The sequence below is a fragment of the Adiantum capillus-veneris genome, chromosome 2 (assembly GCF_014529385.1).
Source record: "Adiantum capillus-veneris isolate H3 chromosome 2, ASM1452938v2, whole genome shotgun sequence".
NCBI classification, from domain to species: Eukaryota; Viridiplantae; Streptophyta; class Polypodiopsida; order Polypodiales; family Pteridaceae; genus Adiantum; species Adiantum capillus-veneris.
Genome location: NC_140932.1, coordinates 165,010,684 through 165,082,772, shown reverse-complemented (window position 1 = coordinate 165,082,772; position 72,089 = coordinate 165,010,684). Strand labels below are relative to the sequence as shown.

The 72,089-nt window shown below is 43.0% G+C and overlaps 1 protein-coding gene across 2 annotated transcripts; it reads left to right on the top strand.

The window, feature by feature from the left end:
* Nucleotides 1-15,475: 15,475 nt before the first annotated feature.
* LOC147463997 (1-aminocyclopropane-1-carboxylate synthase 6-like) lies at nt 15,476-49,458 on the top strand. 2 transcript variants are annotated; one of them, XM_086492340.1, is made up of 12 exons: nt 15,476-15,727; nt 22,750-22,802; nt 46,251-46,362; nt 46,451-46,491; nt 46,577-46,676; nt 46,814-46,990; nt 47,124-47,197; nt 47,830-48,010; nt 48,093-48,196; nt 48,279-48,396; nt 48,478-48,547; nt 48,969-49,458. In XM_086492340.1, exons 1-12 carry the CDS (start codon nt 15,563-15,565, stop codon nt 49,109-49,111), a joined length of 1,338 nt encoding a protein of 445 aa, XP_086348466.1. In that variant the 5' UTR covers nt 15,476-15,562; the 3' UTR covers nt 49,112-49,458. The 2 variants fall into 2 exon arrangements, with proteins under 2 accessions (XP_086348466.1, XP_086348458.1); XM_086492332.1 differs by having other exon boundaries at nt 15,478-15,727; nt 48,084-48,196.
* Nucleotides 49,459-72,089: the final 22,631 nt, after the last annotated feature.

Below are 72,089 nucleotides of genomic sequence, written 5' to 3'. Positions count from 1 at the left end.
TGCTCCGCCTTGAGCAATCACGACCCTTTTGGTTTTTGAACCTCTCCTTAAGCCTTCCTCTTGTTTCCACTAATAGTGCAACACTTGATGATTCTCCTGTGCTTCTCCTTCACATTTCTCGCTTAGGAGAACACCCACAACATCATCAAACTTAAGAGTATTTGTGCCAGAGATAGAATTACTTACAGCCATCACAAGGCTGTCCCAACTATCCGGTAGAGATGATAGTATAAGGAGAGCTCGCACTTCGTCATCGAAATTGATTTTCACCGATCGAAGCTGAATTATGTTTGTGTTAAAGTCATTTAGGTGTTCTGCAACTGAACCATTCTCTGCCATCTTTAGATTGAACAAGAGCTTCATAAGAAATACCTTATTGGATGCCGATGGTTTCTCGTAGAAGTCGTCAAGTGACTTCATCAAGTCCTCCGTGGTCTTCATCTCCGAAATATTGAAGGCCACCATTGACGCCAAGCTTAACCGTATTGTTCCCAGTGCCTTTCGATCAAGAACAATCCATGCTTCATCTGCCATTGTTGCGGGCTTCTTCGCAAGACCGCCTAGTGGGAAATAGAGGTCCTTCTGGTAGAGATAGTCTTCAATCTGCATCTTCCAATGTTGGTAGTTTTTGCCGTTGAACTTCTCAATCTTGAGCTTCTCTTCCTCCGCCATAACTCCCACTCAATTCAAGGAATCCTTTCCTTGAGATAATTTAGCTATGAGCAAACCTTGCTCTGATACCAGTTGTTAGGAAATAAGACGTAGCTAAATAGATAATTGAGTAGATTACTTAATGGAGAGAGACAGATTTATATACACGAGATTATAGAGTAGAGAGAGAGAGAGAGAGTACACACGATATACGTGGTTCACCCAATGTGGGCTACGTCCACGGGAAAGCAGCCACTCAATGGCTTTAGTACTTTAAAACAAGAAGTAGTTTACAAAGGGATTATACCCTTAATGGAGCTCCCGCCTTGCTTGACTCTCACCACCTCACACTCACCTTGTTGCATCAACTTCACACTATGAAATGTGTGTAGAAATGGCCTCCTTTTATAGGCCAAAAGGGCTGTCCTCTCTTATGAGAGACAGCCATGTGTATCCGCTCTTGTGCGAATAAGTCCAAATCGGACCCTCCAATCCGCCCATGTGTGGCCGCCCTTGAGAAGACAAGTCCGCTTTTGAATTCGGCCACCGGCCATTGAATTCGGACCACCGACCACCGGCCATTGACTTCCGACCACCGGCCATCGGCCATTGACTACCGGCCATTGGTTGACCGACCGGTTGTTTTCCGACCACTTTTCGGCCGCCGTCCGGCCATAATATTCCGGCAAAAAAGAATATTCCGGGAAAAAAAAGTCTCGGGGGCCTCCGCCCCCGAGGCTTCTAAAGTTGCTCCTGATTCTTGTCCGTGAAAATTTTTGGTTTCCGGTGAGTGATTTTCCTTCACGCACGATGGCTTCTCCTCATAATGGGGGCCTTACAAATGTGCGCTTTTACCACAGAAAATTACAAGGGTAAATCAGGCTCCATACTTAACAGTAAGCATTGACAAGGTTTATGTTATCCTTTAATTGTATGCCTTGCATCCATCTAGCATCTTCAAAAGGATAATTCTTAAACTTAATAAGATATCATCGGCGGATAGTCTTACTGCCTCTTAGTACCTTGTGTTCATGTCGGAGAATGGACTCGGGCTGCAGCACCTCCTCTTGGTCCTCGATCTCCGGTGGGTCTTCAATAGTTGGTTCTTGAGGTGGCTCTCCTTTGTAAGGCTTTAACAGGCTCACATGGAAAGCATTGTGTATGAGCCAATGATTGGGCAACTTGAGTTGATAGGCCATCTCATTGATTGGCCTAAGAATCTGGAAGGGACCATAGTACCTTTTTGCTAGCTTAGCATAGTACTTTTGGTGGCCCGTAGGATTCTTGCCCATCGTGTGCCTCAATCGAGCCTTGGGAAACTTTAACAAGACCCAATCGTTTTCTTTAAAGGCTTGGGCTCTTCTGTGCTTGTCAGCAGCAGCCTTTTGCCTTTGCTGTGAGATAGAGATAGCATCCTTAATCTTTTGAAAATATTCTTGTAGGTCTCGGCTATACTCATCTGCAGCAGCGAGGATCTTCCCATGTAACTTAAGTAGCAAGGGACTTTTTGATCTCCCCTCAATTACCTCGAAAGGTGCTTTTCCCGTGGAAGTATGTACAATGTTATTGTAAGCATACTCCACCAAGGGTAAGTACTTCTCCCATTGGGATCTTTGATCTACTTCCGTTACATAGGCTTTTAGTAGATCGAGAATGGTTAGGTTAGCTATGTCACTTTGGCCATCCGTTTGTGGATGATAGGCCGAAGAGAAGTTTAGCCTTGTTCCTAGATTCTCAAAGAGACCCTTCCAGAAATTACTGGTCATTCTAGGATCTCTATCCGACACTATAGACATTGGCAAGCCATGGTACTTGAAAATTTGTGAAATGAAGAGGGTTGCCATTTGATGGGCTTTGATAGTCTTTTTGACAGTTATAAAATGAGCTTGTTTACTGAACTTGTCTACTATCGTCCATATTCCCGTATTCCCATGGATAGACTTAGGCAATCCAAAGATAAAATCCATGGATATGCTCTCCCATGGTGAATTAGGGATTGGCAAAGGTTGAAGCAATCCAAGTTGCTTCCCTCTATCAAATTTTTTCTTTTGGCATACCACACATTTAGAAACATACTCTTGTATGTTCACTTTCATGGTAGGCCAATAGAAATATGTTTCAATTCCCTTTAAGGTAGACTGAATCCCCCTATGCCCCGCATAAGGTGGAGCATGAGATTCATACATTACTTTCTCACGTAGTGAGTTAGTAACACATAGTCTATTGACGTAGAGAAGATAGCCATCTTGTAAAGTAAATGGTTCTTCTTTCTTCCATAATGCAAGGGCTGAAATCACATCTCTAAAATCGGGATCAATAGCGTACTCATCTATCATTAAAGATAGATCGTTGTGAGTTGCTATGGAAACCTCATTCACTCTCGTCCGTCTTGAGAGTGCATCAGCTACTTGATTATGCTTGCCAGCAATGTGAGCAATATGAAAATGAAATTGCGAAAGGAAATTTGCCCACCTCATTTGTTTGTCGGAGAGATTGGTCTGCGTCATGAAGTACTTAAGACTTTGGTGATCCGTTCGCAGAATGAAAGGAGTCCCCAATAAATAGTGCTTCCATGAGTCTAAGGCATGTATAACTGCAAGGAGGTCCTTTTCGTATATGCCTAGAGCTTGCTCAACAGGGTTGAGCCTTTGATCACAATGTCCTGATCAACTATCCTTATTTGATGATAGCCAATTTTTAGGTCAATCCTATTGAAGTAGGTCGATCCTTGTAGCTTATCAAATAGGTCTTCTACCCGTGGAACGGGAAACCTATTCTTGATAGTGATCCTATTTAGTGCTCTATAGTCGACACACATACGATATGTGCCGTCTTTCTTTTGCACTAATAGCACATGTGAGCAAAATGGAGATGAGCTAGGCCTAACCATGCCCTTCTCAACTAACTCATGCACTTGCCGCATAATCTCCTCTTGTTGAGCTTGAGAAACTCTATAAGGAGGTTTGTTAGGCGGTGAACTTCCTGGAAGAAGTTCAATTGCATGGTCATCATTACCTTGTTTAGGAGGTATCTCACAAGGGATGTCGTTAATAAAAACATCTTGAAACCCCTTGAGAAAATTGGATAACTCTAATTCCTTTTGGTTGCTTTTATTTTCTTTTGCTGAAGCATTAGGTTCATTTTGAGAATCTTTAACAAAAATCATGTACACGGAAATAGAGCTCTTTATTGACTTGTTGAAAGCTGGTGTATGTACAATGGGAATAGTGTTACCCATTTCCTTAGCATCTATATACATGTCTTTTTCCCTGAATTTAAAGGAGATTCTCCTTTCAGGAAATTTAACATCGGCACAGCCAAGCGGTCAAACCATGGTGCCCCTAGGATTACATCCTCATGCTTGAGAGGAGAGATAAATAAGTCCTCTTTGTCCACATAGCCTTGGACATGAAGCCTCAATTTCCCGATTAAGGGAGTGACTGAAGCTTCTTGCCCCTTGAAGGCACTGTCTGCAAGTAGGACATCTCCCATCTCGTAGGATTGTATGCCTAGCTTAGTGGCCAACTCTATAAATATAAAATTGTGAGTAGAACCAAGGTCAAAGAGAATAAAAGCATCATGTTCTCTTACCTTTCCGCAAGCATGGCATAGAGGAGATCCTTTGTGGTGAGTTTGGTGAGTCTCCTCGTCTTGGATTTCAACGAAGGTAGCTCTAGGAGGATCTTGGCAGTTGTTATTTTGGGGACAAGTGTGGTACGCATGACCTTGTTCACCGCACTTGAAACACCGGTTATCCTTGCGATAACACTCAAGCTCTTCAGGAGAGAGTTTGTTATTACCTTTGTAAACTCCCTTCTCTTTAGCTTTGTTGGAGTTTCCCTTAGGAGACTTTTGGATATTTTCCTTCCCCTTAGACTCATTGGAACCCTTGTTTTCCGTGGGCTTATTATTTCTTTTAGCCCCCGTTTGGAAATTGATTCGAGAGGCCACCATAGTATGGTGTATTACCGCCGATATGGTACGTGGCGTTTGGGAGTTGACATACTCCGCCATTTCTTCGGTTAAGCCCGCACAAAATTGTTGGTTTTGCTCTCCAAAATCCAACTTTTTGAAGACAGTGGCTTTGAGTTGTAGGTCCCAAAACTTGTCTACATATTTGTGGATGGATTCATAGGGAGAGAGCTTTAAGCTTCGCCATTCGGTGAGTACTTTGTCTTTGGCATCGGTGGACAAAAATTGCTTCATAATGGAAGCTCTTAAACCTTTCCATGTTCGTGGAGATTCACCGTTGGCTCGTAGGCTAGACCACCATTGCCTGGCAGACTTTTGAAAGTGCATAGCTACATGGCGTAGCTTAGAGGACTCCGTGAAGCCCTCATCTCCAAACGCCGCATCGAATTGCTGGATAAAAGCCACGACTTTGTCCGTAGCACCAAAGGTACCATCATAGGTAAGGAAAGAGATGCTCTTCCCTCCCTCTTTGAATTTCTTCAACTTGGATGACCTCTTCCATGTGGCATAGGATTTCCTAAGGCCTCTTCTTTTTGATGGTTCAAAGGTTGCACCATCACTTTCTTCAGAAGGTGAAGAATTTGAAGAAGGTGGAGAAGAGGGTGACCTCTTTCTCGCCTTTTTCTTGTATTGATCTTCGTTGTCTTCACCATCACTTTCATAAGAGGAAGAGGATGAAGAAGATGGAGAAGAGGGTGTCCTCTTTCTTGCCTTTTTCTTCTCTTGCTTTTTATCATCCCTCTTTGAATTATGGCGTGGAGAAGAGTGTGATGGTCTTCTCCGCTTTGGTGGTGATGGAGAGCGTTTAGCCGACCGTCTTCGTGGAGCCATCTCCGCCGAGGTGGCGGGAGACTCACTTATTTCTCGTTCCTTCGGTGGAGGCTCTTGAGTTCTCCTTTGGGAAGGAGATGCATCATCAAGAAGTAAATTCTTGACCCTTCCTACGGATTCTCTTCTTCTTCCCGAATCGGAGAGAGACCTCTTTTGGTAGTCTCACAAGGAGGCTTCCTAGGTGTTCTCTCGTCATGGTGATGAGCTAGGAGAATACCGTGAGCACGGAGCTGCTGTTGCACTTCACTTTGGAGAGATGGATTGCCCATGGCTTGTTGAAGCCTAGAAACAAGATAGTTAACAAGCATTGAAGCATCATTAGCAGCTTGCTCATGAGCAAAATCAAAGTTATCAACATTAATTTCACTCTCTTTACTATTGTCAGCCATTCTAACAACTTTTAGGTGTAAACTTTTTAGGTGTACTTTGGCACTTCAAGCCCTATTTGCTACTCCTCTTTACCCCTTTAGAAAAAGCACTCAAGCTACTATACCCGCGGCTCGAATACCATTAATTGCAAGGAATAGAAGAGAGGATCGTTCAAAACCAAAAGAGCACCAGCTCCTGTCAAGCCTCTAATAGCTCAATAGTGGTTAAGCCGTAGGCAAGCCCCGTAGGACTCCACTATTAAGACCATAGCTCTCAACGGTGATGCCCTGTTAACTGCACAAAGGTAGGCGCACTGCAAGGCTAAAAAATCCCTATTCTACTTACTCACGGGCAATTAATAATACCAACCATTTATAGCTAGCTTGAAGACCTCCCTTCTTGGGCAAGAAAAGAGAAACCTTGTGCTCTGATACCAATGTAACATTTAATGGCCTAAAAACTTGTGTGTAGCGGAAATTAGCATGAACATAGTGGGCATTTCATTAGAATAGATTCCTAATGAGAATTACAAGAGTGCTTGGGTGGAGAGAGCAACAAAAATCATAACACCTAGTTAGATAGCATGAACAATACTTTCAAAAGAGAGATAAATTAAGCAATTGACAACAATTGAGGACCGGATTTGCATGGAGCCGGTCCCCCCTCCAAAAGGCTTTGTATTATGGTTTCTCCCATCAAGAGAGACATTGTACAATACAATTCTTTGTGTTCCTTCAAGACTAGCTAGTGCAATGAAGATGAAAGCTTAATGCACCAAGAAAAACACTTAACAAACACAACTTTAATTATCCCCGGTCTCAGACCCAAGACCTCACACACCTTCAAAGATGGTGAGAGCTAGCAGGGTATGAGAGTAGATTGAGAGGAAGAAGGAGTATCTTACGAGAAAGATGTACATCTCCTCACATAATCACTCATATTAGCATAGCTTAGCTTAGTAATTAGCATGGTAGAGGAGATGAGCATGCATTGAAGCTTGGATCTTGGTTGGATTTGCATCCACATGCCAAGAGTGTGTCGATGTAGGCTTCTATCTCACAAGCTTGGAGTAGGTGATGAGCTCTCCATTAAAGCTTGGGAAGAGATAGTCTTCTTTACTTCTCACATAGGCTGTGTGAGAGTGTGTGTGTGTGTGTGATAATGCCTTGCAAAAATCACCCCCCTCTCTCTCTCTTGGGCGAGCCCTCTTGCTATTTGCTCTTGCTATCTCCACATTGGCCCTCCCCAAGTCAAGCCAATGATTATTAAGCAGCATAAGTGATAGCCTATTGACATGTGTCCCCCTTTCCCCTTTTGTGAGAGCTTTAGGTAATTTAATAATTAAAATAAACTCTCATTGGACCCCTTTTCCTCCTGGCCAATAGAAATCAGGCAAGCCATTGGGCTGCTGAATGCTCATTGGACCCCTTGGGAGACTGTCCAATAGTCTTCTAGAGGACTTAATTCTCATTGGTTCTTTTATTAAGTGTTTTTAAATTAATTAAACTAGATTTACTCTAGCCTAAATCTCATTGGTCCACCTCCAAGGCCATCCAATAGGAATTGGGCACACCTTGTGGGCATCTGGGCTAGGGAGCTGACATGTGTCCCTAATTCCCTTTGTGTAAAGGGAGCCTGTGTGAGTGTGTGACTTTCTCTCTCATCCCCTACTCCCAAGGCTCGCCCCCTCCTATGTAGGGATTTGAAAAGACTTTTTGGTCACACACAAAGCATCCAATTTCCCTAGGGTTGACCTTTGGACACAACCTTTGAATTTTGGAACCTTAGCATTTTGGAAGTCTTAATGGGCTGAACCTTAGGGTCTTTTTAGCCCATTGTTGCACATGGCTCTTTTGCAACTGGCCCCCCCTTTGGATCCCTATTGTGGCCGGTCTGCTAGCTTAACCAATATTCTAGCTTTTTCTCCCCTGGCACTTCCCCACATTAAATGATCAGTTTAATATGAGAAAATCATTTAGGAGAATTAGAAAATAGATTATTATGACACTAGCTCAACCAGGAGACGGAAAAATTGACTTTCCTATTTCTTATGCTAGCCGACAGTTGAACATGGCGGAAAACAATTACACCATCACCGAAAGGGAAGGATTAGAAATAATATATGCCGCTAAAAAGTATAGACATTACCTATTAGCCAACAAGTTTGTGTTCATTGTAGTCCACCAAGCTTTGTTGTACATGGTCAACAAGCCATGCAACACAGGAAGAATAGTGAGATGGTTATCATTCTTTTGGAATCTAATTTCATTGTGGTTGTAAAAAAGGACACTACACATGACGAGTAGATCATTTGTCAAGGATTGTTTCAGGAGAATCACCTAAAGGGGTAGACGATGATCTACAAGATGCCTATTTTTTCTCTGTAGAAATGATACCTCAATAGTCTGAAAACATTGTGTCATTGATGACAATAGCTCAAGTGGATTCATAAATACCACTTCCTATTACGATCGGATTAATCGAGCAATCGGCTATGTACCAATTACTAGCTGGTAGGCTATACAAAAAAAATCGAGATGGGATATTGCTCTTATGCATTAATCCTGAAGAAAAAGAATAGTACCAAAGTCAATCACATGTTACCATAGTAGGACTTCACTTTGCAGAAGACCAAACTATGCAATGAATCTTGAGACTTGGAGTATTTTGGCCGACTATGAGGATTGATGTTCGATCTTTTGTAAAGGATTGTCCTCAATGTCAAAAACAAACACCCATACCTCAATGTAACATTGTTTCAAATGTCACTTGTTCCTAAGTGGAGTAACTATTTGTTTACTTACTTATCACGCCAAAAATTTCCTAAGGATATGAGTAAACGCCATCAGAGAGCAATCGAAACTGAAGCAAGAGACAATGCTCTTATTGGGAACCAATCTATCGAAGAGGTAAAGATCAACATTTGCGTCTTTGTGCAAATGAAGACGAGTATATTCCGATTATAGAACAAGCACGTGCTGGATTAGCTGGAGGTCACTTTTCTAGTGATACCACCACAAGGGCAATCTTGATGGCAGGCATATGGTGGCCAACACTTTTTGCAGATGCCAAAGAATATGTTCGAAGGTGTGATGCTTGTCAACAAGCAAAAATGCCAACACATGTAGATAGCATGCCCTTAAGACCAATGATAGAGACTAGAGCTTTCGCAAAATGGGGTATAAATTTTGTTGGGCCAATACATCCACCTGTTTATAGAACCCAAGCTCAATATATCATTGTATCTACGGACTATTTGACCAAGTGGGCTGAGGCTAAAGAAACTCAAAAGAATGATGCCAGAACCACCGCTGCATTCTTCTATGAGTATGTATTTTTGAGATAGGGACTGCCAATAGAAATTTTCATTGATTGGGGAACTCATTTCCTCAATAAGGTAATCAAGTATTTGCTTAATGAGTTTATGATCATCCATAACAAATCAGCTCCCTATCACCCACAAGCAAACGGACAAGCTGAGCATACGAATAAAATTCTTAGCTCTCGGTGATGACTAAAGTGGTTAGTTCAGGAAGGATAGAGTGGGAAATGAAATTCCATGCTACTCTTAGGGCTTATCGAGTTTCATTCAAAAAACTTTCAAATGCTACACCCTTTAACCTTGTATATGGTCTTGATGCCATACTACCAATAGAATTTATGTTGTTGACATTAAGGGTAGCAGCAAATCTTGAGTGAATTGGACATGAATTGTCAGAAAGACTTGAAGATTTGAAAAAGCTAGATGAGCAAAGGCTAATTGTTCTATCTCACATCTATGCACAAAAGCGAAAATGATTCCCATCAACACTCTGTAAATAGAGGCAATGGGAATTACCTAAAGATGCAGTTTCAACAGATGATGATTGGTTAGACGGAATGGAATTGCGCATCAAAGTACAGCTCAACAATCATAGCACCAATCATAGCACCAGATGAACACATGAATGAGACGATGATTCTTGGAATCCCCTGGATGCGGACATACAAAGCAGTACCAGATTGGGATACAAATCAACTCAAGTTATCACCTAAAGGCAAGCAACTCATTATTCCAATTGCATCAAGCAAGGAGGAATGGAAAGGAAGAAATCAACAGACCAAACCACGAAGTAATCATTCTTCTCCATCCCCTCGACAAGCAAATGCTACAAGTAGCATTCAAGGAGTCAGGAAAATTTGGGTACCACAAGCACAGCTTAAGGATAAGCTGGTTCAAATCTGAGTGCCTAAAACTTCACCGACAAAACAAAAGAAGGTCTTAAGGGTAAAAACAAAGAGACGAGCATCTCCGAGCAAGGAACCTAACATGAAATTGGTTTGGAAGAAAAGCGAGCACTTATCTTCTCCACAAACCGTCAAACCAATCAAGCAATGGCAAGTTAAGTCTCAAAAGAATCCATCACACCATACAACACCAAGCAAACCAAGCAAACCAAGCTACCAATAGCGAGAAAAAGCTCGAAAACTACAAAAGTGCTACCAACAGCTCAAGCAATCAGCGTGATGAAGCATCCTGATGGTACAATCAAAGAGAGAGCACACAAGCTACAACATTTTCTCTTCGGAAGATATCATCAGCGAACCTCGACATCAGAAACCCTTGAGTTAATTACTAAAGACCCAGCTCTTGCACAGCATAATGGTTTGAATTGCATTGATCTTTACAGCATGGTAGAGCCAACCACGGCTATGCATAGACACGATTGTTCAACCCATGCACACAATCGTCCCGGAGTACGCCATCCAAGAGGAGTGTAAGGGAACTAAGTACTAAGTAATTAAGGACAATGTTTGAAGAGGGAGGAAAAAGTTTGATATTAATGTGTGATTTTTTGCAAAATTACATAATGCCCTTATAATTCATCATCAAGGAAAAATTCATCGATAATATATTTTCGATGAGTGTAAATAGTGTATATACTATCAGAAAATCATCAAAAAATAGTCCTTTTTGGTATTTTTCATCATTTTTATTGATAATGAGACTTAAAAATAGAAAAATCCAACAAAAGACAATAAAGCTGTGTTTTTCAATGGATTTTCTTAATTATTGGATTTTCTCTTTACTTTTTTGAACATTAATAGCAAGAAAGCTCAGATGGAAAAACGGAAGACACGATGGTGATAAAAAAGACAAGGCGGACAAGCAAAAAAAATTTCAATGAAATCATAAGATGGAAGCAGGAAGCCTAAATTAAGCAGCTAGGCCTACTTTTGCAAAATTCTTGTAGAATGAGCTACAAGAATCCGATCAAGGAAATCTTTGAGTCTAACATAGATTTCACGGCCTAGTAGGACTAAAGGGGGAATCTGAGGAAAATTGGTTCTGTAAGTCTGGGTATAAATATCCAAGGTAGGCTAAAATCACATCATTTCCACTTGCAGCCTTTGCAGAGAGAACTTTTCGACCTCTTTCGCGCGTCTTTTTTGGAGTCTAAAGTTACCCGTTTTCAGCGCCGCCTCACACGAGACATGAGGGGTAAGTTCTTTACTCATCAATGATCCATTTTGTACAGCCGGTAGCTAGTCCAAACCCCCAGAGAAAACCCTAGAAACCAAGCAGTGCACGAAGACCTACGACCAAAAACTGACCATAGCGGCCTGTCAACTCGACCAAATCAGATGGGATTTGAATTGCAGCATGCCCTAACATAATAAAACCTTTCTATATCATTAGTTGACCATTCAGCAGGGGTCGACGGGGTCCCTAGTAGAAAAGCTAGACTTTTTGCAAATGCCAGAATTTCAATCTGACACCACAGATAGCTTGCCTACGAGGTTCATTCACAATGTATATGATTGGTTTAGTAAAATCAATCAAGCAAAGCCCTCAAAAAGAAGAAAAAGGCTCGAAGACTACAAAGCGTCAAATTCGACATACGGGGTCAAACTGACTCCAAATGAGACAGAATTGGATGAGTTGCTTCATGACTATGTTGTGGACAAGTGCAAAGCCTCAAAATTGGCTGACCAACTCAACAGGCAGTGTAGACACAGAAAACGGTGATTATATTGTAGCCCAATGTTCTCCTTTGCATAACCATTCTGTAGCACGAGGACAACCCTTTATCCTAGAGTTTTCCTCCTCAAATATGTTTTGCACTAGGTTGTGTGATCGACAACCAAGACTCCTTGCTCCCTCCGACTGCGACAACACGTCTCTCTCTCTCTCTCTCTCTCTCTCTCTCTCTCTCTCTCTCTCTCTCTCTCTCTCTCTCTCTCTCCCCTAGGTTCTATGAGAAATTTTAAGAGAAAATTGACTATGTTTGATTTGGAAAATAAATACACATGCATTTCATTTTAAAAAGTTCGTCGGCACCATGAAATTGGACCATTTTACGGATAGCTATAGAAGTAATTGGTCATCATTTACACAATTCTTTTTTAAAAATTCATCAATGCACTTTGTAATTCATTTACTTCAATGCTAGATGCTTGATCTTAATCTCCGTATGGTCGCATCCTATCCTAGCAGGGCTAGTGAAGAAAAGAATCTGCCATATTCGAAAGGTTTCCTACTTTTTCGAAGCTCTGCAAACGCTCCACTATTCCCATAAAAAATGAAGGGATTATGCTATTAATCAGGAGGAGAAGAGCTAAGCGCCTTTTTCTCCACGCTTTGTCCAATGGAAGTGCAGGAAGACCAAATACTTTTCAGCTATATTTTCGTAGTGCTGAAAATACAGCTTTAGTGTGACCCGGTTTCTCCTTCCCCTCTCTTAATCGTGCCAGCCCAAAGTTTGACTAGGCTCTTCCCACCAAGCAAGACTAGTTTGCAGTAAGGCAACAAGAGAAAAGACAGTGATAAATCACGAGGCCTGCCATGCCTAGCTGAGATGCATGCCTCATTGTTTGTAATCATAGCTTCAAGAACAAGTGGCAAATGAAAAATGTCTGGATTGGATGAAATTTGATGGACAAAGTGAAGGGACACTGGAGCTTTGTTTACAAGCTATCAAGCTCTATGATCTCCTTCATCTCTCTCTCTCAACAAACAAAACAAACACACACACACACACACACACACACACACACACACACACACACACACACACACACACAATTCACGAGGAGGAAATATAAATCAATATGAAGCAGGTTGCCTCTTTAGCCTCACAGCTATGTTCCATCTTCCATAACAGAAAGTTGGGTCTATCTCTACACTTGCATTATAAACACACAGTCCTTGCATTTGTACTTAAGAAAGACTGGACATACAGGAAGCTCAAGGAGGGAGAACTATCTCTCCTTGTAATGCGTAGCACAACAGTAGTACCATTCCTCAAGTTGAAGCCGCAAACACAAAGAAAATAGTACCTATTTTGGGGAGGAAAGAGAGGAGCATAGCAACAGGAGCTCTTACCTTAGGCTCCGTCGACAATGTTGGCAATGGGTACCTATGGAAAGACTACCTATTGAATTTCAACCTGGACAAAGCAACTCAGTAAGGGGAGCACGATTGCTCAACAGTTATGGACTCCAAGGTCTCTCTCTCTCTCTCACACGCACTCACACACACACACACACACACACACACACACACACACACACACACACACACACACACACACACACACACACACACACCCCAAACTATGAACATACCCTCTGTTAGGACTTGGATCTAAAAAACTGTGCAAATTTACCTCCTCAAAAACGCAAAAGAGACCCTTTGATTAACTAGATGAGGGTGGTGGACAATGTTCCGCTATGATGTACGTCGTTCCGTGCGGACAGAGAGAGAGAGAGAGAGAGAGAGAGAGAGAGAGAGAGAGAGAGAGAGAGAGAGAGAGAGAGAGAGAGAGAGAGAGGATCACTAGTCTGAACTCTCGACAACGTAGAGCTGATTTCGTGAGAGGGGCTTTCTCGTCAATAAATGCTTAAAATCTTATGAAAAGCTACAAGAGCCCATAGATCAACAAGCTCCAATCAAGGGAAGCTTGACGATTCTAGTGTTGAAGGAATAAGTTGATGACCTCTTTACAATAGCCTTTTCCTGTGCAGGCCTGAAGTACAATGTGGAGTAGCTCCATCCTCCAAGAGCCTTCCTTTCACACTAATCATGGCCCTGTTCCGCTTTCACAACTGGGTCATGCAGGCCTCTCAAACTGCTCCTTCTACAAAGCAAAGCCTATCAATTAGAGGTATTATTATTAAGAATCCACTAATGCAAAATAAAGTCATGAATCGCTAGTAAAATCAAATACAAAGGATCAAAAAGATGTTCACTAGGTAAAGTTACCTTTAAGAAAAATTTTCCTATAAAAAAATTGGCAAGTTCTCAATGCCCTCAACGTGCACACCATGAAGTCCACCTTGCCAATCCCAAATGCAATCTTCTTGGTTCTGAGGCTTGAAACTACACTTCAATCAGATGTTGTTATGGCTCTTCTCCAAGACTTTCTAGTAGCAGCAAAGCATGGCTCTTGGTCTGGAATATGTGGCCCATGTTGTCCCTGTACTTTCGAAATGACATGTCATCAATGTCCTCGAGCTACATCATCTCCCCAAGTGCAACGTCCATCCACAAGGCATGCTTCACAAGGATCTTTTCCAGCTACTTGTGCTCGAGCTTGAATATGTAGGCATTATGTCCTCTGCTCTGGAATCAACACACCATGTACCTGGGCCCCATTCGAACTAAAACAAAGTCCACAACTAGGTGCACAACTAGTTGCAACATGGTGGATAGCCATTCGAACCAGGGTAGCCATATGTACCTAGGTCATCATCATCCCTCATCTACTACAACCTGAGCTCACACGCACATGACTCTGCAAGTGTTAGCGAACTGATCTACAAATGAGGCTCCCCATTGAAAGCAAACTAGAGTAGAGTTCCCAATGATGTTTCGAAGGTGGAACCTGAGCTACGTTAGGTAGGTTGCAGCTCTAGGCAGAGGCGGATGCAGTGACTGTAGGAATATAGGGTTGAGCACAAACCTGCTTAAACCATGTGACAGCGGATGGGGGCTTGAAGGCGCAAGACCTTGTGACTTGTGGGTGGAGACGACGAAGGCTGGGTCCAGATGAAGCGGAGGCAGGGGAAGGCACAGGAAGAGAGGGCGCAACAGCTGTTCATTGGCTTCATCTTAGTGAGCGTTGCCAGCGGCTCTTGTAAATTGGGGAGACGGAGGCAGGAGAGAAAGGTGGAGTTTTCCCTCACGTTCGTCTGAACCAGGTCGAAGATGCAAGGCAGGGGAAGCGCCTTCAAATCCAGGACATGGTGGATGTGAGGCACACATGGCATACGAAGAGAGAGAGAGAGTGAGAGAGAGATAGAGAGAGGAAGCGGCACGTGGATGTGGATTCTCTATGATAACTTTGCAGCATAATAAATGTCGTGACCTATCTCCAACAAATACTCAATTACAAGCCCATCATTTTCAGAACCACTGACCTCATACAGCCCGCTGCTCACCACTAGCACTCATGACTCTTTCTTGAATGTTGCAATGCACTCACCAATCAAACGTTTCTATTCTTTCTTTTATTTTTTAAATACATATGAGATTTTTCACTATAAAAAAGAAAACACATCACTATGGCCTTAGCCCTTTGGACTGGCCAAAAACCATAGGCAACGGCAGGCCCAAAGGTCACGACAGTCCAAAATCTTAAAATTTTTTAACGTTAAATGCAACCTCACGCCCACGATTTGGGCACTCGATAGGAACTGAATTTCGGTAGCTCGCTCGCTCTATCTCTCTGTGTGCGCCTGATGCCAGTCACGAAGAATGGAAGTGAATGGAGAGTCTCTCACAGAAGCCCGGGAGGGGCGCGCATGGCTCTCTCGCAGGGGCAGCAAGGCTCTTATTCCTTTTTCTCCTTATATTGAAGCTGTTAAGAGGGCTAAAGCCTCACAGCGGTCTCCCACCCTCAATCCCAATGGCTATATACTGGTAAGCCTCTCCTTCCACTTTCCTGCCAAAGCTGACATCCTTTCTCTCTGAGAGAGAGAGAGAGAGAGAGAGAGAGAGAGAGAGAGAGAGAGGAAGAAGAAGAAGAAGAAGAAGAAGAAGAGAGTTTTAACGTAGCAGGAAACTATCCCAAGAGACCTTAAAGATCTAGCCGACGAGGAGTTGAACTCAAGACCTACTCAAGGCCTGTTATTCAAGAGGGAAATGGCATAACCAATGTGTGTGTGTGTGTGTGTGTGTGAGAGAGAGAGAGAGAGAGAGAGAGAGAGAGAGAGAGAGAGGGAGATTGAGATTTGATTGGTTGATGGTGCTGGATTGGCATCATCCACTCAAGGTTCTCTTTTGTGTGTTTGCATGGAGGTTAGGGGGCACCCACAGTAAAGAACTGTTTTTGAGTTAACCCCCTCCCTCCAATTATTGCACTCCTTTGAGGTGCAGTTACATTTTCAAATAATACCTCCCTCCTCTTTCACGTGTGCGAGTGACATATTCCATAATCAGTACTCGATTGCTTAAGGATTTGTCCTCCAATTCTCTCACAAAGCGGTGGCGCACAACAATAGCCAATTACTAACTTGAGTAAAGTAAAAATTTACATATTGTTCGAATGGGATAAAGAGAATCCCTGGATGCAATCGCATGCACATATGTAATGCTGACATAGACTTCTTTGAGGAAAAGGACGTGTAAAGCAATTGAAAAGCAACTTGCTTTTTCGGAAGGCAACTGCTTTTCTGAGAAGCCTTCCGAGAACCCATCTTCATTCATGTGCTTGGTCCGTCCGGAATCTACTTAGACCATGACTTTCTCGTACCAGTGCTACCTTGTGAAGCACCAAAAATGCTCATAAGTTGGTCACTTTCGTATTGAACCCTCAAAACAATTCCTTAGCGATGCTTCTGGATGGTCGGATATTTTGAGTCAGCCATCTGATGTTACGTATCAGAAATTACCGCTCAAGTTGGCCTACCAGAGATTCCCATTCACAATGCTCATCAATCCTGTCCAAATGACACACTAGGAGCACTTGTTCTAGGATGTAGGAGTACCAATCCTAAGATGGCTCAAGGGGTATTCTGTCTATGATGCTCTATGCCCTTCCCCTAATGACGCATTTAATAAATTCCCTTTTGTGGATCCACTACCCAACTAACAGTTTATATGTGCACACATCTAAATACAAAGGAAATTAATTCATTAACTAGAACTGAATAGAATTAGCCACTTTAGTAGCATCACTCTTGCTTCTTAACAATTGTCGTGAATAGTAGTGCTTTTAGATAATTGCCCAAGAGGTCTGGTTAGGGTTCCAAGTTTGGTTCACTCATTTGTTGAACAGCTAAAGGGGAATGATTCTTAAACTTAACCAAAACTTATGATTTATCTTACCATTCTTTAGTTGGTGCTCTTGGTGGTGAACAATCTGTTCCGGATGGAGGATTTCTTGTGTTTCTTCTACTTCAAGAGGATCTTCGTGAATAGGTTCGCTTGGAGGCATACCAACATATGATTGAAGTAAACTTACATGAAATGCATTATGGATGTTCGAATTTGCAGGAAGATCCAAGTGAAAGGTTGCATCATTAATGGTATCTATAATCTTGAATGGGCCATAATAATGATTCAAACGTTTGACAACTTTGCCTTCATGCCATTTTGTTTCTATAATCTTGCCTTCTCAAATTCAAGTAAGATCAATGGGCGCGATGTCAAGTCTAATTGTCTTATGTGCTTATTGCTTGTTATGCATTTCTTCAGAGTGAAGAATAGCTCTTCTTACTTGCCCGTAGGCAGTTTCTAAATCTCTTTGTTACAGACTTGCACACTCCATGCGAGAAATCAGTAGCAACACACAAATAGAAACCGCAAAAAACCGAACTGAATTTGAATAGAGAGAGAGAGAGAGAGAGAGAGAGAGAGAGAGAGAGAGAGAGAGAGAGAGAGAGAGAGAGAGAGAGAGAGAGAGAGAGAGAGAGAGAGAGAAGAGGGATAGTTGACATGGAACGGTGAGTTCTGTTTCCAGATGCACTTGCCCCAAAGACTAGTGCTCCCTATGGTATTTCTTTATTGATTGGGGATCACAAAGGTACAACTTTCGAGGGTCCAACTCTCCAAGACTTTGCGTCGAGAGCTCCTAGAGAGTGGCCCCAAGTGTCCTTACGATCTATACAAGGGATGCCCAAAAGCAAAGCCCCAAAAGCAAAGCCTCAAAAGCTTCTCTTTCAAAAGCTAGCCCTCCAAAGCTCTGGCCTCTCAAAAGCTTGTTCCAAACCTCGCTTCTTGATGTCTGTACAAATCTGCCGCATAATCAAGCTATCAGCGCAAAATCCAGGCTTGCCGTACAAGTGCCACGTCAGAAGTTAATTTCATGATTTTTGACCGAGCTTGCCACGTCAGTAGCTTCACGCAATTTGGGGGTCCTCTGGGTCTCGTAGGGTGTAATCACTTTCAACGAGTGATCAGACGGAAACATAGAGATAACTGCAAGCTAGTAGAGAAAGCATTTTAGTGTGTTTTCATTGCCTAATTCTTGTCCATTGTAAGAGGGTATTGTGGTGAGAGTCATTCCACAACTAAACCGATCTATCGACAACATCTTCAGCAATTACATCTAGATCTATTCCAGATCTCACTGATGTCTGGATCGACTAATTCTTATTGCTATCATGTCCATCTCATCTGGAATCACAAGACCGAAATGCTGCAGTCATTTCGTCTTTCAAACATGCACTCAGACATACTCACACGAGAGCACACGGAAATCAGATTCATTTCGGGAATTTCCAGTTCGAAGTACTTTTTTTATAAAGTCATACAGCAGACACACCCATGTCAACTTGCAGTGGACGCTTGTATTCTGCTCTGGCAAACTTATTTGCCCAAAACTTCATTTTTTTTTTCAGTTTCCTCGTCGGATTTCAACTTTTCTTTACCTTCCCGTTGAGAGGTGTTATCTCCATCAGAGACGGGAGCGCACCCGATGCGCGATGAAGGGTCGGCGTGGCTAATAAGTCCGGGGTCAGCGCACGAAGATTCTTCGATACCAATTCCCCAAAATAGTGCCCAAGTGTGCCCTGTCTCCTCTTTAATAGGACCGATATGCTTTGAGAAAAGCACACGCTTGATGCTCTGATACCACTATAACGAACTTGGACACCCCAAGTCTAGAATCTGTCGCGACTCGAGAGAGATTCACTTAAAAACACTTCCAACTTAAATCACAGTTCAATTCGAGACTTGGCGTAGTTCTGTGCCTAGGGGTATTGGCCCCAAAACCTGGCGTCCCTTTCGGTATTTCTTTATTTGATTAATTTTTGAGCAAAGTATAACTCTCGTAAGGGACCTCCGCTCTCAGACTCTGGGTCTAGATGCCCCTGAGAAGTGAGGCCCTTAGGGCTCGATATGCTTTGAGAAAAGCACACGCCTGATGCTCTGATACCACTGTAACAAACTTGGACACCCCAAGTCTAGAATCTGTTGCGACACGAGAGAAATTCACTTAAAAACACTTCACAACTTAAATCGCAGTTCAATTCGAGACGACACGGCCCGGCGTAGTTATGTGTCGTGAGGTATTGGCCCCAAAACGTGGCCACCTTTTGGTATTTCTTTATTTTATTAAATCTTGAGCAAAGTACAACTCCCGTAAGGGACCTCCGCTCTCAGACTCTCCAGATGCCCCTGAGAAGTGAGGCCCGTAGGGCTTATTTATTCTTACAAGGGATGCCAAAAGCATAGCTGTCAACGTAAAAAGCGGACCTGTCGGTATAGTCTGCCACGTCAGCATGTCAGCGGGAAAATCGAGATTGTTCGTAGTGTTGGTCCACGTCAGCATGCCACGTCATCACTTTGTGACACTTGGAGTGCTATGAATAATGCCCTCCAGAATAAGCTATGTCGAACTGTTGAATAAAAGCGAGGGCCTTTTGGGTATCTCGGAAGCCTGAAAAAGTCTCAAACTTAAGCGCTTGTCAACCCTCCTTGAAATCTTCGGTTTTCTTGCTCGTCTCGGAGAAAATCATATTGGTTGGCTCTATCTAAATGCTTCCTCTTAGAATTAAACATCGCTTCATCAGAGTTCGAGTTCTCAAAAGAGGATGAAGTCCCCTCCGAGATATCCAAATATTTCCGAGATCTTCGGTAGGATCTTCTTTTCTTGGCCTCTTCTTGTTCTTTCCGTGTCTTTGAATCTTTCGTTGTTTCTTTTGCCCTTTTTGTCCTCATCATTGGAATCAAAAGAGAAAGAGTTGTCTGAGCTATTGGAAGAGGATGAGGACGAACTTGACACACCCTCGAAGGGTACACACTTCTTCGTTTTTCGTGCCTTTGCAAAAGTAGACTTGTGACCCAAATAGCTAGGGTAGTATGTTGATCGACTATGTTCCTTTGACCGCTTCTTGGTCTTCAAACGTTGGTTGACTTGTCTTTTGACAAGGTCGTCGAGTTCATCTTTGATGAACATCCGTGGAACCGGAGCTTTCTTCAAAGCTGACTTTAAGGGTGAATTGATGGCCGTACGCCATCGGGAATGTATCTCATCAATCGGGTGCCGGGTCAAATATTTTGCGTATTGGGGATCTTTAGAATATTGGAGCATCTACCGAGCACAGGCATCAACCTGTTGTGGTGTTGCAGATCCATTCGTCCATACTCCGTGGGTCGGGGTGGCCCGTACTCTTCTTCTGAATCTCCAGAAGATGGCCAACGTATATTAGAATTTTTCGTGCTTTCACCTGACCGTGAGTTATCTGGTGGGTTGTTCTGGTCCTTGCGAGATTCGTTGACTGGATCCATGAGTGTCGCGATAGAATGGATCGGATTCTCCTCGGAAGGAAAATCGATTGAGCTCTGATACCACTATAACAGACATGGACACCCCAAGTTGGGAATTAGGCACGACACACGAGGGAATCACTTAAAAATACCTCACAAATTTTATCACAATTCAATAGAGATGACACAGCCCGACGTAGTTCCGTCCCGAGAGGTGTTGGCCCCAAAGTCTGGGACCCCTTTTGGTATTTATTTTTATATTAATGCTTGAGCAAAGTACAAAGTCCGAGGGTCCTCTCTGCTCAGCGCTCTCTGGCAAAACTGAGAAAGAGTGCGCCCCTGATTACATATTTATAGGCCCATGGCCTTCTCAAAAGCAGTACATGAAAAGCTTGGAGTTTTAAAAGCTTCTTGGCCCAAAAGCTGGCGTTCCAAACTGCCAGCACAATTCGCGGAATTCTGTACGCTGCCACATCAGCAGTCAGCGTAGAACGCGGCCTGTCCGTACAATGATTGCCACGTCAGCATTTTTGCGATCCCTCTTTTATGTTCTTTATGTGTCCCCAAGGGCCCCGTCGGACGGGTACCCAATAAGTTGGAACAACTTATAATCTTTTTAAGTCTGTCAGTTTCCGGGTGGACATGCCACGACATCATTTTGTGACAAGATGGCATTGGAAATCGAGTGAGGGATTCAAGGTGTGCACTGAAAGAATTAAAAGGGGATAGGCATCCTACACCTCAGCTCATGCATGCTCCTTGTTATAGCCTAGAAGATCTATTCAAATCTTTGTGGTTGCTTCGATAGATGAGGCGAGGATTGTTCATCTTTGCAATCCTTGGACACGAGACACCTAGTTGCTAATTCTGCAAGTGCCCATCCTGATGGTGAGGGGACATAAAAGAAGGACAATGATGCAAGGGAGAGGCAACGGTGAGGAAAGAGGGGGGAGTGTTGGCATGAGGCAGGTTGATTGGTCATGTGGCTAACACAAGTTGATACAGATCCTAATCTTATTTTCAATGATAGAATAGCTGATTCACTATAAACACTCCTGGCAAGGGATCGGATGGAAACACAGAGACAGCTTCAATTTGCAACATTTGGAACACTTTATCATTTTAAACAACTGATCTGGAACAGAGAGGGAAAGGAGAGAGATAGAGAAGATGCTCCTTTACACAGTCGATGGCCCTGAATTACCATTGCCAGCACCTCGTTCAGAAATTTCTTTAGATCTCTTCTGTTACAAGAAGTCGGAGGGTTGAAGTCCGAGAGTAGGTTCTCATGCAATCACGCGAACTCAATTTGCAGAATCTGTGTGTAAGTGGTGGCCCAGAGGGTTTCTTTTGTAGGGCCAATGGACCCCCAACAATAGTAGGTCATCCCCACAAAAGCAGGGTGCCCCAAATCAGCCCGTCCCTTCCTTTTGCTTTTTCTCAGCATTGGAATTTTTCTAAAAAGAGAGAAAGGAAAGCGCTTTTATTTTATGCTATTTGAAAATTCAGTTTTAGAGAGAGAGACAGAGAGAGAACTCGTTTTTAGTGCATTGTTCTAGAGAGAAAAAATCAGCAGATTCTAGAGAGAATCTGCACCAGAGAGAGAATCAGAAATTCAGGTTTAAAGAGAATCAGCGTTCTCTAGAGAGAGAAAGGCAATGCGTGGCATAGAGGATTTTGGCTTTGACAAAGAGATTGGCATAGACCACCTTTCGAGAGAGAGAGAGAGAGAGTCCGTGATTGGCCAAACAAACGCAATGATCAGTTGCCTCCATGACCTTGGTGCAAAAATCTGAACCCTAAAAACCGTCACATTCACAATTGCAATGCACATATGTGTAGCCGTTATATTTAAGAATATGCAGGCTGAAAATGAGGCTGTCTATTTTGCATAATATTTTGCTATTGCCTATATAGATGCATATGCAAAGAGTGTTAATCAAGGACGTCCTTGTTGCCTTTTTATCTTGTTACTATTAGATCTTTAAACCATTGTCTATGGACGTAGTTAGCTGCTTCAATGGAGCATTTGTCCTTTTGTTTGGGCTCACATGAGACTCAATCCTTGCCTTCCTATCTTAATGAGGGCTTCTACAGGTTTATTGTCTTATGCACTTTTTCTATTTTAAAAGTTTCTTTCCCTACATGTGAAGTCCCTGGTGATTTTGATAAATGCACAAAAGTGGATTGGGATTTTTTTTGACAGGTTTTACTTGACTTCTATTTTGCAGATGGCTCAAGCTGAGAATATGCTATCATTCGAGCTCGTTCATAAAAAAATGAAGTAAGCTTCGAGATATACTTAACAAGTTGGACTCTTGCCTTAGCATCAGAGAAGCCAAGTTGATTGTGATTGTTTTCTCCCGTAATGAAAATAAAGTCAAGCAATTGGGTGAAATGCCACATCGTGTGGAAGCCTGTGCAAGATATCTGCTACTGCAAATTCATTTTATCGGAAATCAAGCGCAACTGCATGGCGCAAGCCAACTTTTCTACTTCTGATCTAAATCCACAGTGCAAGTTTTTGTAACATCTGTTTTCCATAAATAAAGCTTCTATGTCTGCATCCCATTAAGCCCTCTTGCTTGGAAACTCACCATCTTGCAAGGATTGTATGATACATGTGTGGAATTCAAAAGGGGTCCTTGTAATACGGTGGCGGTGGTGTGGTCCAATTCTTTTATTATGTCCATTTTGCTTTTAATACAAGGTAAGGTCATGTCTGTTGGACATGATTTATGCCATTATAGAATACGGCAGTGTAGACGTCTCAATTTCAAAATATAAACTTGTCTACTTTGTTTTCCTTGCATATGCTGGTTACTCCAATGTGATTGGGCGTATGTGTCTGGGCCTTGAGGTCTTTGGTTTTAGTGCTGGCCACCCACTTGGGTGGGCTTATATATCCCTCCCCCCCCCCCCCTCCCGAAAAAAAGGAAAAAAAAAAAGAAGCTGACTAGAACAAACATGAATCCCATAAAAATAAAATTCAGTCGAGGGCCTTTCTTGAAATTATTGAGTCTAGTTGATCTTTCAGTTTACAAGATTCCTCTTAAAAGGGGAAATGCTGCTCACATCTAGTCCAGAAGCTCGGCTAGGGCAGCTAATCCCCAACAGAATTACTAGATACATGCTGTCTAAAGACTTTGCAATGGGGTTTACAACTAGTTGAAAAGGATGCGGCGTAGCTGTGAAGTAGCAGGTACATTTGTGGAAGGAACATCTTAGTGTCAGTACACCTTATCACTCGCAGACACTCTATCTTCCTCTGTCTGTTGTGCCTTCTTTTCTCTTCCTCTCTCCTTCTAGACTTCTCTTTCCACTTTTATAGAGGGTAGGGGTTACTGCAGTACATGACCAAGGCTTCTCCCAATGTCCAGGAGGTATGGCATATATTCTGGAAGAAGCCCAAGTAATCTGATTGTGACTGCTAGCCCTCCTCCCAGGCCAGGAGAGACCCGTGCCCTGTCTTCATATGTAAACTGGCGCTGCCAACAACTAAAGGGCAATGTGTTAAAACATGCGCTTACTGATAGGACTCAAAATGCATTTGAGCCTTGGAAGCACCATCTTCTGACCCATGCTCCATCTATCCATATGGAAAATGGTCTTGCCAACAACTAAAGGGCAATGTGTTAAAACATGTGCTTACTGATAGGACTCAAAATGCAATTGAGCCTTGGAAGCACCCTCTTCCCAGAGAAGGAAAACATTGACTTGTACAAGAAAGTGTGCCGTCTGCAATAATCCTATACCACCTAGCGTGTAAACCTTTCATTGATCACTTTGCAAATTAGACAGAGCGATTTGAAGCAGGATACAGGTTGTCGAATGGCCTGTAGAGATTCCACCTGGAAAGAACCACAATGCTGATGCGAAACACAATGAAAGTGAGGCTAGCGTAACGTAGCTTCTTGTTTCTCAAGGCACAAAGCCAACATCCAGCTCTTCAGGAAGCTGATCTCGGCTAGTTTGGGTAGCAGAGCCTTTGAACATTGCTCTACTGATGACAAGACTCCTCGCCTTACTTCGAGAGAAAATGATGGCCTGTTTTTTGTGTGGGCATGAGTGATGTGCGCCGATTCTTGAAGATCTTGATAGTCTTGTCCTTGTGCTGGAGAAAATACACCCAAGAGAATCGACCGTTGATCAATAGGATAAAGTAGAGCTCCGCTAATCAATGAAATGTGCATAGGTCCATATGTGTTGGTGCGAGCTGACTTAAAAAATGCAGGAGGTCGTTGGGTAGAGTGCTTTGGAATAGCATCTCTATGGTGCTTCTCATGAATGCAAGAACTGCACTGCCCTTGCTTACATCCAACATCGAGTAAGCCACCGATTATCAGCTTTCGAAAGGCTCAACGAAGCGTGTCAAGATTCAAGTGATTGTACTGGTAGTTCCATAAGTCACACGTAGGAGGGCCTGTTATTGAAGAAAGAGGACGGAGCTTGTAGAGTCCTTGGTCAACCGTGTCTCCTCTTACCTTTTTGCTGAAGCCAAGGTACCGACTAGAGATCAAATGCTTTGTGAAGACTCTTTATGCCAAGCTTGCACACCTCGTGCATGGACATAAGATGGAAATCAAGTTGCTGAACACCAAGTACCTTGGACGAATGCATCCCCCCGTGCCATTTGGAATAACCTGTCAACTACTTATTTTTGTGCTAATTTTTCCTATTTAAAGCTTCTTTTAGTTCTAGGCTTCATTATGGTTGTGTGGTTACGGAGGCTACTTTTGGAGATGGGCTTTCCCTAGCAGACGACCATAGTATACATGACAACCAGAGTTGTATAGTGTTCCGTCTGTTCTTATTTGTTGGCACGTGGTGCCCTCCCGCACGCCATCATTTGGGGCCAGTGCTCTCTTGAGGTGGAACTCTGCCACTCTGCATCTCGTGTGTCGTGCATCTCTTTCAGTTCAGTTGTTATTGACGTACTTAAAAGTTTGTTCCATCTGTTCTTTTCTGTTGGCATGTGGTGCCCTCCTGTTACAGCACCATGTGCTCGTACTGCTGTTACGTCAGCCCGTGTTGTTTGCCGCAAAATCCGTTGCAAACCTTGACGAAAATCACGGGACTCTACGACCAGTTTTTGGTCCTTTGTCTCACTGTCGGTCTCAATAGACTCTTGCTCCTTGCTTTAGGCCCATTTTAGGTCATGCCTCGTCATCAAGTTGTGACAAAGGCCAAACCCGAGCTGCACCAAAATGGAGGACCATAAGATGGTGGCATCAGCCCACAAAATGCAGCCCTATTTGCGGCGCAAATCGTGACGGAAAATGTGGGAGAGCTGTACAGTGCTGCTAACAGGGCAGTTAGAGCTTTTGGGCGTCAGTTTTTAAAACGTTAACTTTTGGAGCGCTAGCTCTGAAGCAGGGAAACTTTTGAAGCTTTTAGGATGAGTTTTTGAAAGCAGTTAACGTTTAGAGCTTTTAGCTCTTGTAAAAGAAGAAGGCCAAGGGCCTATAAAAAAATGCATGGGGGGAGCATTATTTACTTAGTGAGTTACGAGTCAATGCTCCTCTTGGCAGTTGTACACAATTGTAGTAATATAAAGACCGCTAGGGCGCCTAGTTGATGGGCTGTGCATTTGAGAGAGGGACTCGCCACTCCCCACCTCTTCCCAAGCGTTCAGTTTTCTTTCAGTTTAAACTGCTCAAAGTGTTTGCAGATTTGTTCCAATTGTGGTAAAGTCTGTTTGAGATCCTACGAATAGGCTCATAAAATTAGTGGAACTAAAGTCTTAATCCCCTAGGGTCTACAAACATTGTTTGGCTGTTGAAATAAATTTAGGATGTCCAAGTGTCACACAAAGTGTCACAAACTGCAGCCACTGAAGAATGGAGCCAACTTGCAGATTCAGACCGAGGGTTCTAAACCCTAAGAAGAAGAAGCCGAAGCAGCGGAAGAAGTTTTACCGACTTGCAAAGTCTTATCGAGTGGCTTATTTTTAAAGAAGAGTTCCCACCAACTTATGGGACCCCATCCGATGGGTTCCAGGGGACCTAAAGGCATTAAAATAAAGGAGGATCACTGTCACAAAGTGATGACGTGTCTGCTCGAGAGCATGCGGGAAACCCTAACCCTGACTGCTGCTGAAAACCCTAATTCTGGAAACCCTAACCCTAAAACCTGCAAACCCTAAAATCTGTCAGAGACCCTAACCCTAACCCTAACCCTAACCCTAACCCTAACCCTAACCCTAGGACAGCAAGTTGAACCCTCGGAAAAAGCGCTGACTTGATGACGTGGCACTGTACGGCCAGGCCCGGAAATTGCGGGGCTGTTTTTGGCGGCAGCTTTTCAGCTTTTCTCTACGCAAAGTATGAGAAAGAGGGAGAGAAAGAGAATACTTTGCTTTATTTTTAAAACTCAAGAGAGCTTGAGAGAGAAGAGTTTCTGCTTTTATTTTTAGGCTTTTGATTTGAAGCTTTTGGGGCTCTGCTTTTGGCAACCCTTCTAATTTAAGTAAGTGGTGAGGACTCACACTCTGCAGAGCATCTGGACTCAGAGTCTGAGAGTGAGAACCCGACCTACTCTTGTAACTTTGAATACATAAAGAAATACCGAAAGGGACGCCAGTCTTTGGGGCCAATATCTCTAGGCACGGAACTCCGCCGGGCCAGTGCAAATCTATTGTGAATTGTGAACTGTTTTGAAGTCGTTATTTAGTGCTGTTGTGATTGATTCTTGACTTGGAGTGTCCAAGTCTGTTACAGTGGTATCAGAGCACGGCCAATTTTTCTTCTACGGGAAATCCGATCCCAATTTTTTTTTCCGCGGCACCTATGGCTTCACGCAAGGATGAGTCGACTCCCTCTACATTCGGAGATGTGGCAAGGGATCACAACGAAGATTCCGGCAGAGAGTATGGCCCGCCTCGGCCTACTGAGGCGGAGCGACAAGAGATGGAGCGTCGTCAATTGATCGGCGATGCAACAAAGATGACGCTCAATTTTGCGAAGGACCCAAAATTTGCAACATATGAGCGAGACTTCTTTTCAGGAAGTGCACGAGCAATGGCAGAAAACCACAGAACCACCCCCGAAACCCGCTCTCAAGAAACCTTCTGCTCACAAGAAATATTCAGAGAAGGAATTAGAAGAGGTGGTTGATGCACGGATTGCTCAACTTTTTGTCGCGCAGAACAAAGCTAAACAGCACGGCAAAAAGCAGAAGAAAGGCATTGACTTCCCGGGATATTTGGGTCGTCAGTCGACTTTTGACAAAGCAAAGAAACAGAAGAAGCGTGTTCGATTTGAAGAAGTACCCAATTCTTCTTCTTCTTCTTCTGACAGTTCTTCTAGCTCTTCAGATTCGAGCGAAGAAGACAGAAAAGGCAAAAAGCGAAGCAAGAAACAACGCTTCGGAAAGGGCAAGAAAAAGGTAAAGAAGTCTAAACTCGCCCAGTGAGTGACAGTTCTACAGAGGTCTCGTCTACGGATAGTTCAGACTCTGATGACGGCAAATTTTATGCGAACAAGAAGAATTTTTATAAAGCCAACCAGTATGACTTTCTGGAAGATAAAAGCAAGAAAGTCCAAGAGTTAAAGGAAGGTGGACAGTCAATTAAATTTGACACTTTTTAAGGATACAAAGATGCTTCGAAGGCTTTGTCTTTTATACAACAGTTTGACATCGCTTTCGCGGGAGGACGCTACTCATAGCACTCCAAGATTCGGAAACTCCAGTTTTTGACCCTTTTCACATTAATCAGCGTAGCACCCTTAAGATTCTTCAGTCTTCCGTAGAATAACAAATTTAAGAAGCTTTTTATTTCTTCTTGATTGACCCAAGAGTATGAACGCGATATATGAGTTGCTTGGAACCATCTTCGGATGACCAAGAGAGATACAATGGATGCTTACTGTGAGAGATTATGGAGCTCTTTTCTACCCACCTCTTCATTGAAGAAGATCTCGTCAGAGAGTAGATTGAGCGCTTCACCTTGGATCTACCTACAGATCACTGCTTGGAACAGAAGTGAGCTTCTATTCAATAGTTGATGAGTCATGCGAAGCGGGGCTTTACCATTCACTCTCGCAGTCTGAGCTACCCCACCGATGAGGTCATGACACAACGAGCCGAACAGACTCCAGGGAATGAAAGTAGAAAGAGAAAGAGCAACCCAGAGAAGAAGGATGCATGACCCAAGCTTACTCCTCAGGAGAGAGCTCGCTTCATCATGGAGGGGAAGTACTTTGGATGCGGGGAACATGGACATATCTCCGCGAAGTGCCCTAAAAAGGCACAGAAAGAACAGAATGATAAGGACGATGACAGGCCTGAGAGTTCGAGAGCAGTCGAGGAACGTGGAAGAAAAGGTAAGATGAAAACAGGACTGGTTCCAGATTGTGTGGGTATCGATCCCAACATCATGGACGAGAGTACAGAACTTTGCCGAGCTTGGGGCAAAGTGAAAGACCAAGAGGCCCTGATCTTCTTTGATGGAGGAGCCAAGGCCAACTTCATTTCACCGGAATTGGTGGCGCGGCTCGAGATCACTCCCGATCGAGTGGGACCACTTGCGGAGGATGTTCTAGCAGCACCTGGCAGGGACGTAGCCATTACACCTGTCATTGGTAAACTTCAGTTGCATTGTTAGGGGTATTTGGGGTATGAGGACTTTTACATAATGCCTTTGGAAGGTTGTGATGTTCTCTTAGGGATTCCTTGGTACCACAAGAACAACGCCGTGGTCGATTATCGGGCGAGGAAAGCGACATTGACTACAGAGAAGGGCAGAACCATTGTACTTGATATTAAACTGAAAGGCGAGTCCGTCCCTATTGTATCGGCTTCGGCCATTTCTAAGTCAATGAAATCCAGTCTGTTTGTTACTCGATCTTTATGAAAGAATTGAGCGATAAGGATAGGACAAATATGTTAAACTTGATAAAGAACGCCAAGATTTTCTCCACTCTCACGCCGATTGCTTCTCAAAGGGCCTACCAGGTGAGTTACCACCTGCTCGTCCTGAAGATCATACCATTGATCTGATACTTGGAAGCACACCACCGGACCGGCCACCTCACCGCGTGAGCCGAGCACAGAATGAAGAGATTATGAACCAAGTGAAAGACCTCTTGGAAAAAGGTCTTGTCCAGCCTAGTACTTCACCGTATTGCTCTCCAGTGTTTTGGTTTTGAAGAAAGACGGATCTTGGAGAATGTGCATCGATTATAGAGCTCTCAACAAAATCACCATCAAGAACAGATTTCTGATTCCTAGGATCGATGATATACTCGACAGATTACAGGGATCCTCGTGCTTTAGCAGGATTGATTTGAAGAGTGGATATCATCAGATCAGAATCGCGTCGGGAGACGTCTACAAGACAGCTTTTCGGACGACTTTTGGGTTATTTGAGTTTTTGGTGATGCCTTTTGGCTTAACCAATGCTCCTGAAACCAGCCCGTAGGGCGGTAGGCGTTGGCTTTCACCCGAAATTCTTTACTTTAGACACACACACACACAGAGCATTTTGCAAAGAGAACCTGCGATGGGAATTAACACTTGAACACACACACGGCTCGGAAGCTAGAATGCTCCGAGCAGACGTCGACAACCTGTAGGCCCCAAAATTGGCGCCCCTTTCGGTATTTCTTTATTCTTTAGGAGGGTAAATTACAAGGTAAGGTCCTGGGAATCCTTCACGTGTATCCACCTAGATACCATTTGATTTGGCCAAATTTCGATAGCATAACAGCCCCAAAACTTGCGCGAAACCAATTCCCCTGCTAGAACTCACTTGCACGGGCGTATACCCTTTGATTCCTGCCCAAAAACAGTAAATTCAGCACGCTGTATTTACTGGTTTTTGCCCTGTTTTCAGCCCCAAACAGTCCCCTTACTGTCCTCTGCCAGTGGGGCACGATTCCCAAGTGTCATGGCGTCCGTATGGCTGAAAAACAGTCAAATTACAGCGCATACACAGCGCTGATTTTGCACCTGTATGGTGAGGTTATGACCCTCACCAGTGCCTGCTTTGGAGTAGCAGCTAGCTACCCCTGTTCCTGCTCAAGGAGGCTCTTGCCTCAGCATGAAAGCATGAACCCACACAGCTGTACATCAGTCAAATGAGGAGCCCTCTTGTGGGGCATCACATAACTGCACGTAGGGGAGAGAGAGCAGTGTGTAGCGTGCAGGGCATCACTCCTAGTACCACACTGTACATGAGAGGGAAAGGAAGCACTCCATAGCTCTTAACCTGTGACAAATTGCATAATGAGGCCTTCCCAGCTTAAAAATTCAGCGCCCATTTTTCTGGAAGAGGCAAGTGCATGAAAATGTGACACTTGGCGCATTTACAAGCATTTTCCCGTTTCGGGTTCGCCGCTTAAAAATATCCCAACCGACGCGTCAGTTGACTTCGCGGCAGAGTTATAAAGTGTTCCCCTAGTCATACCGGAGGTAATGACGCGAACACATTTCACGGCCCAAAATAGCAATTCCCTAAATTTTAGGAGATGCTTCCGTTGGGCTCCCACTGGTCTTGTGACCATCTATCCTCATTGGGACCGCATCCAAAAGTGCAATGTGGCCCAAGTATTGGATACTTTCAGTTGGTAGTCACACCTTGACTTTACGCCTTAATTGAGTTCACTTCCTAGTATCCACCAACTTGCTAAGTGCGACGGGGGGACCTTTATGATCTTGCTCTGAGCCTAGACATCCTCTTACCATACGAATTCCAGTGCCGACCACTTCCCGTCTGCGGGTGAATCTACCGTTCACATTGGCCATACAATGTCCGACTGTTTGCTACTTCAAAAAGAGGGTCTCAAACAAATAAAATAAACCCCATTGGAAAGAAACCAACAACCAAGGTTAGCAGTTGCCACATCTCTGTGACATGGTTAATAACTGCCACGTCCTCGTGACATACCCCCCTCTTGAAATCGCAAACGTCCTCGATTGCATACCATAAATACACGCCATTGATGATCTTGTGCTATTAACACTCTTTTATCATCGCATGTATCCGCAAGAAAGGTCGTAACATACATAGATACAAATGACTTAATGAGACCTTCATACTTTTGCCATTTCCATCTATGGCACTGAATTCATATGTACATTTGATGTACTAGCTCTATCATTACCCCTCCTTTGCACACGTTGGGTTGGGGCATAAGTAGGCTGTAACCCAAAGGCTTCAAGGTAAAGCTGCAATACATTTGGTGACTCTGACAGTTCATGCTCTTCCATCCACGTTGCATCCATAGGCGGATAGTTCTTGAACTTCACCAAATAGCGTCTTGCAACTTGTCCTTTAACTTTTCTGTCCTTATGTGCCAAAACTTGCTGAGGTACCAGAATCTCATCAAGTTCCTCAACTTCTGGCTGATCCTCATCTGGCATATCTTCTGGGACATCACCCACGAAGGGTCTTAGAAGACTCACGTGAAACGCATTATGAATCTTCCATGCATCAGGCAATTTCAGCGTGTAAGCCACATCGCTAATCTTGTCAAGCACTTGAAAAGGCCCATAGTAACGCATGCTGAGCTTAGGAAACAGTCGTTCCTTGCCCTTCATCTTCTTTAACCTTGCCTTTTCGAACCTTAACAGAACCCAATCACCAGGGGATAGTAGCAATTCACGACGGTGACGATCAACAGCCTTTTTCTGCTTTGCCTGAGTCTTCTCCAAGGCAACTTTAATTTTCTTATACATCTCATCCATGTTCTCAACATATCGATCTGCCTCAAAGATCTTGTCCTTTGTATGCAAAATGGGAGGAACCTTTTTGCCGCCTTCAACAATCTCAAAAGGTGCTTTGCCAGTAGACGAATGCACCGTATTATTGTACGCATACTCAAGCATAGGCAAATACTGTTCCCACTTGCCCTTATTATCTGACACATAGCATTTCAGCAGATCTAAGACAGTAGAATTAGCCTCTTCTGACTGTCCATCAGTTTGTGGATGAAACGAAGACGAGAACTTAAGCGTAGTACCCATGTTCTCAAACAATCCTCTCCAGAACAAACTGGTCATGCGAGGATCACGATCACTGATAATCGATTGTGGCATACCATGGTACTTAAACACATTGTACATGAACAAGCGTGCTATCTGATCTGATTTTATCTTCTTCCTGATAGGGATAAAATGGGCCTGCTTGCTGAACCTGCAGATAATGGTCCATATACCATCACTCCCTGTTGGCGTTCTTGGAAGATCAAAGATAAAGTCCATAGCAATGCTTTCCCATGGCTTATCCGGAATCGGCAGTGGTTGTAACAACCCTGGTGCCTTTTACCTGTCAAACTTGACCTTTTGGCAAACTATGCATGCTCGCACAAAGGCATCCACATCTCTCCTCAAGGTAGGCCAATAGAAGAACGTCTCTACCGCTTTAACCGTTGCATCAATGCCACGATGCCCTGCATACGGTGGGACATGACTCTCTTCCATGACCTTATGTCGCAGTGGCCTAGTGACACAAAGTCTGCCATGCATCATCATAAAACCATCTCTGAGGAGGTAGTGCTCGTGATGTTGCCCCTCTTGTAACTGATCAAAGATCCTTGCAAAATCTTCATCAGCAGTATACTGTTCCTTCATGTCATCTAACTCATGATGATAAGGAATTGACACAGCTGAAATTTGTGGCTTTCTTGATAACGTATCAGCCACAACATTCTTCTTGCCTTCCACATGCATAATCTGGAAGTGGAACATGGAAAGAATGTTTGCCCATCGCATATTCTTTTCGGATAACTTTGACTGTGTCAAGAAGTATCGCAAGGTCTGATGATCTGTTTGGACAACAAAATCAGCACCTAAGAGGTAGTGCTTCCAACTAGAAAGCGCATGAATCACGACCAAGAGCTCTTTCTCATAGACTTGCATAATCCTCTCTGGCCCTTGCAAAATTCGGCTTTCATAAGCTACTACCCGTCCATCTTGCATTAGCACTGCTCCGATGCTACTGCCACACGCGTCACACTGGACCACAAATGACTTCCTGAGATCTGGCAAAACAATAACTGGATCTGAAGTCAACTTTTCCTTTAAGAGACTAAAAGCTGAAATCTCTTTTTGGGTCCATGTGAAAGCGACCTCTTTCTTTTGCAATGCGTGAAGAGGCGATGCTATCTCTGCAAAATTTCTGATAAACCTTCTATAGTAGGAACACAATCCCAAGAAGCTTCTGACATCGTGCACAGTCTTCAAGTCTGGCCATGTCTTGATAGCTTCGACCTTTGCGGGATCCATTCTAACACCATCCTTTGAGACTATGTGGCCCAGAAAGTGGATCTCTTCGAGGAAGAATTCACTTTTCTTAGGATTGACAAGTAACCTGTGACTGCGCAGCTCTTCGAACACAATGGTCAAGTGACGCCTATGCTCCTCTTCATTCTTCGAATACACTATCATGTCATCGAAGAACGTTCCAACAAACTGTTGATGCGAGCGGAAAATCGGGTTCATCATTCTGTTGAACGTGGCAGGAGCATTTGTTAGCCCAAACGGAATCACTAGAAACTCATAAAGACCAAATGTCGTTCTAAACGCAGTCTTGTGCACATCCTCTGGCCTTATACGAATCTGATGGTACCCACTCTTAAGGTCTATCCTGCTGAAAATTGCAGCACCCTCTAAACGATCGAGAATATCATCAATTCTAGGAATAGGGAACCTATTCTTGATGGTATTCTTATTCAACGCACGGTAATCAATACACATGCGCCATGAGCCATCCTTCTTCTGCACTAGGAGCACTGGGGAGCAAAAGGGTGAAGAACTAGGCTGAATCAGCCCCTTCTCTAATAACTCCTCAACCTGGCCCATAATCTCTTTCTGTTGCGCCACACTAACCCTGTAGGGAGGTCTATTTGGTGGGCTACACCCTGGCACCAAATCTATCCGATGGTCCTCAGGTCTCTCTGGCGGCAATTGCGACGGTAATGAATCAAAAAAACAGTCACTAAACTTTTGCAAAAATGCTGACCTTTCTTTATCTAACACAGATAAATTTGACTGATCACTATCTGAGACATCACGTGCAAAAATCAAGTACACAGAAAGATGATTCTTTATTACAGAAGTGATAGCAGAAGCAGATACAATAGGGACTGACTCTCCTTTAAGCTTTACATCCAAGATGTGAGTTTTGTCCCTATGCTGTACAGTGATCTTTTTGTTGTAGGCATCCAAGACTCCATGCACTCGGAACATCCATGGGATCCCCAACAAGGCGTCACAACCTTCCAGCGGCATGATGTAAAACTCTTCAGTGTCCACATACGACTGAATATGCAGACGCAGTTTTCCAATGATGGGTGTAACACACTCTGAGTGGCCAAGACATGCCAACCCTGCCTCTGCTGTGTACCCCATCTCTTCAGCTTTGATGCCCAGCTTCATAGCTAACTTTGGTGAGATAAAGTTGGCTTTGGCACCTGGATCAAAGAAGATGAGTGCCGTCTGATCCTTTACTTTATCCCATGCCCTGCATAACTCACTGGCATTTGTGCTGGGCTTGTCACCCACCATGTCTGGCACTAAACCTTCCGTGGGTTTTGGCTTCTTGCCTTTCTGATCTTCTTTATCCTCTGAGTCAGCTGGCCTTTTCCTTTGTGGACAATTGATAGAAAAGTGACCAGGCTGCTCGCATATAAAGCATTTGTTCTCAGCCATTAGGACCTTCTTTTTCTTGAGCGACTTGCGCACAAAAGGCTTCCTTTTCTGTTTCTTTGCCTGCGCTCCAGAAGTCCCGGTTGAATCCTTGTCTTTGGTGGCCTTTTCTGACCCCTGTGACGCGTCAAGAGCCGTTTTCACAAAGGGCTTCTTCGCTGAATTTTTCTTTTGCTGCCCTCCTTTGTCACTGCTCGGAAATCCACTGTCCTCTCCTTTCAACAAGGCAAGACCAGTGTTCACAACTTCCATAAGCTGAGTAAGGGTAGCCACTCTGTTCTTTGTACAGTAATCGCGAAGCCCTTTAGGCAGCCCACAACAGTACTTCTCTATCTGCTCTGTCAGTGGCACAAATCTGTAGGAGGTCATTGAGAGTAACGCTTTACAAAACCTCCTATTGTACTCCAACAAGCTCTTGCACGAAGCTGAAGTAAGTTGGTGCCAATCTGTCATGACGTCGGCTTCAAATTCATTTGACAGCCAAGCAGATGCAAACATTTGCTTGAAGTAAACCCAAGTGGCGGGTGCCTGTCCTTGCATTAACACTGTCGTCCACCATGTAAGCGCATTGTTCTTTAGGAAAGTGGCAGCTTTCCTGACCTTCGAGGCCTCTGTAAAATTCCCTCCCGCATAAGTTGTATCAAACTGCCAGAGGAAAGTGAGTGCCTTTGTCTTGTCCTCGAAACCATTGAAGGTACTGAACTTTACCACTGCACCACCTTCTTTGTAAGCCTTCGGCTTCTCTAGTGCCCCCAAGTTGTCATACGGAATGGTCTGCAACATGGGCACTGTAGTAGGCATGATCGGCATGTGTTGGCCATTCACATTTTGCGTCAGAGGTGCAATATCTGGCTGCTGTCCAGAAAAACCAGCCATGCCAAAATGACCCTGTGGCACCCCAAACTGGCCATGGTTGCTCTGAAAACCCTGCTGCATGCCGATACTACCATACATGGGGTTTGGCATGATGCCTTGCATACCCCCGAACACTGTTCCTAGCATGTACGGCTGACTTCCAGGCGCATAACCAGCCATACTTTGGAACACTGATCCACCTCCGAAATACCCAGGATGTACCGTGGGTGGTGGAAAAACTGAGTGCATAGCCTGGTATCCAGCTCCCTGTCCATTCAAAACAGCATGCTGGCTCTGAAAGGTGGCGGGCTGAACTGGCATAACCTGTGGAATAGGCGTTCTAGCCACCTGTTCAAGCACGGGAGGAACTTGCTTTGGAGCCCCCGACTCCGCAACATGCGAGTGTTCCCTTTCCTCCTGCGCCACATGAAGTACCTGGGCTTGAGCATCAACAAGCTCCGTACGCGGTGTAGGTTGCCTATTTTGCTGTTGCACTGGTGGCGCTTGCAAGAATTCCATAAACCTCGGATTCTGTACAAGTTGCGAAAAGACATTCACCGCGGCAACTAACTGAGTCTTGAATGCAACATCCTCAAGTTGCCCTGTCATAAAGCCCTGTACTACTCGAGGGACATTCACGTGGACAGGAGGTACAGACTGACGTGGCCGTGAGCTCTCGCCAATCTCAAAAACCATAGGAATCTCCTGCCTGTCCTTTGAAGAGGAACCCTCTTCCATAATTCCCTTCCCCTTGTCGGCCATAGTGTAATCCCCGCGTTCCTGCACTCTTGTGTCTTTATCCCAAAACAATCCAGGCTCACTCTTTAAGGAAAAAGTGATTGATGTCCCGGCGACGGAACCATGAAACCGGCCCGTAGGGCGGTAGGCGTTGGCTTTCACCCGAAATTCTTTACTTTAGACACACACACACACAGAGCATTTTGCAAAGAGAACCTGCGACGGGAATTAACACTTGAACACACACACGGCTCGGAAGCTAGAATGCTCCGAGCAGACGCCGACAACCTGTAGGCCCCAAAATTGGCGCCCCTTTCGGTATTTCTTTATTCTTTAGGAGGGCAAATTACAAGGTAAGGTCTTGGGAATCCTTCACGTGTATCCACCTAGATACCATTTGATTGGGCCAAATTTCGGCAGCATAACAGCCCCAAAACTTGCGCGAAACCAATTCCCCTGCTAGAACTCACTTGCACGGGCGTATACCCTCTGATTCCTGCCCAAAAACAGTAAATTCAACACGCTGTATTTACTGGTTTTTGCCCTCTTTTTAGCCCCAAACAGTCCCCTTACTGTCCTCTGCCAGTGGGGCACGATTCCCAAGTGTCATGGCGTCCGTATGGCTGAAAAACAGTCAAATTACAGCGCATACACAGCGCTGATTTTGCACCTGTAAGGTGAGGTTATGACCCTCACCAGTGCCTGCTTTGGAGTAGCAGTTAGCTACCCCTGTTCCTGCTCAAGGAGGCTCTTGCCTCAGCACGAAAGCATGAACCCACACAGCTGTACATCAGTCAAATGAGGAGCCCTCTTGTGGGGCATCACATAACTGCACGTAGGGGAGAGAGAGAGCAGTGTGTAGCGTGCAGGGCATCACTCCTAGCACCACACTGTACATGAGAGGGAAAGGAAGCACTCCATAGCTCTTAGCCTGTGACAGATTGCATAATGAGGCCTTCCCAGCTTAAAAATTCAGCGCCCATTTTTCTGGAAGAGGCAAGTGCATGAAAATGTGACACTTGGCGCATTTACAAGCATTTTCCCGTTTCGGGTTCGCCGCTTAAAAATATCCCAACCGATGCGTTAGTTGACTTCGCGGCAGAGTTATAAAGTGTTCCCCTAGTCATACCGGAGGTAATGACGCGAACACATTTCACGGCCCAAAATAGCAGTTCCCTAAATTTTAGGAGATGCTTCCGTTGGGCTCCCACTGGTCTTGTGACCATCTATCCTCATTGGGACCGCATCCAAAAGTGCAATGTGGCCCAAGTATTGGATACTTTCAGTTGGTAGTCACACCTTGACTTTACGCCTTAATTGAGTTCACTTCCTAGTATCCACCAACTTGCTAAGTGCGGCGGGGGGACCTTTATGATCTTGCTCTGAGCCTAGACATCCTCTTACCATATGAATTCCAGTGCCGACCACTTCCCGTCTGCGGGTGAATCTACCGTTCACATTGGCCATACAATGTCCGACCGTTTGCTACTTCAAAAAGAGGGTCTCAAACAAATAAAATAAACCCCATTGGAAAGAAACCAACAACCAAGGTTAGCAGATGCCACATCTTTGTGACATGGTTAATAACTGCCACGTCCTCGTGACAGCTGCTGTGACATTTAAGCGGATGATGGATAGGATTTTTCGAGAGTATAGGCTATTTGTTGGCACTTTCTTTGACGACATCATTGTTTTCTTCAAGAATGAGGCAGAACATTGAGATCATCTGCTTTAGGTCTTTCAGGCATTACGAGATCACAAGTTAGTGATTAATGCAAAGAAAAGTGATTTTTTCCTACCAGAGATACACTTTTTGGGACACATTGTCTCAGCAGCAGGAGTGCAAATGGATCCGGCCAAGATAGAGACTATCTGTGATTGGCCCGATTTGAAGAATGTCCATGAAGTTAGAAGCTTCTTGAGACTGTGTTCGTACTACAGGCGGTTAATTCGAAAGTTTGCAGAGGTTGCTTCCCCTTTGCATATCTTGACACAAAAAGGAGTCCCTTTCTCGTGGGGATCCACAAAGGTGATTGCCTTTCAGACATTGAAAGAGAAATGACTACGGGACCAGTTTTGACTTTGCCGAACTTGCAGAAGTCATTTGAAGTATATTGTGGTGCTTGTGGTCGTAGTCTGGGTGCGGTCTTAATGCAAGAAGACCCATGTCGTTGCTTACGAGAGCCGATTGTTCTCAAGGCCGGAGATGACAACACAGATTTATGAGAAAGAGCTTTTGGCGGTTATCCATGCTCTTACTCAGTGGCGGCATTACCTAGTCGGGGCGGATTTTACTGTCTTTACAGACCATCAAAGTTTGCGCTACTTCTTGTCATAGAAGCAGCTTTCGGAAAAGCAGATGCAGTGGGCGAACATCTTGTCACAGTTTCACTTCCAGATTGTCCATGTGCAGGGACAGAAGAATGTGGTGGCAGATGCTTTGTCTTGGAAACCGTTGGTTCTAGCTATTTCCGCGATACATCGTAGGAGCTTCGAGGATATGGTCGACCAATATGCCATAGATACAGATTTTGCAGACGTTTTGACACGGATACGGGATGGGGAGACAGTAGCGGGATATTCCATTCGGGATGGCTACTTGATGAGAAAAACCATGTTGTGCGTTACACAACCGTTGAGGGAAAAGGTTATGACTGAACGCCAGTGTCCACCTTTTACGGGTCACCGCGGCATTGCTACCACCATGAAAGGGGTAGAGAGATACTTCTTTTGGTCGAGACTCAAGAAGGATGTAGAAGAGTTTGTGCGCAGTTGCTTAGTATGCCAGAAGGTCAAGTTTGACAGGCATAAAGCACAGGGATTGTTACAGCCTTTACCTATACCCACCTGCCCCTGGGAAAGTATTGCAATGGATTTCATTTTTGATCTCCCGAGAACACAGAGTGGTCACGATGGTATCTGGACTGTTATTGATAGATTTAGCAAACAGGCTCATTTCATTCCAGTGAAGAAAACAGGCAAGCCGTATCACTTAGCGAGAATGTTTGTGGCCCAGATTTGCAGATTACATGGCATGCTTGAGACGATTGTCTCCGACAGAGAGCCCAGATTTACGAGTTTGTTTTGGTTTGCCTTCGGAGAACATTGGACGCGGTTGCAGTTCTCGTCATCGTTCCACCCGCAGACTGACGGGCAATCTGAGATTGCCAATTCAGTGGTTCTAGATTTATTGAAGTCTTATATCTCGGATGAGAAGACTCAATGGGAAACGTACCTACCTTCGGTGGAATTTCCTACAATAACACGTTACACTCTTCGACGGGGAAGGCGCCATTTGAGATTGTTGAAGGTGCTGCAAAGGTTCCACCCTTCCTAAGCACGAAAGATAAGATTTTTGAAGCGGATGAATATATGCGAGACTTAGATACAGCGTTTGCCAAGGTTCGCGAGACTTTGCAGAAATCTCAAGAACGACAGAAAAAGGCAGCGGATCGCCATCGTCGCGACTTGAAATTGAAGGAGGATGATTGGGTGCTCTTACGTTTTGAGAAGGCACGCCTGAGAAAGAAAAAGGGAAAAAAGGAGAGGCTTTTTCGAAAGCTTAGTATGCGATACTACGGACCTTTCCAGATCACTGAAAAGATAAACGATGTCTCCTTCTGACTGAAACTGCCTGATACTTGGAGGATTCACAATGCATTTCATGTGAGTCTCTTGAAACCTTTTAAAGGTGATGTGCCTGATGATGGGGAGCCTGATGAGCAACCTGAAGTGGAAGAAAACGAGGAGATCCTTGTTCCTCAACAGATTTTGGCACATAAGGATACGAATAATAAAGGTAAAGTCCGAAGGCGGTTCTTGGTTAAGTTCAAGAACTATCCTGCATTAGATGCGAAGTGGATGGAGGAGGAGGACCTGGCAGATACTCCTCAGATTGTGAAACTTTACCTTGATGCTTTTGGTTTAGCATTGTCTACTGCAAATGGAACCCAGAATTTAGCTTGGCCGGAGATCTGGTGCAATGGGATGCACAAGAGGGGAGTCACTCCGCTCCTTTGTCAACAGATGCCTTGATGTTGATACTAGTTTCACCGATGTCTCTTTGAGCTTCAGGGATACTGAAAGCTGACAGTATTCTTCTGTATGACTTAAAGAAATGAAATTCCTGATTATGATACTGATTTGTTCTTGACTTCTTTTAAGTGCAGGAACTGATAGACGAAATGACTGCAGCATTTTGGTCTGATTGATCTCGAATAGACATGGTTGCAATAGGATCGGACATCGATGAGGTCCCGATTGGATCTAGATGCGATTGCTAGCTACATTGCCGATAAATCATGGTCTAAGATCCGAATGAATATTGAATGTCATGTGATGTCCTGTGATGTGACTGTCGATTGGTACATGTGCTAGATGTGTGTTTCTAGTACGTAGGTACTAACAGTCAGTGTCTGCTAAGACGGTTTATAGCCTCTGTCTGTTTTGCAGGCGTAATCAAGGGCGATTACAATGCTTTCAAGAGGGGGGTATGTCCCAAAGTGATGACGTGTCTGCTCGAGAGCATGGGGAAACCCTAACCTTGACTGCTGTTGGAAGCCCTAATTTTGGAAACCCTAACCATAAAACCTGCAAACCCTAAAATCTGTCAGAAACCCTAACTCTAACCCTAAAAACTGTCATAAACCCTAACCCTAACCCTAACTCTAACCCTAACCCTAACCCTAGGGCAGCAAGCTGAACCCCCGGAAAAAGCGCTGACTTGATGACGTGGCACTGTACGGCCAGGCCTATAAATTGCGGGGCTGTTTTTGGCGTCAGCTTTTCAGCTTTTCTCTACGCAAAGTATGAGAAAGAGGGAGAGAAAGAGAATGCTTTGCTTTATATTTACAACTCAATAGAGCTTGAGAGAGAAGAGTTTCTGCTTCGATTTTTAGGCTTTTGATTTGAAGCTTTTGGGGCTTTGCTTTTGGCAACCCTTCTAATTTAAATAAGTGGTGAGGGCTCACACTCTACAGAGCATCTGGACGCAAAGTCTGAGAGTGAGAACCCGAACCACTCTCTTGTACTTTGAACTGATTAATACATAAAGAAATACCAAAGGGGCGCCAGTCTTTGGGGCCAATATCTTTAGGCATGGAACTCTGCCGGGCCAGTGCAAATCTATTGTGAACTGTGAACTGTTTTGAAGTGGTTATTTGGTGCTGTCGTGATTGATTCTTGACTTGGAGTGTCCAAGTCTGTTACAATCACACACACTCAAGAGTCAGTCTCTTGCAAAAAAGGTGATGATGTGGCAGGTTGTACGGACTTCCACGAATTGTGCTGGCAAGTGCTGACGTGGCAGTTGTACGTAATTCCTTGTTTTGCACTGGCAGCTTTTGGCGCTAGTGCTTTTGGACTAGATGCTTTTGAGTTTGAAGCTTTTCATGTAACTGCTTTTCATAGGCCAAGGGCCTTCAAATATGTGCAGAGGGCTCAGTCTCTGGCACGCTTCCGCGTGAAGGTGCAGAGCGCGAGTATCGACATTGTATTTAGTTCAAGTGTCACAAAGTGATGGCGTGGCGGACAGCAGAAACCCTAATTTCTGCCAGAAACCCTAAAATTCCTGCAAACCCTAATTTTCGGAAATCGCAGAGGTGGAATATATATATTTTTTAAATTTTTGGGGAAATTTTGAGCGACGCAAATCTCAGCTTTTCGCTTTGATTTGGGAGAAAGAAAAAGAAAAAGAGAACTTGCTTTTTATTGACTCTCATTGAGAGAGAGAGAGAGAGAATCTGCTTTTGCTTTCAAGCTTTTGGGGCTCTGCTTTTGGGCATCCCTTGTAACCTTTAAATTAGTGGTGAGGGCCTCACTTCTCAGAGCATCTGGACGCAGAGTCTGAGAGTGAAACCCTAGCCACTCTCTTGTACTTTGATTTGATTAATATAAAAAGAAATACCGAAAGGGGCGCTAGTCTTTGGGGCCAATATCTCTAGGCACGGAACTCCGCCGGGCCAGTGTACATCTATTGTGATCTGTGACTTGTTTTGAAGTGGTTATTTGGTGCTGTCGCGGTTGATTCTTGACTTGGAGTGTCCAAGTCTGTTACATCAAGCAATATAAAGAAATATCGAAAGGGGCGCCAGTGCTCTCTCGAGGTGGAACTTCGCCACTCCCCGTCTCGTGTGTCGTGCATCTCTTTCAATTCAATTGTTATATGATTAAAGTTGTTCAATCTGTTCTTTTCCGTTGGCACGCGGTGCCTATATCCATGACAGTGGTATCAAAGCTTCAGACGTGTGCTTTTCTGAAAGCATACCGGTCCTCCCAAAGAGTAGACAGAGCAAACCGACGCTTCAAAAGTCTACTGGAAACTCTATTGAAGAATCTTCGTGCCCCGACTCCGGACTTATTAGCCACTCCCACCCTTACTTCATTGCGCATCGGGAGCGCTCCCGTCTTCACTGCTCTGTCTTACGTGGCATAAGCCATAAAGATCACTTGCAAGAGAAGGATCAAAGATTTTTCGAGCGGTGTTTTTCTCAGAGGCAGTGCCATGAAATGGTGGATGTCTATAGCTACCAAGCTGCACACTCCAAGGACTTCGCAAACTTTCAAGAATTTTTTTCCCTGAAGTTACATGCCTTCAGACATCTTCCTTTGGATTGCAACTTCTGGCTGAGTCGGGTATCTTGAGAGGCTTGCCACAGAAACCCTAGCAGATTAAAACTTGAAATTTCTCGACATGTCTCACCAAGTGTCTCTTCTCGAGCTGATAACCTTGGAGGTCCAATGTGATTGCTATGTCTTGGGGCTACCATCTCCGCTATAGGAACACTGTCTGTTAAGGCCTGTTTTGACTATTCGAGAGCTTATGGACCATGTTGTGGCCAGCTACAACCTTATGGAAGAAATCTAATCCTAATTTTAATGCAGGTTTCACGATGGTAAGCCATTCGTCTTTTTCAGCTCGATTGATGTCGAGATTGCTTTTTAAGTTTGAGTTCTGTTTGAGAACTTGTTTGGTGATCCTGTTTGGAATTTGTTTGAAATGGATGGTATCTGTTTTGAACCTGTCTTGGTACCGATTTGAATTGTTTGACTTTGGTTTTAATACTGGTTTCAATGATTGGTGATTTTACTCCCGGGTGGAGTAGTGAGAAATGATGTTTGAGAATGCTTACTCATACTCATGGCTCGGACCCTTGTGGTTATTTGCGGGGGGAGTATTGAATGTTTGAAAAGTGTTGTTTTTACTCATGGCCCGGACCCTTGTGGTTATTTATGGGGGGAGTATTAAGAAGTCTGAGCAATGTTACTCTCAGCACCTCCAAACAATGCAGGTTGCGGTCTGGGGGGGCGTTTGGTTGTAAAAGGCCTCTATATCTCCCAACCCGGACCTTTTTAGGGGGTGATTAGGGAGTCGTTGAACAACTCATGGCCTTGGACCTGGATGGTTATTTGCAGGGGGAGTGTTCATCAGCGACTCTATGTTTCTATGTCTTGTAACATGCATATGTGAGCATTTGTGTTGCATTGTGATGTGCCAACCACTGAATATTCCTTATTGGATGAGATTTTTTTGGGAAACCAACGACCCAGGATATCAAGAGCACCGATCTGGAATAAGACTCCTTATTGGATGAGATTCTTTTGGGAAGTCAACGACCAAGAAATCAAGAGGACGAGTACTTTCTTTCAAGAACCGGGGATGTCACAAACTGCTGACGTGTCAAGCCACTGAAGAAGGAGCCAACTTGCAGATCCCAACCGAGGGGCCTAAACCCTAAGAAGAAGAAACAAAAGCAACATAAGAAGTTTTACCAACTTGCAAAGTCTTGCCGAGTGGCCTATTTTTAAAGAAGAGCTCCCATCTGATGGGGCCCAAGGGACCTAAAGGCATTAAAATAAAGCAAGTTCACCCACACTCAATGTGGCAGGCTGTACAGATTTCCGCAAATTGCACTGACAGGTGCCGACGTGGCAATTGTATGGAATTCCCTGTTTCGCACTGGCAGCTTTTGGCTTTTGGAATTGGCGCTAGTGCTTTTGGAACCAAATGCTTTGCTTTTCATGTAATTGCCTTTCATAGGCCAAGGGCCTTTAAATATGTGTAGAGGGCTCAGTCTCTGGCATGCTTACACGTGAAGGTGCAGAGCGCGAGTACCAACATTGTATTGAGTTCAAGCAATATAAAGAATATCGAAAGGGGTGCCAAGGTTTGGGGCTAGTGCTCTCTCGGGGTGGAATTCCGACACTCCCCGTCGTGTATTGTGCATCTCTTTTAGTTCAGTTGTTATTTGAAGTGCTTAAAGTTGTTCAGTCTGTTTTTTTCTGTTGGCACGTGGTGCCAAAGTGATGTGCACGTGACAGTTCTTGCCTTAGCCTTGGTGGTGGCACCACAGTACTCGCAACTGACGGACCTTGGAGAAATTTGTTGCTAGCCTGTTGTATTTCTTACTGTGCGGTGAACTAGTCAATGAGTGATCCGTCTCCCCAAAAGTTCAGTGCGTTAGTTTGTGGGTCATTGATTAGAACAAAGGATTGAACACGCTGTTGATGGTTTGATGAGCGCTCCCCTGAAAACTTATTGATATGCACAGTAATGCTCATATCTCACTCTTGAGTGGCTTGGACTTTGCTGCAGTATCCTTGGGAGGATACTGAAAGTGGCATTGGCTGGAGCGCAAAACGGCCTAGGTTGCTGTCTAGGTTCCTTGGGTGGTCTTCATCGGGTATGTGAGATTAACCGTTTTTTAAGCATTAGTGGATGATTAGCATAAGGCTTCACTTTTTCCATCTCAATGCATGATAATAATGCTACCAGGCAAATTTATTTTTATCCATTAGATATATGTCAAGATGATGATCGATGCCCATCACCTCTAGCTGCAATAGGATTTCAGTTTGTTGGTTTCACAAACATCGTATTAGGAATTCACTCCTTACAAAATTGCATTACTATTGGGCTGCATTGATGGTGTAAGTACGCAACAATTGTTCGAGCTATGCATGAATGTCGTGATCTTCAATCCCTGTTCAGAAAAGCTGTGAAGTCAAGGTTGCACATGTCAAAGTTTTGAAGACTGTTTCCAAACTTCATGTGTAAAGGTGCATTTCAAACTTCTATCGATTCCCGTTACTTCAAAACTTCTTGTAGGAACAAAGAAATTGTAATTTTGGCTTTTGTTTTTGTTGTCACAAGAGTCACAGTTTAGGATCCAAGACTTCACGCTTCTGTCTCATTTCCTTTGTGTTAATGACTTCAAAATTTGAGGGCTTGTAAAAATAAATAAAATCGTCATTCATTATGTTTCTTCTTGATAAGTTTTTCACTTTTTGTTTTGAAGGATAGGAATATAGAACTTCAAATTTTAGTAATGAAATTCAACTTAAGAAGTCTTTCTTCCACAAGTATATGTTTCTCTCTTGATTGTGGGTTTATGTGAAAGAATTATGGGCTGTAATTAGCCTTTCTTATAGTTTCTAAATTCAGATCTTTTCTGACTTAAAGGAGGAATAAGGATTATTGTGGGTTATACAGGGAGTGCAGAGAGATTCCAATAACAGTGGGTCTCTATGGGAATTTTCGAGGTGGAGAAAGGCTTTGCCAGGCTATTGCAAAAATGATGGAGAGGACGTTTATGGGAGTTGAGGTTGAAGAAATCCTGAAAGCTCTATTATAATGATATGCTAATTTTCACATTTTTTTTGTTATCGAATTGTCGTTGCCCATTTTCACAGGTAAATGCAGACAACATATGCATCTCTAGTGGCGTGACAGCGTAAGCTGGCTAAAAGCATTCCCCGGTTCTCCTAGGAAGTGTTTTTTGTAAAAGGGTTTAAAAGGCCGTTTGATGTTATGAGCAGTGTCCTGGATTTATTCTTCTTTGCCACATGTGATCCTGGTGATGGATGCATCATACCAGCCCCGTATTTTCCAGCTTTTGACAATGATATGCAAATACGGGTATGTGGTTGATCAAAATGTCTAGTCAGTCTATACTTTGCAGACATCTTTTTGCTTGTTGAGGAGCTGAGCAGTTTATTGGGAGAATAATTTATTATCTATATATTTATGTGTATTTTTTTGCCCCAACTATGCAGAATGAAGTGATTCCTTTACCTGTTCAGCCAAAAGATACAAACACGTATATACCTACTGTGGAAGAGATGGAAGCAGCTGTGGTTTCTGCCGCGGAAAGAGGCATCAAAACTAAAGTCTTGCTAGTCACCAATCCAGGCAACCCCCTCGGCACATTGTATCCAGAAGCCACTTTGAAGGTGAACCTAGTGAAGACTTTGTTGATCCTTGGCTAGTTGTTCATGAAAATAGCGCTTCCACTGAAGAAATTATGTATACTGGAGGAATGCTGATCTCAAGGGAAACTCGCTAAAATTCGTTAGTGGGTTACAGGAGCTTCTTCTATGGGCATTAAATCGGGGCCTTCATGTGCTGTCTGATGAAATTTATGCGAACTCAAAGTTTGGGTATGTCCTTTGCACGAGAATTATAGAACAAGGTAGCTTGCATGTAGTTGCCTCATGTCTGTATTCAGTCTGCTAAGCTTGGAAAGGGATAACTAACTAGTTGAATGGAAGTTTGTAGTCAGCCCATGGTCTGAGCAAAGTCAGATGATGTTTAAGCCGCTAATGTGATTGTATTGGAAAAAAGAAGGGCTAAGCATAGGAAGATTCATCTACACCACAAGATCAAGCTTAAGATGGCAACAGTGGTAGTGCTTCTAATAGTAACTTCTGACCAAAATCCCCTTGCATGTCTTGAGCCTAACTCCAAATGTGACACTCTCTGATAAGCTTTATAGGTTAGAGGATGAAGTAGCATTCAATGTTACCATGTTATGGTAGTGATGTGTGTGGACACACTTGGGACTGCTGTGGCACTTTTCCCCCTACAGATATATATACAGATGTTTAGATCTGATCAAAATAGGCTTATACTACACTGTAGAAGCATCAATGTTGTTGCAAAATGTTGAACAACAAATGGCTTGTTATGTGCATATGCCCTTGATGGCTGATATTTTACAAGGCTAGACTGGTAAGTTTCGGACCGAATAGTGCTTCTTTTAGCACTCATTTAAGTGCATGTGGTTGGACAGGCCATCTGCTGATGAGTTTGTAAGCATGGAAAGGGTTGCACAAAATGCAATTGCAGAGAATCTTGTTTCATCCGAGATTGTAAAGAAGTTGCTACATACAGCTTATGGCATGAGCAAAGACTTCGGCATGAATGGGTTTCGAGTTGGTTGTCTCCATTCAAAAAGCGAAGAGTTGTTGATGGTATGTAAACAATTGTTTGCAGTTGTCTTTTTGGTGTCCAACTTCTATGGCTCACCTATATGAAAGATTGCAGTTTTGGCAGAATATGGGAATGTTTGCGGCTGTCTCAAATGACACCCAGCATGCCCTTGCTATTATGTTGGAAGATGAAGATTTTGTTGACTCCTATGTATCAGAAAATAAAAAGTCCGTTACCTTTTGATTCTCGTAAATTTACTTTGTTGTGGGTGGCTTTGCATATCATTTTGATCTTGCCATATTATGCCAGGCGGCTGAAGAAGTCGTATGAGTTGTTAACATCTCACTTGGAGGCAGCTCAAGTGAAGTACATGCCTGCTTGTGCGGCAATGTTTTGCTGGTTAGACCTAAGATCGTTACTTGCAGCGGTAAGTTACTGTGAAGAGGATCAATTTCACCTGGGTAATCCTAAAAAATTACTAATGTATTATGTTTTTTCTTAAATGCAGCGAACATTTGAAGCTGAAGATTGTTTATGGAGAGAAATTATGGATGAAGCCAAGATTGTGCTAACACCAGGTAGCATTGCACTTGATCATCAATGTGGTAGCCTGCATTGTTAATCCTGATTCTAAAAGTCATCTTAATTCGATGTGGTAGCCTGCATTGTTGATCTTAATTCTCAAAGTCATCTTCGAAGCCACGGAGATATTTAGAATGAAGACCTTTTTATGAATATATGCTCGTGTGTGTGGGTACGAGTGGGCTTGTTCATGCGTGAAATTATATGTTGATACCTTGTTTTACATCCATGATGCTGGTGGGGATGTTGTAGTATCCAGTCAATACTAAAAATAATGGAGCTGACAGTTCCATTGTCTGGTGGATTGATACCATGAGCTTACAATTTGTACTTTCTGTATTTTGATCAATGAATGTGGTTTCCCCCCTAATTAACTAAGTTATACACATTTTTTGATGGTACATTATTATATTGCAGGAGAAGCCTGCCATTATGCAGAGCCTGGGTTTTTTCGTGCATGCTATGCGTCCATGTCACCCGACTGTTTGGAAGTAGCATGCACAAGGTTGTCGGCCTTTGTGTCCAGGAAAAGAAAAAAAAGGAAAGCAAATGACAGCTAGTTAGCGATGGTGGAACGAGCTCTGTTCTTTAGACCTCAATTATTACATTTGTCGCTTCCATCAAAAGAGCATTGGAGTGGTTGATAAGAACAGGATTATAACATTACAGCCATTACATTGTGGACCCAAGGCGATTGCAGGGTTGCGGAACTACAACACTTGGTCACAAACTGTTTCCCAAGAAGGGCTTTCCACAACACATGTTTAAAGTCATGGGCATTTTTGAGGTCCAAACATGCATGTTTGCCGAGGTGTATTAGTCTAGATTCCCGGTATCTGCAGTAATTAGAAAGGGCTTGACCAGGTTATAATTTTTCTCAATATAACAAAATTGTACAGTTTATTTACTAACCTGCTTCATTCACAAGGTTTTTCTTTTTCATAACGAGTGACCTATGACCTAAGTGCTAATGTGATCTTCTAACAGTGTAAGAACACCAATAAAAACATGTACTCATCATGTGATCGAATCCCGAAACATTATCAACAGATTGATTATATGGAATGTTTTGTCACGTTGAAATTTCATCGACGCTTTACTGTGCGTGCATATCTTTTCCAGACATTCTTCTAGTGTCCCATGTTAGTCATCAAACTACAATTAGCCGCCACCACTTTATCATTTGTGTCGTCTGAAATCTGCTTTTAGCCTGCAGTCAATCAAATTCTTATGTGAAGTCAACTGTGAAGTGTAACTGGCATGCTAATATTATCAAGTCTGCATAATGTTCGTGCTCTGTGCGCTGCTCTAGATTTGACCGTACAGAATTTCCATCATAGGTGGGTGCAGTCTTAAACAGATGTTTAATGTGAAGATTGAATTGACAGGCTTGTTATGAGCATGTGGCGGAGAGGCCTCAGATGTATAGATTCAATTTCTGCTTTCCCTCAGCTTTGCATGCAAGGTTATTGTTCCTGTTGATGCAATTTTTTTGGTGTCTGTAGCACCACACAATGTTGCAGCACTGTTATTTGTCATATTAATATAAATATGTGGTCTGTGAAGTTAGGAACGTGTCCTTAATCGTTTTTCTTGTTTCCTTTGGTTTTGATAGTTGCTCTCTTTGATTAACTTGTCTTACAATTACTGCGAATTTCACATTGCAAAATTACGTTCGTATATTATTGAATTGCTACATGAACAACGGGTAAAGGTGTTTTAGTGCATGCCAAATGAGCTTGAACATGAAAGCTTTTAATCTTCTCGGTCTCTTTTTTGTAAACAACCAAGGAAGCAAGCATGCAGAGCATAGGATCTAGTAGCTTGCTGGAACAAGGTTGTGGACCAGAGCTTAATTAGATGGCTTCTTATTCATTGAAGATGTTTGGGAACTAACACTGACCATTCATTCAACATAAAACAATAGATTTGTGTACATGCACTGTTCCTATGTGACAATGGGCGCACCTCCTCTCATTGATGGTGCTGACAATCTACAGTTGACGCTAGGCTAGGGACGACAAACAATTTTTGCAGGCAGGCTTGGCATTTTTAAGGTGTTGCAGACCAACATGAGGCGAGGGGTGTTGAAGACCAACACAAGGCAAGGAGCTCGGTAGTAAGCAAATACACTAAAGTAGCCTATGACATTCACCATCATCAGTCCTGCTGTTGCGCTCAACAATGTTTCTATTGAAGATTCTGATGGAGATATTTATCTCGCATTTGCCATGGATTCAACATTTTTGGTTGCCATTGATGACTATGCTTTATACAATTGGGTTCTTGACTCAGGTGCATCTTTTCATGTGACTCCTCACAGGGAGTGGTTTAGTACATATGATGTAGCCCGTAAAAGTCTTGTTCGTCTTGGCAACGTGCTTGCTTGAGACATAATTGGTGTCGGCGATGTGCACCTGAAATTTTAGAATGGTTCTTCATTCATGCTCAAGAATGTGAGACATGTGTTGAACCTTACCAAAAGCTTAATTAATATAAGACAATTAAATGACGTAGGATATTACTGTACATTTGGTGATAGTTCATGAAAGATTACCCAAAGTTCTTTAGTGGTAGCACATGGGTCAAAGTCTGGGACTTTGTACATGCTCCATGTATCCAATGTCAAAAACCATGTAATTTGTGTAACCGAGCAACCAAGTGTTTCTTTGTGGCATTGCCGGTTAGAACATATGTTTCAAAAGGGAATAAAAATATTGTTTCGTTTTGGTTATGTTCTTAGCTTCAATCTCTCAGACTTTTTTGTTTATGAGCTTTCTTTATGGTAAACAAACATAGTCACCACACAAAAGGGACAGCACTCAAAAAAGTGAGCCATTAGAGTTAGTGCATAGTGATGTGTGTGGACCTATGCTTAACGTATCCATGGGAGGTTCATTGTGCTTTGTTACATTCATCGATGACTTCTCAAGGAAAGTGTGATTTTATCCTCTCAGAAAGAAGGATGAAGTTCTTTCAAAAGCTCAGAATTGTGTGGCATTAGTGGAGAATCATTGTGGCAAAAAAGTCAAGTGCTTAAGGTATGGAAAATGGTGGTGAGAATGTCTCTAAAGCCTTTTAGAATTTTTGTGATTCAAAAAGCGTAAAAAGAGAGTTGACTGATCGATAAAATGGTGTTGTTGAGAGGATGAACCGTACCATACAAGAGAAGTTACGTAGCATGTTGTCTAATGCACAATTTTCTAATGAATTTTGGGCGAAAGCATTAGCAAGTGTTGTCCATCTTATTGATAGATCTTCTAACAAGGCTTTAGATGAAAAGGTGCCTAAAAAGCTTTGTTCTAAGAAGCCACCTTTTACAAGCATCTTAGAGTCTTTGGCTACAAAGCATATTGCCATGTTCCAAAGGAGTTTCAAAACATGTTGGCTCATAAGTCGAAGAAATGCATATTTCTTGGCTATGGCAATCTTGGCAAGATGGGATTTCGGTTATGGGATCCTGAAGCTAAAAAGATTGTTTGTAGCAATGACGTATACTTCAATGAAGAGAAGATGCATAAGAAGCTTGTTCATACAATGTGTAAGGTCTCTGGCACCCGTGCAGAGGGGATTCCCATGTAAAGGATTAATATTAGGCCATTTTGGTCATAAATAGAAAGTTTCTAGTTTTGATAATTTTTCCACCTTTGATGTACTAATGATAAATATATTGATGTAAGCTTTTTAAAAATGATTTTTTTTAAATTTTTTTGTCACCTTTGTCCAAATAGAGTAAGTTTCGAGGTGCTTGCACCTATGTAGACGCGATTGTTTCGTTTAAATCTACCTCGTTCTAAATTTTCATAAAATATAAAAATAGCTGCATGCTCCGAAAACTGCTAAATATAGCAGGTGTGTGCATCTGACACCTTGGCTTATCATCCTCAAGCTTGTCTTTTAATAGCAACTTTCAGAATTAAATTTTGATAAGCTAAGGTGCTAGATGCACACACTTGCTATACTTAGCAGTTTTTGGAGCAGACAGCTATTTTTATGGAAATTTAGGATGGGGTAGATTTAAACGAGACGGTCGCATCTACATGGGTGCAAGCACCTCAAAACTTACTATATTTGGACAAAGGCGAAAAAAAGTAGATTTTTTTTCTTTTGAAAAGCTTACATCAATATATTTATCATTAGTACATCAAAGGTGCAAAAACTTCCAAAAATAGAAACTTTCTATTTATGACCGAAATGGCATGACATTAATCCTTTACATGGGAATCCCCTCTGCACGGGTGCCAGAGACCTTACACAATGGAGGTCAGGAGAGTTATCTTCCAAGAAGATGAAGTTGTTCACAATAGGACTGAAGTGCCTAATGTTAGACAACATCACCAGAATCCTCATGTAGTACAAGATGCTGCTGAGGAACAACCAGCTCAACCAGTTATTAGAAGGTCTATAAGAGTTTCAAGGCCTCCGAATAGATTTACTCCCTCATTGGACTACATTATGTTGATAGATTGTGGAGAGCCCTCTTGCTATAAGGAAGCCATGCAAACGGATAACAAGGGGAAGTGGGAGAAAGCTATGCAATCAGAAATGGACTCATTGCATAAGAATCACACTTGGAAGTTGGTTTGGTTGCCCAAAGGTAAAAAGGCATTACCTTGAAAATGGGTGTACAAGCAAAAAATTATACCTCATGCTAATAAACCCAAGGACAAGGCCCGACTTGTTTCTAAAGGATTTAAGCAACATCAGGGTATTGACTTTGATGAGATCTTTTCTCCGGTTGTCAAGATGATTGCTCTGCGGTGCGTACTTGCATTGGTTGCAAAAGAGGACATGGAACTTGACCAGACGGATGTCAAGACAACGTCCTTGCATGGTAATCTTCAAGAAGAAGTTTATATGTAACAGCCAAAAGGTTTTGTTGAGAAGGGCAATGAAGACTTGGTGTGTCAGTTAGAAAAGTCCCTTTATGGTCTAAAACAGTCATCAAGGGAGTGATATCGTAAATTCTACTCGTTCATACTCTTTCAAGGCTACAAACATAGCGATATGGACCACTACCTCTAACACTTAGCGAGCTAAAGATGATATGTTGATTTTCGGGAAAAGTAGGGATGAGATTTTAGCCTTGAAGTCAGAGTTACATGCAAACTTTGAAATGAAAGACATGGGTGAAGCAAGCCATATCCTTGGCATGCACATTAGGCAAGACAAATGCAAGAAATTGGTCTTTTTGTTTTAATATGAGTACATTGATAAAGTGCTCAAGCATTTCAATATGGAGAGGAGAAGGCATTGAGTATTCCATTACCTCCATATGTGAAACTTTCTAAAAATGATTGCCCTAATTGTGAAGAGGAAAAGGTTGAAATGGACCAAGTGCCTTATTCATCTGCATTTGGGATATTGATGTATGCTATGATTACTACACGTTCTGATATTTCTTTTGCAGTGGGAGTCGTTAGCAGATATATGTCAAATCCATGCAAGAAACATTGGGAGGTGTGCGCTCCTTGCCGCACTGTCGAAGCAAGGGACTTGCCAATACACCGTGTGCGAGCCACAAACGGCTCCAAGCACACAACAAGCCTAAACTAGCAAGCTCAAGAAAACAAAGGGTGTGTCACTCACCGCTCTACGCTCGCCTTCGTGGTGGATTCCTCGCCGCGATGAAGAAGAAGCTGCAGTCGTGCCGCGCTCAACCGCTTCGCCGCCGTCGTGCCTTCGTAATGCTCGATCGCACACACACTCTCCCTCTCTCTCTCTCTCTCACACACACATACACACAAGGAGGTGAAGAAGAAGAAGATGGAGATGGAGCAAGAGCACTCTTCAATTGCACAAATGAGAGAATGAGTAAAAATTAGGTTTAGTTGGCTTTTATAGGAGCTCACCCCATTCACACTTGGGCGCCCATGCTTAGCCAACTAATCCCTTGAATGTCCAAGTTAAAGTGTGCCTCTCATCGACGATCACTCTACCTTTCCCTATTGGACCGACAAGCCCGGTACCTGACTCTACCAAATACATAATACGCGTCCATCGTAGGTGATGGGTGTCCGTGAGCCGTGAGGGTTAACATGCCCCCCTTCTTGATGTAGATTCCGTCCTCGGAAGCTATTGAGTTGAAGCTGGTGCGTCGAGGTGGAAGAGCATTTGAGATGAATGTCCTTAGCCTTCTTCAGTCACTGCAAAATCAAACAACATTGGCACAGTAATGGCATTCTCTTAAAAAGCATATGCACTTTTAGGTAGACACATTGATTGGTAAAAGAATTTCAAACAATTTGATAGCAATGAACATTAAATTGCAATGTAATCAAATGCATAAACAGATGTAAAGGTAAAAAATTAAACAAGTCTGGGGTCGCTAATTTGACGGTCGAAAGGCACTAGAGATCAAATATTAATACCATGGGTAAGCTTCTTAATTTTCTGTGGTCAATTAAGTTGTTTAATCGTGAGAGCCAAGTATTCATGTTCGAGGGCTGACTAGAGGCTATATCTAGAAAACCTTGTAGTTAAGCTACCATAAAAGGAATTTCTCATGAAATCATCGCCTGTCTGATTACTTTTTCTTTGACCCCCCAAAGTCTTTCCACATTGATTCGTGGGTGCTTATTTTGTATGCCTTGGGTTTTTTGCTTTTCAAGGAAAAGCGCCCACACTGGGAACCTCTAGGGCTCTAGTACCATAGGCGATACATGTGAGTGAAGTACCAAATCAAGCTGAGATTTCTCTTCCAGCTTAAAATTTTACATTGTGGCACTTTGATTTTTTGCTTGTTCATTTTCAGCATTTAAATTTTGTAACTTTGGGGGGTCATATAACACTGTTACACTCCCCAAGCTCATCACATTAGTAAACTCCCTTTATAATACTTAAGCTAAAGGTCGATAGGGTTAAGCCCACTAGAAAGCCCTAGTACATTTCATACAATGCTGCCTAAATCGGATTAAGAACCTAAGTAACCATTGCTTATTAGGAAGGCATTTCCCATGGTATTAAGAGAAGATCTCTAACACCTAGCTTGGTCAAACTAGCTTAGTCGGACTGCTTGATTTTTACACCTAAACAAGTGATTATGACAAAACATTACATTGAATTAAATGTTTGATACCAAGCAAATGCACCGAATATTATGCTACCAATCACAATCAAAGTAGACAAACATGGATGCAAAAAGATAAAGGCAATGCTAATGGACAAGAAACACCTGTTTGTGTCGATGGTCGCGCTTGATTTGAAGTGTGAACGAGAGAAAGGTTCCATGAAGGTCCAAATCCTATCAATAGCAACACGCTCCTGTACACACTAGGAAACAAAAGGAATACCTCCAGGAGGCACATTAGTGGGAAAAGAGAACTTTGCTAATCTCTCAACTCTAAAACAGAAACACTCTATCGTACTAATTTTACCTACCCTCCATCACTCAAGTGATGAGGATCAAAGGTGTTTTATGGCATAGGTTCTGTTTCACTGTACCAGATGTGACATGTGTAGGTCTGAGTCAATGTTTTGACTTTTATTGTGCATACTCGTTTGCGAATTGCTCTTGCTCCTTTTTTTTTTTTAATTTTTTTATGAGTATAAAGCTTTATATGTACATTCCCTAAGATCGGAGATTAAGAGGTCAGGGAAAAAGGTTGAGAGGGAAGCAAGTGAATAATGGATGTCAGCAAACACTCCCCCCTTCCTTGGGTAGATCATACCGTTTGAAATGAGCTTGTCACCCTTTGAAACCAATTGTTCCAGTTGGTAATAGGTGAGGATTTTTGCCAGTAGTTTGTTATTACCCTAGGTGCCTTGTCAAGCTGCAAGGGTGGTAAGGTACTCTCCCAGGATCGAACTTGAAGTGGTTCATTAGGTGATTCTTGAACACTGGGAGGTGTGGATTCTTTTGTAGCTTCATGGAGGTCCACTACTATAGATGGAGGCTGTGTAGAAGCTTTTACCTCTATGGATGTATTACATGAGGAGCTAGAAGCTTCATGGGACTCCCCCCTTCCTGAGCTAGGTGGAACAATTCGTTCTTTCTTTGGTACCCAAACTAGCTCGGGAGCGGGTGTGTAGTATTCTGTGATTTTTTCCTTTCCACGATCATTGATTCGTTTTGGAGCTACGGGATTGGGCTCACTTGGGTCAGGTGATAGGTAAGAGCACAATCTACGTTTTGGCACCCAGATTTGATCATTTCCTTGATAGTAGCCTTGGGCTTCCAATAGTCGTTTAGGGATCCATCGCAACATTTTCTTACTTTTCTTGGAGCGAGTGGTACGTTTCTTACAAGGTTTCTGTTTTTTAGCACTAGCTATGGTCACTAAAGAAGCTTTAGGGACCCACTTGTATGTTTTCTTTGTTACCTTAGGATGAGTCTTGTCGGAAGCGATACGCATTGCTTGTAGCATATTTAAGGGTACATGCATTTCATCCCCCTCAGGTGTTACCCAGGTCGTCCCCCTATTTCCCCAAGTGTCTATGGTTGATGCTAGGTGGACCCAATCCACATTGTCTGATTCCGTCATACCCGGTAACACATCCATGTAAGGAGAATCTTGGCCAATGTCTGTATCCTTCTTACAAGTGTAACAATATTGTAGTGGGGCCGAGTGAACTGTGGTGTCAGAGCGATGATCAATAATGGTTTTACTCCCTAAGGGGTGTACCTTACCAGTCACCAAATCCACTCTAAGGACAGAGTCTTGGAATTGCAAATAGACATGATTTTTAGACCAATCGTGAACCATTTGTGCTTCCCTCATGAATGGTCGTCCTAAAATCATTTCATATGACATAAGGTGTTTAGAGAAATCCATTACAATGAACGTATGTCGTACCTTGTGTCCTAGAACTTTGATCTTAAGATCCTTGAGCATCCCCATAGGTTTGGCTATGGTACCATTTGCCATCTTTACCACAATGTTAGTAACACTGAGGCGGGGTTTTCCCATGGATTCCCAACAATCTTTTGTAACGATGCTAACTCCTGCACCACCATCAAGAATTCCCTTTATAGTTAATCCCTTGGCAGTGATGGGTAGGGTCGCATTAGACTCGTCGCCTTCAAAATACTACCCTAATTCGTTAATGGGTACCTCGATCACAGACTCGTGTCCATCTAAGTCAAGTGATTGCACATGATTTTCCTCATCAATCATAATCGAGTCAGGCCTATTTGGTTGCGCAAACTGCGGTAATCCCGTTCGTAGCTCTCCGTTAAGGAATGCTCGAAGTGCAAGGAATAACTCAGGATCTCCATATAGCTTTGCTATGATCGTGGTTCGGACCTCAGAAGACATGAAGTCCACTAGTTTGGCAACATTCATTGGCGTTTTGCAGGGTGTAGGTCCTTGACTAGGAACTGGTGAGGATGGAATCTCATATTCCTCAATGGGATCAGGTATTCCTTCGTTAAACATCCTTCCCAACAAGAAGGGTGTATGCTCACTTTCTGATGTCCTGTCCTCACTCCCTTCTTGGATGATACTAGATATGGCTAACGGTCTATGGTTCATGTGGGGTGGATGAACTTGCGTGGGAAACACTGTGTCATGAATTTTGACATGCATGGGTTCTGGTTCTAGTTTCCTTTGAGTCTCCTCCACTAAACCTTTTAGATGTTTCACCTGCTCAATCTCGTCTACTGGGTTTGGGTACGTCCCAATCTTCTTTTTACGATTCTTCCCTTTTTGCCCCTGCGGTTTATCTTGGGGGTCTTGGATTGGATTTGGAAACACGTGGTGTTTTCAGAGGCTCTTTATGGTTTTCTCTTATTCGGTTTTCATTTGGTTCCATGTTACGGTTTTCTTTGTCGGTCTTTCCCTTTGTGGTATTGGTTCTAGTCTCCATTGTCTCGACTGAATCTGAATCATCCTCGAGGTCATTCATATACACGGGGTCATCTCCTGTTCCTATGTTTGTTTTGGAACTTGGCTTTGAATTTTCCGTATTCTGCGACTTCTTCCTTTGTGTCTTCTTTTTCTTTGCTTGGATAACTGACGCGGTATCTCTCTCTTCGAGGATATGTCCTGGCCCTTGAAGCATGGACCATGTAATCGCATAAGCGGGTGCAACGGGTGGTATTGGCGATGTCACACTAGCAATTTCAACCAAATTTAGGGGTGTGATTTTAGGCGCATTTGGGTTATAGGGGCATTGGGCAATCAAGTGATCTATGCCACAACGATTACATGTGAGTATTGGTATTGCAGACGTGCTCCCTTGATTCATTTGCATCTGTGCAGCATTCTTTTGCAGCCTAATAGGGCACTCCGCTACTCGATGTGGTCCACCACACTCGTAGCATTGAAGAGGTGGCCTCCTAGCCTGGGTGTTGATATTTTGACCTCTGGATGCGAGAGCAGCAGCTTGATAAACCGGCTTGACTTGTCCCCAACAATCTTCCATGTAGTATATAGGACATTCTTCCAATGTATCAAGTCCGTAGGCAATACTAGTGTCTATTTCCTCCTCATAGCCATCTGCATAAGCATTTGATGGCTCGCAACCCACTTGGTTCATAGGGACGACTCTTGGATGCGGGGGCTGCGGTCCTAGCACAGGAGGTGGTAGCGGTGTAGCTTGTACAACATTTTGAGGTCTAGGGACCATGTGTTGCGGTAGTTGCTCAACAGGTGGAGTAGGCATCAATACAGGAGCTCGAGGTGCATCCGTCCAGGCTACAGGTGGTCTATTTGCCATCATACGTTTGATCATTAAACAATCCTTAGCTTGGTGACCATACCTACCACATGCGTTGCAAGTTCCATTAAATTTTACTCTAAACGTAGGGCACTCACTAGTGCTATGTGGACCTAAGCAAATGGAACACCATTGTTGCTCCCTTCTTGGATACATGTGACTATTTTGAGGGGGTCGATTATCCTTAAGAGACTCTTGGATTGCCTTGGTGAGGTCTGTCAAGAATGTCTCAAATACCTTTGGCTCATTGGCAATGGGCTTTGCAGTCATGGGTTCATACTCAATGGCTTGTGAGCTAGTGGATCTCGTGTCAGTAGACACCCTCATGCCTGCTATCATCAAGTTGTCCTCTAATTGGATTGCATTGGCAGTGACATCTTCCCAGGTTGTGATACCTCTAATCACTAGTCCATTATAGATTCCTTCATTCCTCAACCCTCGAATGAATCGATCAAGCAGTTGGTTATTGTTGAAGCGCTCATTTACAGGGCAGCGAGAGTTTAAGTGCTTTAGACGACTAATGAAGTCCCTTACTGACTCTCCTTCCTTACGTTCGGCCCTCTGTAGCTGAGATGCTACACCCCAAAGCACACCTTCTCGTATGTACTCCTTTAGAAACAACCTTCGAAGGGTAGGGTAGATTGTTTTCTCGTCCACCCTTAGGGTTCTATACCAATCTCCAGCCTTCCCACTTAATGTCAAGCTTAAGGCATTGCACTTATGTAGTTCATTGCGTTCCCCTAAGGAATCACATACTTGTTCAAACACTTCAATGTGTTTTCTAGCATCTTCGTCCCCATTGAATTTTTGCGTGAGTTTGGCAATTTGTACTGCCTTACTTCTAGGCTCTCTATCAGATGCATGACGCATATTTTCCGCGATAGATCGACCTATGGTTTGAGCAAACGCTGCCAAGTCACCTATGTGAGGAGGCAGGGTCGGTGGAGGTACTCTTGGAATCATATGTGGGAGAGGAACGGGTACCGGTCTTGGCATATGTGTGGATGATGCAGGATATGAAACATAACCGGGCATAGGTCCACTCGGATAAGAGCTAGGGAGCGGCACTCGAGGAGCATAAGCAAGTGGTACAATTGGAGGTGTGGGGGCCATGTGTGTATAAGGGGCTAGAGGCACATACGGTCGAGGCCCCATATTAGGTACTACGACACTAGGTAGTGGCACTGCGCTAACCGTAGATGTCATCGGTACATTCTCTATCAGGCTTATCCCTGGAGTGAGCACTGTGTTTTCCTTGATAGAGGGTTGAGCCAAGTTAGGGAAGCTAAAGTTTTCGCTCGGAGGCTCAGATTGCATAGAGACCCCAGGTGAAATGACGTAAGATGGGTCCATGGGGCTCATTAGAGGAGTCTCCATTTGTGATAGAGTAGGCTGTTGAGCCTTGCTCGTATCCAGAAATCTCATGGGGCCAGTTGAGAGTATATTTACCCCTCGGTTTTGCCTTTCTAATTGAATAATGCCATGGATAACATTACAGATCATTTTCTGTTGATCTTCGATGCTCGTGGCACTAGAGGTGGATTGTACAATCTCTATCCATCCTACATGGTAGGCGTGGCCAGAGTGTAGATCCGTCAACACCTCAGTGTGGAGGTCGTATGTCCAATGATCATTAATGAACAATCCTTCTAGAGTCGACGTGTTAACGGTTTCTTGTGAGGTAGAAGCAATGTTGCTCCCCGTGGTTTTACTTGTCACCAACGGTACTCTAGAGGGAACTTCTGAAGGAGGCAGCTCAACAGGGCCTTCTTGGTAAGAAGTTGGCAGGATATCCACATGGACACTCTTTGGGGGTGTGGGGTCCACGTGCGATATGAAAGGAGATTCCACTTCCCCACCTCCTTCGTGTGCTTCATTTGCATCAGGTTCCGAGCGAGTAGCTCTACCTAATGTTTCCATGAAACGGCTAAACATACTAGTACTAGGCTGTGGAGCTTCGGGAGGTGCATGGCCTTCTCTCTCAGTGTTTTGGGTAGGGTATGCTTCCATGATTTCTGAGTCGGAGGAGGAATCACTAGCGGCTATTTTAGGGTCTTGGGTGGTGCTACCTTGTGTCCCCGCTGAGGGTCTAGAGCTTATCGTGGATGGGTAATGGGTGTCCGTATGAACAGAGGCACTACCAATGTGCTCGTGTTCTAGCACCCGCCCAGAGCGTAAGTGCATGTGCTTTTGATACCCTAAGGTGTCAAAAAGCTGCTCTAGGAGGCCTTGTGACTAGTTTTTAGCGTGTTTTTTGTTTGTTTTTTTGCTAGATTTTTTAGAGCGTGTTGTGGAATGGGCCGTGTGATAGCTCGAAACGAGCGTATCGGTCAGAGGGTCGTGCCGTGCTTTACAGCCCTCCGTTTGGTCACTCTATGCCCTCGGAATCCCTAAAACTGTCAATTTCCAGTAGGGAACTAGGCCCAAACTAGAAAGTCTAAGGGTGCAAGTGGGAAGAGAAAGGAGGAGAGTGGAGGACTTGTCCCACATGCTCTCATTCTCTCTTGAGGGAGTAGGGTATATATATAAGAGTGAGTCTAGTATATATTATAGGACTGAGGCCTGGGCCTGGGCCTGGGCTTGGGCTTGGGAAAATGATCCCGATCCCGATCTACCTTTTATACAAACCAACCCGTCCGTTTTAAGAGTCACGTTTTTTATTTTCGAAAAATTTCGCCACCCGCTCACTCGCGTTTTTACTTTCCGAATTTTTTTTCTTTTTTTTTAAAATTTTTATTGTTAATGCAGAAAATACAAAAATTGAAAAAAACGCAGAAATGCAGAAAAACGCAGAAATGCAGAAAACGCAGAAATTGCAGAAAATTAAAAAAACGCAGAAATGCAGAAATTGAAAAAACGCAGATATGCAGAAAATTGAAAACGCAGAAATGCAGAAACTGCAGAAAATTAAAAAAACGCAGAAATGCAGAAAATTGCAGGAATTGAAAACGCCGAACTTGAAAATGCAGAAATTGCGAAAATTGAAAAAACGCAAATTGAAACTTGACAGCAAATGCAAAAAACGCAAAAAACAGAAATCTCCACACACTCCTTCCCTGCCTTTCCTATGATAGAAATTGCACCACAAGGAAGCGTAAAGTGCTAACCGAGCTTAGTGTAGGGCATATCCCCGGCAGCGGCGCCAAAAATGTGCGCTCCTTGCCGCACTGTCGAAGCAAGGGACTTGCCAATACACCGTGTGCGAGCCACAAACGGCTCCAAGCACACAACAAGCCTAAACTAGCAAGCTCAAGAAAACAAAGGGTGTGTCACTCACCGCTCTACGCTCGCCTTCGTGGTGGATTCCTCGCCGCGATGAAGAAGAAGCTGCAGTCGTGCCGCGCTCAACCGCTTCGCCACCGTCGTGCCTTCGTAATGCTCGATCGCACACACACTCTCCCTCTCTCTCTCTCTCTCACACACACACACACACACAAGGAGGTGAAGAAGAAGAAGATGGAGATGGAGCAAGAGCACTCTTCAATTGCACAAATGAGAGAATGAGTAAAAATTAGGTTTAGTTGGCTTTTATAGGAGCTCACCCCATTCACACTTGGGCGCCCATGCTTAGCCAACTAATCCCTTGAATGTCCAAGTTAAAGTGCGCCTCTCATCGACGATCACTCTACCTTTCCCTATTGGACCGACAAGCCCGGTACCTGACTCTACCAAATACATAATACGCGTCCATCGTAGGTGATGGGTGTCCGTGAGCCGTGAGGGTTAACAGGAGGCAGTGAAAGGGGTTATGCGATATTTGAATGGTACAAAAGACATGTGCATTTGCTTTGGAAGAAAGGAAGCCTGTGTAATGGGTTACACGGATGCAAACTATGCAGGAGACTTGGACAAGAGAAGGTCCACTTCAGGCTATGTTTTTGAATTTACTAGAGGTGTAGTTTCATGGAGATCTTGACTGCAAGATTGCATTACCTTGTCTACTACAGAGGCTAAATATGTTGCAGCTTCAGAAGCTTGCAAGGAAGCTATATGACTTGGTCGGCTAGTGGGAGACTTGGGAATTAGTGTTGAGATGCCCGTGTTACATTGTGATAGCCAAAGTGCTATACAATTGGCAAAGAATCCAGTGTTTCATGCAAAGACAAAGCATGTGGATGTGAAGTATCACTTCATTTGTGAGGTGCTTGATGAGAAGCAATTCTAGATTGCCAAGATTCACACTAGTGAGAATCCTAATGATCTTCTAACAAAGGGCTTATCTTTAGAGCGGTTTGCACATTGTCGAGCACTCATGGGAATTGGGTAGATGATCATGGTCATTTTCTACCTATATTGTATGTATATATATATTGTCACCCTAGCTTAAAGGCACATTGTCCTTTAAGTGGGAGGTTGTTGGGGTGGTAAAGCCCAATGTGCCGTGCCTAAGTGTTGGGCAGCTAGACACTAACCGAGAACTAACCCTGACCAATGTGCTGTGCCTAAGTGTTGGGCATCCAGACACTAACCGGGAATAACACTCACCATTCATTCTACATAAAACAATAATGACTCATAACCCTAGACACTATTGTGTTTGGAGTCCACACAGCCTGTGTGTCCTATCTTCTTCTCTCTTCTCCATTGTCGCATGCACGCACGCACACACACACGCACACACACACACACACACACACACACACACACACACACACACACACACACACACACACACACACACACACACACACACACAGACCCACCCACCTAAGTACTTATACAACTAGTCTTTAACCTAGTACAAAAGCCGACTCTTTACCAAGTTGGGCTTAGGATTTTTTAAAAAAAAAATCCCCAACAACCCCTCAAAACAAAAAAATCTCCCCCCCTCCCCCCTTCCCCTTTCTGGGATTGGCCCCTCAAACATCACTTTGATACTTTTTTAGGCTCTCAAAGGCGCATGAAGTATGGGACACTACCCCAAAATAATGGTAACTGGCATGCATTTCTGGATACTGAGTTAAATGACTGTGCATATCGAGTAGTTCACGCTTGTCGCTTATAGTATCTACCTCACAACCTTACTGCCACATAAGCTCTGTTCACCTGCACGCTGCATGATGATGTTCTTTCTCTCTTTTCTCCCACTCAATCCCCTATGGTGCCATGGCAGCTGCCGTTTGTAGCCAGACGCTTTACAAATCAAGTAGGATTCAAATACGCAGGTCTGCATCGTCACTCCTTCCACTGATGAAGTACTATATAAAGGTGAGGATGTCCTTGAGCCCCTCACTTAGTCTTTGGCATGGTGTTTGTGTTGGAGTAAAGAGAGATTTGAGGGCTTTTCCTGGAAGCTTGCCTACTGTCTAACCATGGTGCTTGTCAGGTCCGCATTCTGTAAAAGTATTTTTTTACTGGTTTTTTCGCACCAAAAATTATGGTTCTATATGGTTTGCAGGGAAATTTTCTAAATTAAATTAAGAGAGATGGTGTGGCTTGAGATTTAGCAGCCATGAGCATTAAAACAAGCTAGTCCATTAACTTCTCTGTCTTTTTAAACGATGCAGGTAAAAAAACAGTGGTCGACAATTTTTTTTTGATTTGTTTTGACTTTGGGCATGTGAGTCATTTGGCCTAAGCAAATGAATGAGGATTGGAGGGTTAACCCCTTGCCGCCGCTGGCAAACTTAAACATAGTTATGGGCTAACTTAGAAACTGTGAAAAAAAGGGGAGGCGCACATTAAGTGCTCAATAGGTACTTGTCTGATGGTCAACCGCCGGATTTTAAATGTTTACTACACCTTATTTTGATTTATGCTTGGGTGGGACATGTACTCTGTAAAAACTCAGATTGTGGCCATCTTTGGATGAATAAAGATACTTGGCACTGGGTCGTTCCCTTGCACTTCACATGTAAGCTTGGTAAAGCTTCTGAGGCCTAAGTATTGGCTCGTTTTTCTGCATACCGACTCACCATTTTAGGCTACAGAATATGGTTTGATCTGCTGATGCCATTGAAAGGTAGGATGCACCAAGGATTCATCTACTTATTGGCTGGTCTGATACAGTGAGAAAGAAGAGAGGGGGTGCAAGTCTAATTTACCCCTTGTGTCTTCGGGCTGTACAATAGAGTTTGGCGCTGAAATTTTTTGGGGTAAAGGTGTATTGGAGTCATTGTATAAAAAGAAACCTGGTTTGATGGGCATTTTGTGCATTTATTATTTGGTTATTGTTGGTGGGCTGCTAGTGTAATGATTGTATCGCTTTTCGAGTGTTGTACTGCATACTGTGGTTTGGGTTGTACTGCATACTACGGTGGAGGTTTTTTGATAATGCTTGCTGGTGGATGCTGTGGCTGAGCAGACTGAATATAGTTGTGGTCATTACACATAAGGCATGGTGTCATTACACTTGTTGATACAGTTTTGGTTTTTTCTGAGGTTTTTTTCAAAAAAATAGGAGGGATTGGTACCTCATACACAATCTAGTCCTGGTGATTTGTTTTGGCTTGGTATACTTAGCTAAATAGATGCTCAAGCCAAACACGAGATAACTGTTTGATGCATAACACAATGTTGTTTTCTTTGGGGGTCGTATTTGATGTTGAGAATAAGGCTTTTACCTAATGGTTTTAGGGATGTAGACAATAAGAGGGTTACCATGTACACTTGCTTCGTCTAGATGAATTGTTTGACTGATTTTGCTACAATAAGAAAGAGCATGAAAACCTTGCAATGCAATATATGGTGTTGTATGGATGAGGAGCAGGTGCAAAATAACTTTGGGCTGATATTGGTATTGAGACACTTGGGTCGAAAGGGGTGGCGGCCTTTGATCAGAATGATATCTATGAAAATATCTATTTAAGGTCTAATAAAAATCGGGCTATATAGAAACCATACATATGATTACTATTATAATTTTCTTGTATCTTAAAGGGGTAATGGCCTTTTGTTATTACAAGCATTAAAATGAACCATTATAAAAAACACATCTTGTACTTTATAAAACTGTAATACATGTGCACTTTGAACGATTGTTTTAAATTGAAAAAGTTGTAAGTTATACATGGATAACAACTGCTATAGTCCGTTAACGCCTGTAAAACGCATTCAAGGCCTGTTGTCTTGTTTGAATGGATGTAGGTGACGAATCTATCCTTATTTTTTTGGCTTGAAAAAAATGTACGTCCATGATTTCACTTGCTCTTACTACTTGGGAAGTACTTCTTTAATGAGTCATTATCCTTGTATACTAGAATGAGGCCTCATTCTTATAAGCCATGTACAAAGATAATTCTAAGACTGAGTTGTTTTTGTACTAATCATTGCTTTTCTCTAAAGCCAGTTGTCTTTTGAATGTTAAAGTTCATTTATGTCTTATTATATAAGTAAAAACAGCTACACACACATCCTATACATAAGGTTTTTCCATTCTATTTGGAAAAACCAGGACACTGGCTTTGGAAACTAGCTCAAATCTTAGTTTTAAGTTGGGATCTACTACCTATAATTCCTTTTTTGGTTGGCTGGTGTTAGGTGGTCCCTCATAGGCTAATATTCTGGATACTTGCTCAAGGCTATTATAGTCTTTGACTTTTTCGGTTTAAGGATAGTAGGCCCAACCTACCCGACTAATTATATATTTTCTTTCAAAATCATAAACATTTTAGATTGACAGCTCACATGAGAGTAAACTACGACCAGAGAAGCATACAAGGATTCTAGAACATATTAGGTTTTACCTAAGGACCATTCTCCAAAAAAAGCCTTGGCTATTAAAACTAGACCTTTTCTGGCTCGACGGGCCAAATATTGTGTTACATATTACCATAAGTAATCCTTGGCTTACTAATAATTTTGTCTATTGCAGACCCTTGCTCTCTTGCAAGGCCTGGAACAATCTTCTGAGCCCCTCTCTGTGGCAACCTCTCTTGTCCTTAGATGTATTTGCAGTTTGGATGCTTATCAATTAATATATGATTCGTCTCTTACCTTAGATAGAAAGTTATCTATCTTACACATGCTTTCTTTCAATGATTGGGTCAAGATTTTGGCTACCCTAGACAAGGACTCCCAAGATGGGGTTAATATGATTTCCCATTACATTGCCCAATTACCTATACTTCTGTACAATATCAACAAGATTTAGCCCTATTCTCTTCTTCTGGGGCTAAATTATCTAACTTTTTGAAAAAATTATGTGGCCTCAATCCATCTTTTATCAGTACCCCTGCTGCTCCAATTGGCCCTCAAACCGGTGGTATCTTTTGCAGAGATAGTGCGGCACTTGAAGCTATCAAGGAGTTTCAAAACAATCTTTGCTCCCTTGGTGACTCTAATCTCTTGGAATTGGTACCCAAAGTGTCCAAGGGTTTTCCTTCTCTACCAGTTAGACAACCTAAAATTGAATCTTTTTGTGTGGACCATCAGCTCTGGGTTTTACCTAACAAAGCCTTTCTGGCACCAATTCTTAGTGAAACTTGGGTTTATTTGGCTAATCTTCCCGCCTCCACAATTGAGGATTGTAGACTAAGGATTCTAAAAGGAGGACATTTCTTAGAAAAAGGAGAACTCATTAAAGCCCCCTTCAACCTTAACCTTATTGACCATTCCAAATGATCTTTCAATAAAGGTCTATACATTCAGACAAAAGGGAACATGGATTTTGCTAAAAGTAGTCATGACTTCTATATGGAATCAATTTGGAATGTTTTCTGACCGTAGATTAAATGTGCATGCAAATTACTTGACCCTAAAGCATCGTGTGAATCCAGCATTATGTGGTTTGGACCATGCTATCTGGTTTATCCTCAACCATCTGGACCAACTCTTCCCCAAGAAGCCGGTGGACTTTCATCTATCCCTTATCTATTGTTGGTTAGGGGGCCAAGCTAAAAAATTAGTGATTGCTCAGATTGATTTCAATATTTTTTGTGGGCTTATGCTGGATATCCTTACAAAACTGAAATTTGATGAACCTGGGACATATTTGACCACTTATGCCAGCTACAAAGGTGTTAAGATTATCACCAGTTTACTCAAGCCATGTATTGAGGATGATGACTCCTCCTCGCTGAAAAGACCTAACTCTTTAGCCACCCCCAAATCATTCACATCATTTCTGACACCTAGCTCTTCCTCTAATTTTAATAGAGGAGAATCTCGTAGCTTTACTAGGGGAAGAGGAAGAAACACCCCTTTCCGCCACCTTCTTGACTTATGTTCACTTATGTTGTGTAGGTTGCTTTGGCCCATGTGGAAGGATGCATCTTACCAAGAAGACTTCTTACAAACAGTATCTTTATGAATGTTGTCTTTTCCAAAATGTACTTCTGGATTGGGTACACCCAAAGACACTTTTTTGTGAGTGTTTTGACTTACTTTTTGGAAACCATGAAATACTTTGTAACATTTAATGGCCTAGTAACTTGTGTGTAGCAGAAAATAGCATGAACATAGTGAGCATTTCATTAGAATAGATTCCTAATGAGCATAACAAGAGTGCTTGGGTGGAGAGGGCAACAAAAAGCATAACACCTAGTTAGATAGCATGAACAATACTTCAAAAGAGAGAGAAATTAAGCTATTGACAACAGTTGAGGAATGGATTTACATGGATCCGATCCCCCCTCCAAAAGGCTTTGTATTGTAGGTTTCTCCCATCAAGAGAGACATTTTACAATACAATTCTTTGTGTTCCTTCAATACTAGATACTGCAATGAAGATGGAAGCTTCAAGCACTAAGCAAAACACTTATAAAACACAACATCAATTCCCTCACGGTCTCAGACCCAAGACCTCACACACCTTCAAAGATGGTGAGAGCTAGCGGGGTATGAGAGTAGATTGAGAGGAAGAAGGAGTAGTCTTACGAGAAAGATGTACATCTCCTCACATAATCACTATATTAGCATAGCATAGCTTAGTAATTAGCATGGTAGAGGAGATGAGCATGCATTGAAGATTGGTTGTTGGTTGGATTTGCAACACAAAGCCAAGAGTTGTTCATGTAGGCCTCCCTTCTACAAGCTTGGAGTAGGTGATAAGCTTTCCATTAAATCTTGAGAAGGAGAGAGAGAGAGTCTTCTTGCTCCACACATGAGATTGTGTGAGTGTGTGTGTGTGTGTGTGATAATGACTTGACAAATTCACCCCCCTCTCTCTCTTGGTTGACCCCTCTTGCATTTTACTCATGCTGACACCCCATTGGACCTCTCCCAGCTTAGCCAATGAAATTTAAGTAGCATAACATATAGCCTTATGAAATGTGTCTCCCTTTCCCCTTTTGTGAGAGCTTTAGGTAATTAATTAATGCAACTAAACTCTCATTGGACCCTTTGTCTCTTGGCCAATAGGAATCAGGCAAGCCATTGGGCTGCTGAATGCTCATTGGACCCCTTGGGAGACTGTCCAATAGTCTTCTAGAGAGCTTAATTCTTATTGGTTCTTTTATTAAGTGTTTTTTAAATTAATTAAACTAGATTTACTCTAGCCTAATTCTCATTGGTCCACCTCCATGGCCATCTAATAGGATTTAAGTGCACCTTGGGGGCATCTGGGCTAGGGAGCTGACATGTGTCCCTCATTCCCTTTGTGTAAAGGAAGCTTGTGAGTGTGTGTGTGTGTGTGTGTGTGTGTGTGTGTGTTTCTCTCTCATCCCCTACTTGCAAGGCTTGCCCCCTCCTTTGTAGGATTCATGAAGACTTTTGGTACACACACAAAGCATCCAATTTTTACTAAGCTTTGACCATTGGACATAACCTTTGAATTTTGGAACCTTAGCATTTTGGAAGTCATAATCGGTTGAACCTTAGGGTCTTTAAAGCCCATTGTTGCACATTGCTCTTTTGCAGATGGCCCCCCCTTTGGATCCCTATTTTCCCTCCTTTGGATCCCTACTGTGGCCGGTCTTCCAGCTTAACCAATATTCTAGCTTTTTCTCCCCTGGTACTTCCCCATAATAAATGATCAGTTTAAGATGAGAAAATCATTTAGGAGAATTAGATATTAGTTATTATGACATTACCTCTCTCTTGAAATCATAGTCATCCTCAACTATGGGGTAGAGAAGATAAAGCCTATTCATTAGTCCTTTTTCTAGCGGGTAGAGGATCCCTATGTTACCCTACGACATCGTTCCAGAATGGATGACTAGTCCATTTGGTGCTTGAGAGCCTAAGCTGCCACAACCATGTATGCACATTAGTCCTATCAATCTTCCATAGTAGAGTGATAAGCTCTACTTGGTGTTTGGGAGACGTCGTCTCCGCAAACTTGATCTAAGCATGCATACTACTTAACATTTGTGCACAATAAAGAAAAAGAGAATCTTATAAGACAAAAACTTTGTTCATTTTAAACATTTGTACATTTGCTTACTCTAGGGAAGCGTTGTAAGCATTGACAAGGTTTAGGTTATCCTTTAATTGTATGCCTTGCATCCATCTAGCATCTTCAAAAGGATAATTCTTAAACTTAATAAGATATCGTCGGATAGTCTTACTGCCTCTTAATACCTTGTCTTCATGTCAAAGAATGGACTCAGGCTGCAACACCTCTTCTTGGTCCTCGATCTCCAGTGGGTCTTCAATAGTTGGTTCTTGACGTGGCTCTCCTTTGTAAGGCTTTAGTAGGCTCACATGAAAAGCATTGTGTATGAGCCAATGGTTGGGCAACTTGAGTTGATAGGCCATCTCATTAATTGTTCTAAGAATCTGGAAGGGACCACAATACCTTTTTGCTATCTTAGCATAGTACTTTTGGTGTCCCGTAGGATTCTTTCCTGTCGTATGTCTTAATCGAACCTTGGGAAATTTAAGTAAGACCCAATTATTTTCTTTAAAGGCTTGGGATCTTCTGTGCTTATCAGCAACAACCTTTTGCCTTTGCTGTGAGACAGAGATAGCATCCTTAATCTTTTGGAAATATTCTTGTAGGTCTCAACTATACTCATCTGTAGTGAAGATCTTCCCATGTACTTTGAGTAGCAGGGGACTTTTTGATCTTCCCTCAATTACCTCGAAAGGTGCTTTTCCTGTGGAAGTATGTACAGTGTTATTGTAGGCATACTCCACTAAGGGTAAGTACTTCTCTCATTGGGACCTTTGATCTACTTCCGTTACATAGGCTTTTAGTAGATCAAGAATTGTTAGGTTAGCTATTTCACTTTGGCCATCTGTTTGTGGGTGATAGGCCGAAGAGAAGTTTAGCCTTGTCCCTAAATTCTCAAAGAGACCCTTCTAGAAATTACTCGTCATTCTAGGATCTTTATCTGACACTATGGACATTGGCAAGCCATGGTACTTGAAGATTTGTGAAATGAAGAGGGTTGCCATTTGATGGCCTTTAAAAAAGTCTTTTTGACAGGTATAAAATGAGCTTGTTTACTAAACGTCTCTACTATCGTCCATATTCCCGTATTCCCATGGATAGACTTAGGCAATCCAAAGCTCCCATGGTGAATTAGGGATTGGCAAAGGTTGAAGCAATCCAGGTTGCTTCCCTCTATCAAACTTAGTCTTTTGGCATACCACACATTTAGATACATACTCTTGTATGTTTGCTTTCATGGTAGGCCAATAGAAATATGTTTCAATCCCTTTTAGGGTAGAATGAATCCCTCTATGCCCCGCATAAGGAGGAGCATGAGATTCATACATTACTTTCTCACATAGTGAGCTAGTAACGCATAGTCTATTGCCATAGAGAAGATAACCATCTTGTAAAGTAAATGGTTCCTCTTTCTTCCCTAATGCAAGGGCTGAAATCACATCTCTAAAATCGGGATCAATAGCATACTCATCTATCATAGAAGATAGATCATTGTGAGTTGCTATGGAAACCACATTCACTCTCGGCCGTCTTGACAGTGCATCGGCTACTTGATCATGCTTGCTAGCAATGTGAGCAATATGAAAATGAAATTGCGAAAGGAA

What these genes read in the sequence shown, in the direction of transcription:
- LOC147463997 (XM_086492332.1), top strand. Translation starts at nt 15,563, where the DNA reads ATGGAAGTGAATGGAGAGTCTCTCACAGAAGCCCGGGAGGGGCGCGCA. An exon ending in TATGCGAACTCAAAGTTTGG is followed by an intron (nt 47,198 to 47,829) that starts GTATGTCCTTTG and finishes GTGGTTGGACAG; the next exon opens with GCCATCTGCTGATGAGTTTG. An exon ending in AAAGCGAAGAGTTGTTGATG is followed by an intron (nt 48,011 to 48,083) that starts GTATGTAAACAA and finishes GAAAGATTGCAG; the next exon opens with TTTTGGCAGAATATGGGAAT.